General features: G+C 37.9%; 3 protein-coding genes across 7 annotated transcripts; all 3 read right to left on the bottom strand.

Annotated features, from left to right (window-relative positions):
- Positions 1-606: 606 nt before the first annotated feature.
- On the bottom strand, positions 607-13892 carry LOC127617304 (dynactin subunit 4). The gene is made up of 13 exons (XM_052089270.1): positions 13740-13892; positions 13024-13094; positions 12434-12612; positions 12180-12223; positions 11976-12083; positions 7938-8011; positions 7425-7537; positions 4549-4658; positions 4283-4356; positions 4140-4194; positions 2178-2285; positions 1553-1650; positions 607-1454 (listed from the first exon to the last, which is right to left on the bottom strand). The coding sequence occupies exons 1-13, from the start codon at positions 13872-13874 to the stop codon at positions 1241-1243; spliced, it is 1383 nt and encodes a 460-aa protein (XP_051945230.1). The 5' UTR covers positions 13875-13892; the 3' UTR covers positions 607-1240.
- Positions 13893-26960: 13068 nt separating this feature from the next.
- Positions 26961-48900, bottom strand: LOC127617294 (TNFAIP3-interacting protein 1-like). Of its 4 annotated transcripts, none has more exons than XM_052089253.1 (19): positions 48815-48900; positions 44221-44402; positions 43800-43832; positions 43343-43492; positions 43156-43244; positions 42744-42806; positions 41969-42163; positions 41513-41607; positions 41056-41191; positions 39064-39156; positions 38886-38951; positions 37794-37925; positions 36684-36812; positions 35348-35473; positions 32846-32971; positions 32515-32595; positions 31664-31849; positions 29365-29449; positions 26961-28737 (listed from the first exon to the last, which is right to left on the bottom strand). In XM_052089253.1, exons 2-19 carry the CDS (start codon positions 44363-44365, stop codon positions 28676-28678), a joined length of 1992 nt encoding a protein of 663 aa, XP_051945213.1. In that variant the 5' UTR covers positions 44366-44402; positions 48815-48900; the 3' UTR covers positions 26961-28675. The 4 variants fall into 4 exon arrangements, with proteins under 4 accessions (XP_051945213.1, XP_051945212.1, XP_051945214.1 ...); XM_052089252.1 differs by lacking the exon at positions 48815-48900 and adding an exon at positions 45427-45565; XM_052089254.1 differs by lacking the exon at positions 48815-48900 and adding an exon at positions 44876-45026.
- Positions 48901-50827: 1927 nt separating this feature from the next.
- Positions 50828-71639, bottom strand: LOC127617292 (annexin A6-like). Of its 2 annotated transcripts, none has more exons than XM_052089247.1 (25): positions 71365-71639; positions 69072-69123; positions 64718-64802; positions 64521-64615; positions 64285-64398; positions 62028-62118; positions 61853-61932; positions 61471-61527; positions 61037-61130; positions 59379-59474; positions 59231-59289; positions 58994-59116; positions 57913-57971; positions 57445-57523; positions 56972-57053; positions 56790-56884; positions 56051-56164; positions 55562-55652; positions 55311-55390; positions 55177-55230; positions 54946-55039; positions 54763-54858; positions 53313-53371; positions 52831-52953; positions 50828-50975 (listed from the first exon to the last, which is right to left on the bottom strand). In XM_052089247.1, the coding sequence occupies exons 2-25, from the start codon at positions 69078-69080 to the stop codon at positions 50916-50918; spliced, it is 1989 nt and encodes a 662-aa protein (XP_051945207.1). In that variant the 5' UTR covers positions 69081-69123; positions 71365-71639; the 3' UTR covers positions 50828-50915. The 2 variants fall into 2 exon arrangements, with proteins under 2 accessions (XP_051945207.1, XP_051945206.1); XM_052089246.1 differs by having other exon boundaries at positions 50834-50975; positions 52816-52953.
- Between the last annotated feature and the right edge of the window lie 450 nt (positions 71640-72089).

Here is a 72089-nt window from a genome sequence, read left to right as displayed (position 1 = left end):
TAACAGGTTTAGTTTTGTTTTCGTCTTTTTAAATTCTTAAAGGAAAGTTCAACCAAAAATGAAAATTCATGCCATCTCAGATGTATATGACTTTCTTCTAAAGGATACAAACAAACATTTTTAGAAGAATATCTCAGCTCTGCAGGTCCATAAAATGGAAGTGAATGGTGACCAAAATTATAGTGCACCAAAAGCACATAAAGGCAGCATAAACGTAATCATTAAGACTGCAGTAGTTTAATCCATACCTTCAGAAATTATGTTAGGTGTGGGTGAGAAACAGATCAATAGCATTTTTTTTTATAAGAAATTATCCTCCCAGCCCAGTAGGTGATATGCTTGAAGAATGAGAATCGCCAAAAATAAACAAAGTGAATGTGAAAGTGGAGATTGATAGTAAAATACGGACTTAAACATTGATCTGTTTCTCACCCATTCTGATCATTTCACTTCTGAAGACATGGATTGAACCACTGGAGTAGTGTAAATTACTTTTATGCTGCCTCTATGTGCTTTTTGTAAACTTAAACGATAAATAGCTTAATAATGCATAACAAACACAAAGTGGACAACATGCAAATAAATACACAGATCAAACTGTCACTTTTCGTACATTTTATTGGCCTGAATAAGTCAACCACATTTAAAGGCGAACACATTCTAGATCAGGAATTCCAGCTATAGCAAGAGACAGATGATTAAAGCAGAATGCACTGGTCTCCATCATCTAATTTTACAGAGAATTAGCATCTTATACAACCAATGACTGTTTCTCTCACTAATAGTGTGCCACACTAATGCAAGCAACATTGTGCTTGTTTTACAGAAAATATAAAACATTAAATTAACACAATAACTAGATGAAGCATAAATCTAAATGTTTTTATTAACACTGTAAAATGTAGTTGGGACAGTGAGATGCGACCGTGCGTGATATCACTTGTGACCGCATGCATTTAATACGTCTAGAAAGAGACAGATAATACTGCCAAAAGCATCTGGCACAAGTGTAGGCATAGTGTGTGAACTGGTAAGTAACTGTTCCTGTAAGTGATATGTTATGCCTGATATCTACATTCTCTTCAATAGATGGTAACCCTATTCAGAAGTAAAAGAGAGTCTGTAAAAGAACGACTGGATTTAGTGCCACATGTTGTATTCATTTAGTTTGTTTATGCATGAATGTGTGTTTATGTATGTATGGGTTTGAGTATGTTTGCCCACTCATTTATGTATTTTCTCAAGTTGCCAGGGGGCCCAAGCTAAGCTCCACATGGTGTGTGAGCCAGATGGCCTCACTGGTGGCTTCCCCCTCCTCGGTGGGTCTGATCGGAGCAGCGAGGTTCCGGAAATCATGGCGGAGTTTCAAGGCCACTGTGACGTCGCCCTCCTCCTTCTGCGGAATCACCTTGATGAAGAAGCCGATCTTGTTGGACTTCCTAAAGGCCACCACACTGAAGACACAAGAAGACAAATGGATTAATGGTGAGTAAAAGTCTCAGCTACTGCTTGTTAATTACAAGCGTCCATCAGCAGGTGAGATTGTTCTTACTCTGGATCATCCTGAAAGTCTTGAGGTTCTGCCAGCTCATCGTACTCAGCGGCGGCATCTTTCCCTGCCAGGACCAGCTCCTTTGAGGGTACCAGCACCTATTAAAAAGTAATAATTCATAACTGAACTGTGGGAGGACACCGTGCCAGTGGATATAAACAATGCAGCACAGTGATGGTGAGACTGTAATGACTGCATCATTTCCTCTGCAATGGCCCGCTGTAAACAGACTAAATTCAGTGTTTGTTTTTACAGAGCAGAGTCATGCTTTCTGAATTCTGCTAGCAGGAGAGCTGAAGCCACTTAAGGGCTGGTTTTGTCAAAAAAAACAAAGAGCATTATTACAGAACAAATATGCTACTTGGAAATGTATCTGAGAATGCAGTAGGGAATATATAGGAACGCACTGGCTATTAATGTATTTAGAGTCTTTTTTTCATTCTATTTTCATTATCTATGTTTTCATTGTACATGCAAGATTTAAATAAAATAAGAGAGCAGAGCAGACCTTTATTCAATCATGTGAACATGGTACTGCAGCATCAAAAGCATGTTCAACAACATGTTGCATTTGTGATTGGAGAATACAAAATTTAGTAGGTCGTAAGGGAAGCTAGGCCTTTACCTTGCCAGTGCTATTAATGTCATCTGGGTCTCCCTCCTCACAGGTGTACAGAGATACATGGGTGATGTTCTCCACTGGATTGGTCAGGGTCAGCAGAACCTGACTCTCCTGTCAAAAAATGTCCTAAAATCACTTACAAAAGTCAATAAAAATGTAATAAGGTTTGGATTTACAGAGGACAGTATCAAAACTACACTGGTGACCAAACTACATAAAACTACACTGGTACACTGGTTTTGAATAATGTACAGATTTTGCTGTTTCAGAAGAAAATTGGTACTTTAATTCACCAAAGTGGCATTCAACTGATCACAAAGTATAGTCAGGACATTACTGATGTAAAAAAACAGCACCATCACTAGTTGAAAAAAGTCATTTTTTTACCAAATCTAGACAGTTCCAGCAGCCATCCTTGAGTAATCATGCTAAATTGCTAATTTGTTACTAGAAAATAACTTGCCATTATATCAAACACAGTTGAAAACTATTTGGTTTGTTAAATGAAGCTTAACATTGTCTCTGTTTTTGAGTTGCCACAGATGCAATAGACTAGCATGTCTTAAGGTCAATTAGATCAAAAATTGCAAAACAAAATAAGAAACAGTTTTCTCTAGAAACTCAGTCAATCATTGTTTTGAGGAATCAAGGCTATACAATACTTGAAATTGCCAAAAAACTGCAGATTTCATACAAAGGTGTACACTACAGTGTTCTAAGTCAAAGGACAACTGACTCTAACAAGGACAGAAAGAGATGTGGAAGACCAGATGTACAACTAAACAAGAGGATAAGTACATCAGAGTCTCTAGTTTGAGAAAGAGACGACTCACATTTCCTCAGCTGACAGCTTCATTGAATTCTACCTGCTCAACACGAGTTTCATGTACAACAGTAAAGAGAAGACTCAGGTGTGCAGCCTTATATGAAGAATTGCAAAGAAAGTCACTTTTGAAACAGAAAAACAAATAGAAAGAGTGGGCAAAGAAACACAGACATTGGACAGCAGATAATTGGAAAAGAGTATTATGGATCTTAACCCCATTGAGCTTTTGTGGGATCAGTTAGACTCTAAGGTGTGTGAGAAGTGCCCGACAAGACAGACACACCTATGGCAAGTGCTGCAGGAATCTAGACAAACTGACAGCTATAATGCCAAGGATCTGCAAAGCTGTCATTGCTGTACGTGGAGGATTTTTTGATAAGAACTATTTGAAGTAGTAGTTTAAGTAAAAAAGAAAATTCACATAATTTTTTGTTGTTAATGTTATTAATGTCCTGACATTGTGATCAGTTGAATGCCACTTTGGTGAATAAAAATACCTATTTCTTTCCATAAGAGCAAATTCTGTACATTATTCCAAACTTTTGGCCACCAGTGTTTGTCTCCCTTCAAATAGAGCTAATCATTCTTGAACTTCATACCAAACACATAGTAACAAATAGTGATACACCAATGTGTTTCAATCTAAACAATGGGTGAAGACCTACATGGAATGCTGTAATCGGCACTTCACATGATTAGTTCGAGGCAGCTGTAATATCAATTTTGATTTATTTGATTATTTGTGTGGCCCTACTATATAGTGCTTTTTGTTTAAGTATTTTCTGCTTATAACTCAGACCACTTGCGTACATTTGTCTGACATACTGTCATATAAAGTAATATCACTTAATATTTTCTATATCTCTGCTAGTCTTTAATTTCCTATGAAACTAAACTTAGCTAAATGAATGTGGAAAACATGTGATAGAGAATACAATTATTATTTTAATACAATAAAGTTAAAATAGCAAAAAAGCAGAACCACCAAACCAATCGGAATCAGCACATTGTTTTAAATATTGGATATCGGTATCGGCAGACACATTTTGTATTGTGCATTCCTAGTGACAAAGGGTAATGTTTCACTCTAAATTGTTCATAAATAAGACCAGAAGTTTATCGGCATGAGCAGAACTTGCCTTCATGTGACGGAGGTTTGGAATGGACATAATTCTCACTTCAGGAATGTAGTTCCTGTGAAGGGGAAGAATGTACAAAGAAAATCAGCAAATAAAGTCACAGAACCATAAACTATAGAATTTAGTATATTCATGGGACTTACACTGCCACAAGCTGGATTTTGAACTTTATTGAGGTTGGATTAAACTCTGGTTTACTCAGATTGTGCTCACATTTCTGAAAATAAAAGATATAGTAATTAACAAGATGTAGACTGTCAATCAAATCTGAATATAAATGAAACCATCTTTTAATTTTTTTATTTTTATAAAATAATTCTGAATGATTTATATCTGTGATTCAACGGTAGCTTCCTGAAGGTGTTATTTAAAGAGAAAGAGTAGCCGTAATGGACGTGTGTGTACAGACCCTACAGCGCAGAGAGCGTTTCATCAGTAGGTGCTTGTGTCTGGGGTGTAACTGTGATGCTCCTGCAGGCTGAAAATCTGGCTGCAGCAGTCTCTGGCGAAGAGTCGTCACTGCATTAAAATAATGTGCATTATTTAACCAGGCATTAAAGACCTAGTCATGGAAATATAATTTATATTGCCTTAAAAGAATAGTTCACCCAAAAATGAAAATTCTCTCATCATTACTCATCTCCATTCCATCCCAGATGTCTATGACTTTCTTTCTTCTGCTGAGCACAAATGAAGATTTTTAGAATAATATTTCAGCTCTATTGGTCCATATGATTTTGAACAGAACTTTGAAGGTCTAAACCACATAACTGGTAAACTGTTCATCAGAAGGTCACTGGTTCGATCCCCACAGCCACCACCATTGTGTCCTTGGAGCGTCTGCCAATGCATAAATGTAAATGTAAAATATTCTTCTCCCTACCCAGTAGGTGGCAATATGCACGAAGAATGCGAATCGCCAAAAGAAAAGACTTGAATATTGATCTGTCACTCACCCACACCAATCATATCACTTCAGGAGGCATGGGTTAACCACTGGAGTCGTATAGATTACTTTTATGCTGCATTTATGTGCTTTTTTGGAACTTTGAAGTTTGGGCCTCCATTCACTTGCTGAAATAGTCTTCTAAAAATCTTAATTTGTGTTCTGTAGAACAAAGAAAGTCATACACATCTGGGACGCATGCGGGTGAGTAAATGATTTGAGAATTTTCAGTTTTTTGAGAACTATTCCTTTAAGGACCAGTAATGCTTGGTTTTTCTGCCTGCCTTTAGGTCTCTCACACAGTCGAGCGTTGTACCATTTCAATGTATACTCTTTTGACCACGAGCCCATATGAGCATGTTCAGTGCATACACACTTAAGACTGCTTTGCACTACTCTTTTAGCATTAAAACTCATGTGCAGGCAACATGCACATACACAAACAGGTACACAAGGATTGAAATCCTGTGCTGTATTCTGAAAAATAAAGTATACTTTAGCCCAGTGTTTCCCAAACCTTTTTTCTGCCACGGCACACTATTTTAGACAAAAAAAAAATTCTACAGCACACCACTATCCCACATAGGCTAACCATCGTCAATATTTTTCCTTTTCAAGAACTTGTCCTTGTTTTCGGTCCATCTTATTAGCATGTGTACTTGTAGTTTGAAATTCCACTATGCAAAAAAAAATAAAGAAATCACATAGGTAGGCTACGTTGTGTGAGGGCACAGGTGGCAAGAGCGCTAAATGGGTAATGAAAAAAACAACAAATTTACTTATTTTCGAATTTGTAGATCTGTTCTTTTAATGCCACAACAAATTACAGTGATGCAAACTCATGAGGGTTGAAAAAGTTCTGGGAATATTTTTTTTAAAGAATAAGCCAAAAGCACCAATTCAAGGTATTTTAGTGATTCACTAAAAGTTTACATTCAAGTTTAATACTGCAGAATTTGATGCAAAATAAAGAGTATTTTGGTGAGGCTTGCTTCTGTTTCACAAATATTTTCAATTTTATTAACTGATTAGTTCAGTAACCCCTTCTGGAAATGCGCTATGAGTGAGTCAGTGAATCATTTTGAGTCATTCATGATGGAAATCTACTAAGAGACTTTATAGTGTTTAAGCATTAAAAGAACAAAGCAGATCTAGATTCTTCCTGCAGTCTGAGCATTATTTTTCATCCAAAAAGACAACAATAATAGTCTAATAATAGTGAGTTTCTCCTTTATTAAAACTTGCATGGCTACAAATCTTCTGACTTCAGTAAAAGAAATATAAACACAAAGCAGATCTATGGTATCATTTTCGTACAGTTGCCTATTTAAACTGCTGAGTATGACTTTTATCAGGAAAGACTACAATAATAGACAAATAATCATTATGAGTTTCAATAAAGTTCTTCTTTGTAAAGCGCATTTCACATGAGTTGAGTCAGGCGACAACACTCTGTTCAATGCCAGCGTCAAGCGTCGTATCGCCCTCCACATGACGAGTTTCAGAAAGTGTCACAAAAGGGCGATTTTACGAGTTTGCCACATAAAAAAAGCTGGAGGTGTGCAAAATAAACATTGAAAACATGTATTTGGAAGAGAGAAAAAAGCTTGCAGTTGCTTTGATAGCAGAAAGTAATAAAAGGACTTGTTTATGTTTAGGTCAAGCGTTTTCTTTGTGAATTTAAATTAATTCAATAACTGGGGGTCTCTGATATTAGTAAATGATAAGGTAATATTTAATTAAAAGAAATTATGAGACATTCAATGTCTCTTCACCAATTTGGACAGTTTTTAAATATTTTTTGTTGCTTAGTACTCTCAAAGACATTGTTGGTGAAGCAAAAACGTGTGTGAAAAATGTTTAGTGTAAAGTAACCCTTTAGAGTCATGCGATCCTTAACGCGTATAAATATCAGTCACTTTTGCACATTAATCATTGCTCTTCACAAATCACAAAAGTTATGGTTTCAAAACGGCGAATTTCTACAAAAGGTGAGTAGTTTGCATCCCTGAAATTATTATCATTTCTTTTTCATGCATTTATTTATTTTATGGAATTTGATCATTTTCCACGGTACACTAGTGCGCCACGGCAAAGTGGTTGGGAAACACAGATGTAGCCATTAGAACAACAGATATGGTCTGATTATTTGATCACTGGTAAGGGTAACCCTGAACTGGTGAGCTCAAAAAGGCCTGCGTACGTGTGTGTGTGTGTGTGTGTGTGTGTGGGTTTACCCCACGCCAGTATAACTGTCCCTGTTCTCTCTTCACTAGAACTGAATTTGAGTAAAGGTATTCATGAAGCAGTGTTTTAGGTGAAGCAGGGATGAGACTAACCTTCTGGCAGGTTGACAGGGCCAGTGTAATAGTCTTCAGGAAGGGGCTCTACCTCATCCAGAGCCTGTGCCGGCTCTATGGTAATCTCCTTCTGGTCCTCTCCCTCTTTCAGTCTATAAACAACAGCATCATATCAGAGACTTCCACAAAGACTCATAATGTCACGCTTTTATGGTTTTTCAGATTGTTTAATAAAAACAGATATGGACACTCTCATAATTCTAAGATTTACAGTATATGGCAATTGGCAAAATTTGATTTTTGCATTTTCTGAAAAAATATAAGTGGCAAATATGAGTGGTATAACATCACTGCAAAACTCTCAATCACAACACCAGGGCATTGCAATACAGTTGCAAGGTGGTTATTTTATTGTCCACCAGGTCGAAATCATAAGTCTGATCACTCAGAACAGTAATAGCACACCTCTCCTCAACATGCTGCGTATTTTGAGGCATCATGGTTTACTGGCCGGCCTGAGTGAATTTTTCTGAGCAGGAAGAATATACTTACGAAAGGCCGTATAGGGCACTGATTGGGGCTCCTGATCTCTGCCTCTGTAACCTGGTTCCAAGGCCATACTTCTCCTTGCAGACAAAAATAAAAACCACATGAGCACACACTAATCGGAGCCTGTTTTTCTAGGTTTCAGTTACCACTTACTTTACACTTATCCTTAGATGAACCCTAGTGTCAATGTGTTAGCCATGATGGTACATTTAGGTTTTGTCAACAGAGCTTAGCACAACTTGCAAAACCTTTCAAATGCTTACTTTCTAAGATCTAATCTAATAAGATGCTTGGAACTATAATAAAATAGATCAAGAAATCAAACCACTTAACCTCAAGCATCCTTAAACATCGCCTAATCAAACATGTGCCATGTCCCATATAAAAGGATCCAATTGTTCAGAGAATTCCAAGCAGCAATATTGAAGCTCATGTGATCAGCATGGTCATTTAGTAACAGATTAGACATGCTAGAATGGTGGAAGGATTGGGGGGGGGGGGATACCTTCTTTTAAAGCCCAAGAATGCAGTGTTACTGTAAGAATTACAGGAAAAAATACCACTCACCACCACGTGAATAGTGTGTTGCTGGAGAGGGGTATAAAACCAAAAATATCAGCGTGCACAAGCAAAGGAGAGAGAAACAATCAAGTGAAACAAATGCATTCAAGCAAACATTAAAGTGGCAGTTCATTAGGATACAAAGATAGCTTTAGTGTTAACATGCAGCTCCAACAGTACAAACAGTGCCCAGACACATAGTTTGTTACAGGGTTAGAAATGAACCATCTGAATACATGAAAAAACAAAACAAAGAAAGACCAAAAAAAAAAAAAAAACATTAAAATGATTAATGTTACAGTAACATTTCAGACCCTGTTAAAATAAGTACATTTAATCTTTAAAAAGATAAAAGCCAGCTTCAAGACAGATTCAAAATGTTTTTAATCTAAATCTAATCTAAAGATTTACAGACTCATTATTTACTCACCCTCATGCCGTTCCAGATGTGTATGACTTTTTCTTCTGCAGAACACAAATTAAGATTATTACAAGAATATCTCAGCTCTGTTGGTCCATGCAATGCAAGTAAAATAATATTCTGTTTCCCACCCACACCTGTTATATTGCTTCTTTAGACATGGAGTTCACAACTGGAGTGATATAGATTATTTTAATGATCCCTTTATGTGACTTTTTGGAGTTTCAAAGTTCTGGCCACCATTTACTTTCATTGTATGGACCTTCAGAACTGAAATATTCTTCTAAAAATCTTCATTTGTGTTCCGCAGAAGAAAGAAAGTCATACACATCTGGGATGGCATGAGGGTGAGTAAATGAGAGAATTTTTTTTTGGGGTGAACTACCTCAAAAATCAGTAATCGCAAAATCACATGTTATGTAAATGTGTATTATGCAAAATATGGATATAATGTATTAGACAATATAAAAGATAATATAAAAAACAAAACCATACTTCAGTTTACAGTACAGTGGATATAAAAAGTCTACACACCCCTGTAAAAACAGCAAGTTTTTGTGATGTAAAAAATTAAACAAATATAAATCATATCAGAATTTTTGCACATTTAAAGGGGTCATGACATGAGAAACCAAATTTGCCTTGATCTTTTGGTATATAAGAGGTCTTTGTATCATTAAAACGTCCTGCAAGTTTAATATTTTAAGACGTCCTCCCCATTCTAAACGAATCATTTATTTAATCAAGCTCAAAATACAGCTCGTTCTGGATTCATGGTTAGAAGTGACGTGTCGGTTAGAAGTGACGTACCAGCGTTTGCATATGACCGCCTCCAGCACAACATAACTACGCTTTAAGCGCAAGACTACGCTCATTTCGTATCGCCGTGCGCCTCACAAGTGTTCAGTCGATGGACTGCGAGCTCTGACAGAGACTACTTGTGCACAGGAAAATTACGATGCCACACAGATGTGCTGTTCCTGGCTGTGGTCAAACAAAACCTCTGAATAAGCTGCCGAAAGATCCAGACGTCAGGGAAAAATGGATGCAGTTTATTTTTTGCGGACGACCCAGTCACGGCAGTGTTAACTTAAGCGTTTGTTCTGTACATTTTAAGGATGACTGTTTTGAGAACAAATCTCAATATGATGCTGGCTTTGCCAGAAAACTGTTGCTCAAAGATAAGTCCGTGCCGACTATTCTGGGAACAACGACGACGCAAACTGTAAGTAATCTATTTTAAACTTTAAACTACTTTTTAAAGCGCAATTTCATTCATTATGAATAATCACAGTGTTTTTACTTAGTTTACTTGCATATTGTTCTGGCTGGGGGCGTCAATAATTGATACATAGGCACTGACGTTAGCCAATCATAACAGTGGGCGTTAACACTGAAGTCTTAAATGGAAAACGCCCCCAAAACAGACTGTTTGAATCAGAGGATGAGAAACAGGGTGGGAAAAGGTCATAAATCACTAGATTTTAAAAGTTTTTCTTAAAAAAAAATATATTAATACTATAATTGCACCTAAGGGAACATAATAATACAATAAAAAAAACCATGTCATGACCCCTTTAATGTAAAAATCACAACATATGAAATGCCACTGAAAACCAAAGTGACACATTTCAGAGAAACAAAAATAAGCTTAGAATAACTGTATAAGTGTGCACATTCTTTTATAATTGGGTATGTGGCTGTGTTCAGAATCAACCAATCATTAAGCTCCTGTGAAATAGTACACAACTTTTTTTTACATCATCTTGGTTGTATGCTACTATAAGAGCCACAAAGAGCCTTCAAAGCATCAACTGGCTCTCATTGTTGAAAGGTATAACTCAGGTGAAGGTTACGAAAACATTTCCAAGGCATTAGATATACCATGGACACAGTGAAGACATTCGTCAACAAGTGGAGAAAGTATGGCACAACAGTGACATTATCAAGGACAGGACGTCCCTCCAAAATTGATGAGAAGACAAAGAGAATACTGGTCAGGGAGGCTGTCAAGAGGCCTACAGCAATATTAAAGTAGCTGCAGCTCTTTCTGGCCAGTACTAGTTGCTCCCTATATGTGACAACTATCTCAAGCATTCTTCCTCTGTCTGGCCTATGGGGTGGGTGGCAAGACGAATGCCTTTTCTGATGAAAAAAACAACAACATCCAAACCTGCAAAAACCTATATCCAGTCTCCCAAAACCATGTGGAAAATGTGTTATGGTCTGATGAGACCAAGATTTTAAAATTTTGGCCAAAAAGTTCAAGGTATTTTTGGCGCAAAAACAACACAGCACATCAGCAAAAGAACACCATACCCACAGTGAAGCATGATGGTAGCAGCACTATGCTTTGGGGCTGCTCTTCTTCAGCTGGAACTGGGGCTTATGTGAAGGTGGAAGGTAATCATGAATAGCTCCAATTATCAGTCAATTTTGGCACAGAACCTTCTGGCATCTGCTAGAAAGCTGAAAATGAAGCTACCTTTCAGCATGACAATGATCCAAAGCACACAAAAGAATGGCTTCAGCAAAAAAAAGATTAATGTTTTAGAATGGTCCAGCCAGAGCACAGACCTGAATTCTATAGAAAATCTGTGGGGGGACCTGAAGAGGGCCGTACACAGGAGATGCCCTTGCAATTTGACAGATCGGATTGGAATTCCAGATTGGAATGTTTTTGCAAAGAAGAGAGGGAAAATATTCCCAAGTCAAGTTAATAGACTCTTATCCAAACAGACTGAGTGCTGTAATAAAATCAAAGCGTACTTCAACTAAGTATTAGTTCAGGGATGTGCACACTTATGCAGTTAGGTTATTTATTTTTTATTCTCTGAAATGTGTCACTTTGGTTTTCAGTGGCATTGAAAAAAACCCTACTGTTTTAACAGGAACAGGGGTGTGTAGACTTCACATATCCACTGTATATTTAGATGCGTTTCAACAGGACTCTGCAAGGTTGCCGTTTTAAAGAAAAGACACACCACTTCCACTTTCAAACTGGTAAGCAAACGTTAGTTTGGGAGGTTGTTTCTAGACACAGTGGTCTGAGTGTGTACCGAGAATGCCTGAGGCATGAACGGGCGTCTTCTAGCCAGCTTCTTTCGGTCTCTCTCCAGCTTCTCTCTTTGGGCTAGCTGCTGATAATACTCAATCAACTTGTTGATCTGAAAAGAGAACATACAACAAGATTAATCTCTCATCTGCCTGTGAAAGTCCAATGAAAAAAGTATTTTTAAGCATTGGTTTGACTGTCCACATACCCTTTGTGTATGTTGATTTTCAGGTTCCTGCCATCCTCCACTGGCTAAAGTACAATAATGACAAACAGTTTTACTATATAACATACATGCAATTTAATGCTAAACACATTTCTAGACCACAATGCAAGCCTGAGAATCCCAAGATGAGTCATGTATATTATGTAATGCTTAAATAAAGACCTATTACAGTGTAAAACAGAGGGTTTGCTAATAAACACTTCAGTAAAGCCTCTGATACATATGCAGGGACTCACCCACAGATTTGTCAGCCATGCCTACATCTCGTGAAGTCCAGCGACAAAATCCACAGGCTAAGTAATAGGCTTTCTTCATGGTTGTCTTGCTTGGGTCATCAGGCAGTGGTGCTGGGATGTTGGTGGCTCGTGTGGAGAGGGTGTGCATACAGCATGGGCAGTCAAAGCAATTGGCACACCTGAAATGAATACATCAGATTGCAATCAACGTCTTTACTTCAAATTATAAAATGACTGAAAGAAATATAAAATGCACTTTAGATAAGAGCAAAAATATGATCAGTGAAGAACTGTGTATTGGAACTTTATTTTTACACATTATGAATCACTCAAAAATTACTTTGATTCCATCCATTGCAGAGTTGTCCCACATCTACAAGCTAAAACTTAAGGGTACTTGACCGTACAATCAATTATTTTCTCAAGCTGTGATTCTGAATTTATGATGGTGAGTCTAAAATGCTTCCAATATCACCACCATTGAACAAAAGGGGGGATATATTTTAATAGTTAGGTAATGGTTAGAATCTTTATAAATATTCATACATAGGCCTTCGTTTACTAAATGTTTAGCAGAGATTTGGCTTTACCTGTTCTTTTTGAGCTTGGCCTCAGCTGATGGCATATTCTCCAGACAGCTGGGGCAGAAATGTGAATCGACCTATATAACAGGTAAAAAACCAAAACATAATCATCAGGAAAACTTCTGGATATTATGCATTGCATATATAAAGAAACCAAATGGACAGCAGATATGAACTGTCTGGTGATGAAGGATGAGAAGTTCCGGTGTAACTTTAATAAAACATAATATATTTGATTATGCTATATAATCAAATATATATATATATATATATATATATATATATATATATATATATATATATATATGCATTGATCTTTGTAGGGTGTGGTAATATTTGGGCCTTCAAAACAACAAGAATAACTGATGCAAACATTACGTTATTCCTTTTTGAATTTCTATAATTAAACTCAAATGTTAAGCTGTAACTAATGTTTGTCATTCAAATAATTTCATTTATAGTTTTCTCTTGTTAGCTTTTAGCATTTTCATGGTCTCTGTGCCGTTCAAAAAAAAGTGGGAGGTGTAGAAGAAAACGGACTTGTTAAATAGCCAATTGGAAAACACAAATGCCGTGTAATTTATGACAGATGTACAAACTAGCCAATCACAGGCCGAGGATTCGTTCCACTTCGACTGAAAGGCGGGTCAACTGCTGTCAACAGCTAGTTAGCCTGTAGTTAGCACGGCAAATACACATTGTTGTCAACCCACGTTACTTACTTCATGTGACACGCACTCCAATGATCGCAGTTCACTGCAATATCTACAAAAATACAGCTGAGAGAGTGGAACTCGAATCTTTTTCTCGCCTCGGACGAGATAAAGCACTTTCTCTGGCTGCAGAAGTGTCGCCATTTCTCGCTGAGACTTCCGTCTGGCTACGTAACGATGACGTTGCTTCGGAAGCTATTGTCTCAATAGCGCCTCTGCTGTTAGACATGTGGTTTTCTGTCTGTCATCAGACCTATCCAACCATTATTCTTCCTTAAGAAATTAAAGTTCATAATTGTGTTCTAAATGTCTTATAGGTCATAAATTGTTTGGATTTTCTTGCATTTTTCCTCAGTCACATAGCTGTACCTTTTTATTTTTATTTTTTTATCTTTTTACTAAGAAGCCTGTTTGAGATGTTTTATATTACTTTTCTTTTTCTCAGACAGCAAAAATGAAGAAACACTGCATAGCTCAGTTTCACCATAAAGCAACATGTCTGTGTTGTTATTCAAATAATCAGCCTGCTGAGTGATTTGTTCTGAAACGAGTATAATAGTCATTTGACAGTTTAGAGGATAAAAGGGATTTCATGGAAGCTCTGTTCTTTAGTTGCACTAAAACACAACCCTTTTGGATTACTCATGTGTATGCAATAGTAAAATATATGACAGGCTTTATTTAGAAGAGCCTAACATATTTATTTGTACATTTCAGAGCTTTTCTTCCTTGAGCGAAATGAAAGATGTCCTTCTAATACACTGATTGATATATATTGAAATTGTTCTTTTATATACTGTATTTAAAACTTGAACTCCCATTCCAAGATCAAACCCAAGATGTTAACTTCATATTTCAGTTTTATTCACTTTATATCACCTCATTACACTCCCCAGATTTAAAGAAAAGTTACACATCCTGCTATTCATTTAAAACAACCCACAACCATTTACGTGCATGTATAATGAACTCTCTACCTGGATTTTTGTGAAATCATTGTTGCAGTTGAGGTGTTCAATGAATGGAAAAAAATATATATTTGACTATTATTGAGAAAATAACAGAGTAGTGAATCATTTAGCCCATTGGTTCTCAAACATTTTAAAGCCTTGGCACACCTTTACAGTGATTTTTTATTTTCACAACACCCCCAACAATACAGACGTTAATATACTTCTGACAGAACTTTTACAGCACCTGAAATTACACAGTCAAGAACAGTTAGCTTTTCTCTTTTTCTGATCAATATTGTTGTTTGAATAATATTGACAATGTGCCTATAACAGACAGTAACATGTCAATTGGGGCTGCATTTCAAATTGCACAGATCTAATCATTTGATATGTCAGATTAGGCTTCCATTTGTTTAAACTCAATTTATTCCCATGTATAAAATAAAATGGTTCCCAGAACATTTCCAGAAAGAGCTTTGAGGTTATTATTTCATTTGTTGTTGTTTTTTTTAAATGAAAATTTTACATTTGTTTAAGGTTGTGCATGCCATCCCACTAATGTTCCCTTAACCTCAAAATTCCAGGAGTATTTCTGCAACTATACAGCTACCTTATATCAATAACCAGTCTACAAGCCAAGTCTTGTTGTGATACATCGTTTAATTCTTCAAGCCAAACACATCATAACATTTGGAAGGATAAATTGATTCAGTATTTGCCTGTATTAGTTTTATAGTGCAATGGGATGGTCCAGGATGTGGGAGTGGTCAAACTGCTGCATGCTTCCCTCTCCTGAATCCTAGGAGTTAGGGGTAGCAGCTCCTTTGGAGGCCTTACTTCCCTGAGGCCATGGCAAGTGAGGGGAAGGTGTCCCATCTTCCTAGCCTTTTGGGCATGACAAGGTTACATGGAGTGGGTCCAGTGGCGCATCTAATACCCTTCGCTCTCTGCTCCTGACCAGCGAGCACGCCAACGTGCATGCACTGGAGTAAGAGATCGATCTACCGAGGAGAGGTACTCTTTGCGTTTTAATGGCAGCGGTGATTAGGCTCTATTCACATCAGGTGCACCTCATCATCCACTGCCCAAATGAGGATTATTAAATCGCTCACCTCCTCCATCCTATCCACTTCTGTTGCGAACCTGGCTGAAGGGCAGCCCTCAGAATTTTGGAAAGATGATGAGAGGGAGGGGCAGGTTGCTCCACCACAGGTGCTTCTTCTCCCACATTGGGGTTGCTCCACATCAGATATCTCATTCCATGACCAAGGAGAGAGAGGGCAGTTATTGACACTAGTTAGAACAGGATTCAATCTTACTTGTGCTTGGCTTTTAAGAAGAGTTTCATACATTTCCTTAAGTCACCACTTCAGTGCATTATATCATATCGAACTGCCATCAACTCAGTCAGCTTTGGTGCTTCAACTCCCATGGACACATATTGATGGGCTACAACTCTGAACATGGAGGTATTTCACAAAGATGAGAAATCTTTGCTCACATTGGAGAGAGTGGGTTAATGAGACATAGATGAAACAGATGAAGATCATTAGACAGAACCCTCGGGGATCGGTTGTGCAGTGTAATTTGGGTTGACATGGGGAACTGCAAATGAGCAAATGTTTGTGCATACATTTGTGTCCCAAGCAATTGCAGCGGAGCTTGAACATTGTTTCACTGGACTTTGTTGGCATGCACCCAACAACAGTACAAACAGTAACAATGTTTTAGGATTCTTGATCACGGGAACACGGAAGAAACTCTGCAGGTACACGTAGGACTCTAACAGATCTGTGGCCTCTGGTCCCCTCTGCATGGTACTCTAACCATCAGGAATGCTTGTTTGCCCCAGAGGAGTCTTTCCGACGGGATGAAAGCTCAGTCTTGTGCTAAGATGAAGGCTGCTGTGGGTGTGAGTTTAGGGGAGTGTTGGCCCCAAGAGGGGTGCGAGCGAGTTAAATGTGCCACAGAACCACTTAATCACTGCATGATGTGTTTGCACTCTTGCTTTTTAGATTGTTTTAACCACTCGGTGAAAGCATTCATAGCATCAACGAAGAGGCCGACCGGGAATCATGTGACGCAACTTTGTCCTTGTCACTTATTTTTGTCAAACTGAGCCATAGATGAAAATTGGTCTGTCGGCCTGGCTTTCTAACCCACGGCAGAGGAGGGGCATAGTTGGGGCTGCTCTGCCTCTTCCACCGGGGGAATCTCAGTGTAACCACTTTGCTCGGCACGGTCCAGCATCTTGAAGGCTGCGGCACCAGAAACAAGCGTTCACACAAAATATGGCGAACACCACATTTTCGCTAGCTGATCATGCAGCTCAGGAAAAAACACTTCCGGCCGGCAGGAAGTGGAGTCACGCTGACTTGATAGGAACTGCCAGAGCTCACTCATATTGGGCCACTCAAGCTGGAGCTTCTTAACTGGCCACGAGAGAACCTGATTCAGCTGAGCATAAGAGATTTTCACACGGGTTTTGTCTCCATAGGGAGAAAGGCCAGCAAACTCAACGGCCAAGTGAGACCAGGCCTCACCTTCAGATGCTGCGTGCAATACTGCATCTCCGTCTTCATCGTAACCACCAAACATGAACGCATGTGAAGACGTTTGAAATGGAGATGGGGAGCCACGCATGAATTGCACTGGCAAAAATCCTCCTCGAGCTCTCCGTGCTCAATATCTCGGCCTTGCATGACTCCATCATGTTGTCCCTTGGGAGCCAAAGGAGTATGGTGGGAGGGATGGGGATCGGCATCATCCTTCAGAAAGAAGGATTTCATGTGTTCGTATCTCACTGAGTTTGGCCCAGGCAAATAACGCAGTGATCTTGCCCATCAGACTGGGCAAGATCGGAATGTAAGGCTCACATGGTGGGAATCATTTGCGAAGTGCCATCTTGAAAAATATGTTGTTAAGCAAACAGCTCTTTTAGTGTTCTTATACAGAAGACACACAATCACAAGAGCAACAGCGTTTTCAAATGCGTAGTGATAAAGAATACAATTTCTGCCGGAGCACACAGGGAAGTAGAAAATAATCAAGTAACAACAGTGAAGCGAGGCTCGTCTGTCCATCGAAGCACTGCAGTGAAGCAAAAATTAATCCACTCACTAGTGATGTGCAGTACCAACAGTGAAGCGAAGTCTTGTCAGTTTGTCAGAGCACAACAGAGAAGAAGAAACAATGAATCTTGTAAACAGCATCTGTTGTAAATAAATTGAGCTGCACTTCGGGTTGTATTGCGTCAGTTCTCCCATGAACATGCCAACGCACTTCACGCGAGAGGCAGCTTGAACTAATTCCCCTCATGGACACGCACTAGGGAGCAACTGGAAGTAAACAATTATAGTAAAAAGTTCTTAAATATTAATCTGTTTCTCACCCAAAGCATATCGCTTTAAAATACATTAATTTAACCACTAGAGTAGTTTTCTACAAATGTATGTGTTTATTGGAGCTTAAAAGTGCTGATCACAATCCATTTGCATTGCATGGACCTACAGAGCTGAGATATTCACATAAAAAATATGTTTTGTGTTCTGCTGAAGAAAGAAAGTCATACACATCTGGGATGGCATGAGGATGGGTAAATGGTGAGAGAATTTTCACTTTTAGGTGAACTAACCCTTTAACTTTGTTAAATGTTCAATAGCATATTACCTATTTTTTGTGGTATCGAAATTTGTATTGAGAATCATGAAATTTTACTGGTATTGGTTCTGACTACTGAACTTCTGGTGTTGTGGCAACCTTCCTCCAAAATTCTCTGATCTGTCTGAGGATGGAGCCATCATTCCCTTGTTTGACTTTCCGACATGAGAGCAAGTCTGCCCATCAATTCAGGCACCGAGGATTTGAACTGCACATAACGACGGGAGATGAGTTTCATTCCAGAGGAGAAAACAACACGCCAGAGGTAACAATGGGCACAAACGCACTCCCCTTAGCAATTTGTGTTCACCACAACTGTGGTACTCCACATGGACCAGAACATGAAATCCCTGCACATGTGCCTGCCCTGAAAGGCTTTTGAAAGTCAAAAGGACTGCAAGCAATACTAGGCCATTTATGTGCCACATGACTTGCACATTTGTCCAGGTGCCAAAAGCCACTGAAGCTGCTTCTCGCATGCTGAGGTTGTAATCTCAGTCTATGACACAGAAGAGAGCAAGAGAGAGGGTTACGTTGGTTAGACCAAAATTCAAACTCCCATTGATGAACATTAACTATGGCAATTGGATTAAAGAACATACAGTTGAGCAAGATTAAAATACTATAACAAACTATAAAGGGTAACATGTGTCCATAATACACATATTACATGTTGCTACAGTATTATTAATTGCTATAACAATAGCAAAGCATCTCCACAAAATAATTACAAGCTAAGTATGTGTAGTTCAGTAGTATTACGCTGTGTAATTAATGTAAATACACAGTAACATGACACATATTTATAGTGTATATAACTCAAAAGAATGATTGAGACAACTCAAACATCTGCAATTCAAGTGTCACGAGACATGGGTGGCAGATCTGTCTATTTCACATAAGCATCCTAAACGAGACTTTTAAAACTGACAGCACTAGCCACCAAATTTTTCTAAGGTTTACCCACTTTCTAAGCTCTTAAAGCAATTGAAGCTTTATTTGTTTATTTGTCATAAGATCATATGCACTCCGACAGTTACTTCAGATCGCCACCAGAGGCCATCATCGCCCCATTATAATGACCGTCCATTATTTACTATTAACTATTAATATATTAACTACTAATAATTTACTATTATCGGCACTATTATCGGCACTGTTAAAACTCTAAAGTCCAGAAAGATCTTAATTACTTATCCGCGTCTACGCATGAAAAACACACTTCAACGTGCAATGATTAAAGTGGATGGTGTGTGATTTCATATCAGCAAATATCCTGAGTAGGTCACTCTTCAAATCATGTTGTTAAGTGGCGATCCCGTTTTAACAATATGTATTAACCGATTAAAATAGGAAATAAATAGAATTATTGAAACACAATAAATCAATAATTATTATTGTGTCAATAATTCTATTTATTTCCTATTTTAGCTGTCAAAATTGTTGATTTAGAACGCTGGATCAAAAGTCATCGCCATGGTAACAGTGAAACGTCACCATGCAGCTGGAACAGAACGAACAGCAACAACAATACAACAACAGCGTCATAGAGTCGGATGGCTGATTCGCGTTTATAGTATAAACACAATAAATAAAGACAATAAATACTAATTATATAAATTAATAAATGTTGAATGAATAAATAAATGGGTATCTTACAGATATTGTGTCAAATCCATTAAGCAAAGACACCCTCTGGCTTTATATTTTTAGAAAACAAAAAATATATGTAAAACATGAGTGGTAGTAACATGAACACTTATGTAAAGTGACAATGTTGCGATTCAAGTGATATGAGACATAACAAAATAATAAGTTATTTGTGGTGATGACTTGCAGTCTTTTGAATCTCTCTCTTTCCCATATCAGGCCTCAGTGGCTCATTGAAAACCCCATACAAATTGATCTCTATTCTGACTATTGGGGATAGGAGAGGTGTGGGGAAAAAATATTGTTTTTCCTATGCATCCCTATCTTCATTTAAACGATCTCGATATTGATTCTTAAATCCCAAGATCGATATTTCACTGAGTGCACAACCCTCCACTGCAATGAGAGGAAATCACTCGCATTTGCAACCAAATTTCGATATATGCGACTAAAGTGGATTTGGCAACTGGCTGTTAAATGTTTACAGACCCAGACCCACGCAACACCTTTGTTATTGAATTATGGCTCTTTTAACACCCTTTCTGTTCTCTTCAGTCAGTTAATGATCAAAAACAACAAAAATAAACATTTAATTCTAATTATGTATCGCAGAGATGAGGTAAAGCCATTAGAGTCCTCTCTACTTAACATTTAAAGAAATAGTAGGCCTACCGGTGTTATGTATACTTTGCCTTGTCTCACGTTTGCCCTTTGTTTGTCACTTTTGTAATTCCGTAGTTTTCATTTTGTCCCTTTTGTAGTTCCATAGTTTTCTTGTTAGCCTCGTGTTCTCTGTTCATTGTTTGCACCTGCCCTCGTTAATTTGCCATTTGCCTCTGTTTATTCCCTTGTTATCTTGTTGGAGTTCTGTTTGTTCATTGGCCCCTTTTTCTTATGTTCATGTATTTATACCCTGGTTTTTGGTTCAGTCCTTGTCAATCGTTGTATGTAGATGAATGTTGTCAAGCCTGGTCTGTGGTCCCTGCCTGAGTTCTCAGTTTATGTTTCATCGTGTTTTGTTTCTTGTTTTCCCATTGTGGCTGTTTCCTTTGTGTTTATTTTTTTGTTTATTTAATAAAAGTTAAAGCTGCATTTAGATCCGCTCTCCTCGTCTGCCTTCCAAGCCTCCCATTCGTTACAGAACGATTGACCACAAAATGGATCTAGCAGCTTATCCGGCGAATTACCGGCTCCTTTGCCTAAAGCAGGGGGACCGCCCTTTGGAGGACCACGTCCAAGATTTTCTGGAGCTGGCACAAATCTCTGATTTCCCCGACCACGCCCTGGTGGTATTCTTCCGGGGTAGCTTGAACGGGTCTCTGAGGGAGCGGTTGCCGCCGACGAATCGTTGCTGGACACTCCTCAATTATGTGGAGGAGACCCTACGAGTCAGCGGATCGCTGCCCACTATGGACGATCTGGAGGATGACGCTACCGCTCTTCCCACGAAGGTACTCCCCCTGTCTGCCACGATTCGTCTCTCCACGCCCGTCCTGACTTACAGGCTGCCAACCTCGTCCGCTTCAGAGTCGGATTGCCCCGCTTCCGCGATCCTCGAGCCGGCGCGCTCAACTTCGTCCGCCCGGAGGAGGAAGAGAAGACGGGCTTCCGCCTCCCGGCCCGCGCCTGCCCCGGTCTGCGAGCCAGAGCCCGCGCCTGCCCAGGTCAACCAGCCAGAGCCATTAGCCTCAGCCGTCAGCGAGCCGTTAGCCTCGGCCGTCAGCGAGCCGTTAGCCTCGGCCGTCAGCGAGCCAGCAGCCATGGCCATCCCTGAGCCAGCGCCTGCAGCCTCGGCCGTCCCTGAGCCAGCGCCTGTAGCCTCCGGCCGTCCCTGAGCCAGCTGCCTGTAGCCTCGGCCGTCCCTGAGCCAGCGCCTGTCAGCCTCCGGCCGGTCCCTGAGCTCAGCGCCTGTAGCCTCAGGGCTCGTCCCTCGAGCCAGCGCCTGCTCGCCTCGAGCCGTTCCTGAGCTCAGCGCCTGAGACTCCTACGGCTCGTCCCTGAGCCTCAGGCCTGCAGCCTCGAGCCGTCCCTGAGCCAGCGCCTGTAGCCTCGGCCGCTCCCTGAGCCTGCCTCAGTTCGCCTCTGAGCCTCCCTGAGCTCAGCCTCCTGAGCCTCAGGCTCGCCCCTGAAGCCTAGCGCCTGTAGCCTCGGCTCGTCCCTGAGCCTCCAGGTCTCCACCTCTGAGTCTCCTCCAGGGCCGTCCCTGAGCTCCAGCGCCTGTAGCCCTCGAGCCGTCCCTGAGCTCAGCGCCTGTAGCCTCTGCCCCTGAGACTCCTACGGCTCTGCCCCCCTGAGACTCCTACGGCTCTGCCCCCCTGAGACTCCTACGGCTCTGCCCCCCTGAGACTCCTACGGCTCCGCCTCCAGAGCCTTCCAGGTCTCCGCCCCTAAAGCCTCCTACGGCGCCCCCTTCCTCGGCTCCCCCTCCTGAGCCTTCCTCGGTTCCGTCTCCTGAGCCTCCCTCGGCTCCGCCTCCTGGGCCTTCCAGGTCTCCGCCCCTAAAGCCTCCTGCGGCGCCACCTCCCTCGGCTCTGCCTCCAGAGCCTCCCAGGTCTCCACCTCTAGAGTCTCCTCCCACGGCTCCGCCTCCCACGGTGAGGCCTCCTGAGCCTGTCCTTGCCCTGTGGCCAGCTCCCAGGCCGCCTGAGCCGGTCCCTGTCCTGTGGCCACCTCCCAGGCCCCCTGACCTAGCCCCCTCTGAACCCTCCTTGGACTGCCGGTCTGCCCCTCGTTGCCCCCTGGACTGCCTCCCTGCCCCTCGTTGCCCCCCTTGGTCTGTCTGCCCACCACAAGCTCCCCCCCCCAGTCAATGGACATTTGTTTTATGTGATGGTACTTTTGAGCGTCTGGAATCCGCTCCTTAAAGGGGGGGCTCTGTTATGTATACTTTGCCTTGTCTCACGTTTGCCCTTTGTTTGTCACTTTTGTAATTCCGTAGTTTTCATTTTGTCCCTTTTGTAGTTCCATAGTTTTCTTGTTAGCCTCGTGTTCTGTTCATTGTTTGCACCTGCCCTCGTTAATTTGCCATTTGCCTCTGTTTATTCCCGTTATCTTGTTGGAGTTCTGTTTGTTCATTGGCCCCTTTTTCTTATGTTCATGTATTTATACCCTGGTTTTTGGTTCAGTCCTTGTCAATCGTTGTATGTAGATGAATGTTGTCAAGCCTGGTCTGTGGTCCCTGCCTGAGTTCTCAGTTTGTTTCATCGTGTTTTGTTTCTTGTTTTCCCATTGTGGCTGTTTCCTTTTGTGTTTATTTTTGTTTATTTAATAAAAGTTAAAGCTGCATTTAGATCCGCTCTCCTCGTCTGCCTTCCAAGCCTCCCATTCGTTACAACCGGTTTTATCACGTGTTCAACAAATCATTGTAAATACTTCTAAATAGTACAAATTATGCAATTTAACAATACATATGTAGCAAAAATACTATATGAAACATTATCTTATTTATTGAATACGTGTATTTGAACTTTTTTAAAAGCTAAAATGTGACAAATTATGAAAAATATAACTAGTAAAATTAATATTTTCCTAATGATATCTAGTTAAAAGGTCCTCTGTATAATTAACAGCATTATTTGGGAGAGAATTTATTTTATATGTAAGCAAAAGAGGCATTATAGCTGAAATAAACCCATATTAATCAATATTGAATCGAATCTGAATCAAATAGAATTGAGAGCTTCTGAATCAGAATCAAACTGAATCAGGAAATCTGTATCAATACCCAGCCCTTATTGGCAGTGGTGGAGCCAGGTGTTTTTCAAAAGGGTGGCCAGGCAGGGGGAAGTGATCAGTTTGTGGTGGCACAAAAATGTTCGGGCAGCAGTTCGGGGGGAGGGGGGTTGGTGATGAGTAGATACAATAACACACGGGACAGAGAGGTTTGTCGACCTTGGTGTGCTCACATTTTAAGTTTGTACATTTTTACAGAGATGATTTCACCTCTAAAGAAATAAATTGTGCCAAATAATGACCAAAAAATTACTAAAACAGCAGTTGTGAGTGGGGTGGCCAAGCATCGGTCCATGGTGGCCACGGCCACCCCTGGCCACCCCCATGTCTGCCACTAATATTTGGGGGGCATCTTTCCCCCTAAACATTCATGGTTGTAATGACCTTGTTCCTCCCACCTATTTTTTTCAATCCCTAGATCCTTAGTAAATATGTGGGATGAGGATGATGGTGTTTTTGGCTTGTCTGCGTCACTCTCCTAATGTTTTTTTTTTTTTTTTTTCTTCTTTTTTTTTTTCCATCTCCAGCACAGTTACACATCATTCAGATGGCACACAGTCAGACACCTGCGGGGCAGCAACACAACACCCTCATGGAGATCCAGAAGATTCTTTGGCTCAATGTTCTGCTCCTGGTCGGTCTTCTACACAAAGTTATTGGAATATCCGATATCCAGGTAAGATAAGATAAGACAAACATTTTAATCTTTAAAATATAATATTTTGGTAATGTTGGAGTGCCCAAAGCAATCAAATTATGCAACAACAAGGTAACAACATCAGAAGTACTTACAAGTTACACTGAAGCTCTGTAAATAAGTTACAGGAAAATACACAAATTAAGTAAAAAAGCTAAGTATCTTGTATTACCTCTATATTAAAGCATGATATAAAGGATATGGGCATGTTTTGGGACATAAATATGTGTGATTTGGTGACAATGCTGGACTATGCGGACTATAGAGCAGGTTGCCACAGAAAATAAATATATAAATGAGATAAAGAAGAGCCATTGTCCAGTTCTGCTCAGGAATAGACATAGTGAAATAATATATCAAGAAGTCTATATTGCAACCCATTCCTTTTAAGTGTGTTAACTAACAGTAAATGTAATCAGAATGTAAATCTTTACCTATCAGGCAGAATATTCTAAAACCCACTACTACAGCATCATTGTGATTCTTTTTTTAAATATTTTATTATTTTTTGACTGATTTCCATTTTTGCTTTTTCTTGTGTCTACAATCATATCCAATTTATTTAAAAGCCTGTTCATTAATAATTGGGGTGTACCAGTTTTGAGTGAGAATACCAAAGTCACTCTATAATCTTAATATAATCTGTCTGTCTTATTTTGTCATGAACAGCAGGGATAAGACAATGCTAAATGCAAGTAGTAAAATGCAAGCAACCATATAACTGAACAACATAAAGCTATGCAAGTTAAGAAAACAATATTACTAGACTACTGAATATGGGTTCACTTGCAAGAAAGATAAACATGGTTTGCACAAACAACAACAATGTGGTTTATGCTTTTTGGTTTGCTGTAATTACACACAAAAAATAGGTGTGTGCAGCGAAGCAAAGCTATGATCTGTATCTGTTCATAGGACAAAATGTCTGTATCTGTCTCTGTATTCGGATAGAACCGGATATGGGTGGGGCTTAAACCAGAAATGTGTCAAAACTTAATGGAACAGACATTTATAAATGTTACTGTTAAGTCTCTATTCTATAGAAATCTGTTCTATTCCCAATGCACAAAGTACACATGGTGGCGTAGTGACTTGCCTCAATCCGGGTGGCAGAGGACGAATCTCAGTTGCCTCCGCGTCTGAGACCGTCAATCCGTGCATCTTATCACATGGCTTGTTGAGTGCATTACCGCGGAGACATAGCACGTGTGGAGGCTTCGCGCTATTCTCCACAGCATTCATGCACAACTCACCACATGCCCCACTGAGAGCTAGAACCACATTATATCGACCGCGAGGAGGTTAACTCTGCGTGACTTTACACACCCTAGCAGCCGGGCAAATTTGATTGCTTAGGAGACCTGGCTGGAGTCATTCAGCACGCCCTGGATTCAATCTCGTGACTCGAGTGTGGTAGTCAGCGTCAATACTCGCTGAGCAACCCAGGCCCCTGGCCACAAATATTTATTTTTTATTTAATTATTATTTTATTTATTTTTTCTTACCAGATCAAGCTGAATTTGTAGGCTGCATAAACTGTGGAATATGTTGTTAACTGTGGTTTCTCCTGGTATTTCTGATATTAATATCTGCTGAAACAGTATTTTCATTTATGTCTGTGCATGTATAATATTACATTACTACAGACCTGACAACAGGTGTTGCTGCAGTGGTGTGGGTATTAAGTTGGTGTGAATGTGTACTGTTGTCCTAGCAATCTTGATTCGAATCTACGTTTTGTCACACTCTCTTTCCCATCTGATTTCCTGTTTCCATTCATAATATTTCCTTTAATACTACTAAAAATAATAAATACAAATTAATATAAATGTTGATTTCAAGCAGTGATTTTTGTCACTGTGAATCTCGGGGAATGCAGAGACGGGGTTGATGCGGAGTCTGTCGATCACACTCATTCCCGCAGCTCGGCATCGCTTGTGTGTAGATCATACTATAGTAATATTGTAGTAACCATGCTTTTGGCAGAAATCATAGTTTTAATGCAATTAGCGATGGTATAACTACAGTCAGTAGCGGTTTTAGGCACGGGCGAACCGGGCATTCGCCCGGGGCGGCGTTTTTTTCATGTCACATGGGGGGCGGCACGAGCAGTTAATAAAAAAAAAAATACAAAAATCCTCTGCGCCGCGAAGCGGTTTTCTACATAGAGGTTTTCTATTATCTGTCATTTCACTGTGTGGGGAATTGGCAAATTGGCGCCCCTGCGTGCTGAGAAGGTGCCGTGTGTGAGAAGGGGAAAGGGGCGCAGCAGGCAGGGGATAGTTCACCTCTGGGTGACTGACTGGGGGGGTCCACTGTATAACAGAGCAATACTCTAATGAAATTAGTGGGCTAAAGTCAGTCACACTCGACTTTCTTCCAAATAACGCACATTTTATTCATAATATTATAAATACAGGCCTATAGTTCCTAAACATTTTTGTTTTTCTGTGTGAAATGGCTAATAAAAATAAGTAATACAAATGATTATGTGGTCACCTCACCACACACACAAAATATTATAGCTCTCACACAGGATTAGACAGATAGAATATATTTATTATACTAATCAATTACAAAAGTTTCACATAAGATCTGCTTTCACCCACTGAAGGAAAAAAAGTCAGAAAAAAAAGCACAAGACTGCCAACCAGCACATTATGAGCACGAGTAAATAAAGCACAAATCTCAGAGTGCAATTCTGCTCACAGACATTTCAGTTTCATTTTAAAAACACACATGTAACTCAACCATATATTAATAAATGAAAAGTCTGCCTTTTTTATTTTTACACTTACATGACAAAAATCATTGTTTGAATGCAAATTAATTGCTTGCCATTGGGAAAATTTTGCGAGCATACAAATTGTTTTCCATTTGGTTCAAAGCATTGGTCAATGCAGTTGAAAACATTGTACACATGTGGACAAACAGCCTTCATGGTGGCAGATGACTGTAAAGAAGAAAGGACATGATTCTTACCCTGATCATCTAGTTCCAAACATATTACGTTTATGAGTGTGACATTGGAACCTTTGCTAATCAGTCTTGTGATGATTTGGTTATTTCCTCTCCTGATGCTCAGCCTAAATCAAGAGTGAGACCAATGAAAGTGGGCGGCACTGATGTGATACCATTAATTTAGCATTTATTCTGGCCCGCTTCCGGTGACTGTGTGCATGCACAAACGCGCAAACGCACATCTTATAAGCTTCCAGTAGCTACAATATGTAAAGGGAGACACAAAACAATACACAAAAGATAACATTACATAAGACAATAAACCACACTCAGTTGTCAAAACAATAGATTATAAATAACTTATCACTTCCATTTGCACACTGGGAATAATATTTGAACACTGAATCTTGAACAAAATTAGCAAATCTATCACGTTACTTCTGGCATCCATTGACTAGGACCTGATAAAGGCCCTTCTCGATCAATTATTATTTAAATTACAATCATAAGCATTTGAAAGATCAACAAGCCATCTGAAGCACTTATTGAAGTGATCCCAGAACTCTGACGAGCATAATCTAATAGATAAAAAGGTTTGACAGGTGTTGTACATGACTTCAATAAATGATGTGGACACATGCAACTGTGCGTGACCATCACAACTACAGCCAATGAATGATTCACGATTCAGATCAGTCAATCTAAGTGTTGGACATTTTCAAGACAATTCACCTATAGAGTTGCTAAATTTTAAACTTTTCTCAGGTTGTCCCTACAATTGTCTTTGTTGATGAAAGGCTCAATATTCTAAAGCTTGCTTTTACGAATCATTCAGTCTATTTACAACTACCAAAACATTATATTCTGATGCGTTACTGAATCACATTGTAATAAATATAAACTTATAACGTGATTTTCATTCAATGAATTGGTGTAGATTTTGTTTTTTCTCCCTTACGCACCTCTACAGGTATATTGTTTAAAAATTATGTTCAATAATTTTATCCATTAAATAACTGACTTCAATTCCTGCATAGAATTATATAAAGTGGATCATTTCAAATTCAATCATAAAAAGGAAAAATAATTAATGTATATATTCCTAATTTGCCAGAACAGTGTTTCACAAACAGGATTATAAAACTTAAGTATATAAACAACTTTTGTCTCAGTGGTAGATATATACATGTACACAGTAGGGGGGGAAAAAAAACAATAGTTCACACCATGCCAAATGAAAATAAACTGCATCATGCTACTAGTCGGGAGACATTCCAGGAAAGAGTATGTCTTTAGTGCTTTCCAGGATCTATGTTCTGGCGCTCCCTTTTCCCAAATCCAGTCGCTCCCATTTCTGCCAGCATAAAAAAGACGAGTTGAGAACCTTCATTTATAAATCATGTTTAAATGTCAAACTGAAATTACATTTGCAACACAAAGTATTCTGTAATGTGACGTCTTTCCAATTGAAAGAGAAACTTCAGCGAGAAATTGATTTCATCCATTTAATTGGTCTGTTCAATGTTAGGCTATGATATTATTGGCTACAATTATGACATGACCTTGGTTATGTTAACAGAAAAGCCATTTCAGTGGCAGGGAAAATGTATATATTTTGATTAAAGTCTTTCTTTATATTGTTCACATAATCTGCACTGATGAATCATGAACAATATAACCAGGGACATTTATTTTATTTCATGCTGACTTCAATTGATACCAATAATAAGAGAGGGAATCAAACTGAAACTGAACTGCGTAGACCTTGTACAATCATTGTGAAATTGGAAGCTATTGCCATTAAATTTTTTTCTGTCATGGTTCTCATTGTCGTCAGCATTTGTACTGCCTCCACTGAAGCACACTGATTCAGACAGAATGATGATAACTGGGTCACAGAGATTGTGGTGCAAAACAGAATGGACCTGTGTGACGAATGGCTGTAGGAGTGCAGAAAAGACACACAGAATCAAGTAAATACCTGCATTTTCTGGAGGTGGTCTTGCTGTGTCTGCTTGTACTCTAGAACCACGTGGCTGCGGGAAGGATGACTGCCAGGGAAAGCCCTAAACACAAAAGAAAAAATAAATCTTTACATTACAAAGATGTGTACAGAAGCTGCCAAAAGACAATGGTTTTGGTCTCTGTCCACTTCTGCATATCGAAGACATGCTCTACCTTTTTGTAGAAATGAACATAGCCACATATATCTCATACCACAGCGTGGTAAAGCTGTTAACCACTTTAAAGTGCTGGAATGGTACAATAGTGTCAGTTCCAGGATGTGAAGTGAGCAAACTCAGCATAAACAAGAAATGTTCCCATTACTAATTAACAGCTTTAATTAAAAAAAATAAAGAAATATCCCCATTTAAAAATGTGACTGGTATGGGTGAAGAATATATTGTTACTCTGCACACATCGTTTAGGATTTTTTTCAAAATTGAGACCACATTTCAAACACTAACTCCTCAAAGTTTTCTCAAGCAACATCCACCAAACTTGGCACAGACCTTCAGTCTAGTCTGACTTCATGTGCTATGATCAGACACACAGTTTATGCACTGCAGACAATCAAAAAACTAAAAAAATCACACTGATTTAGATTGATGGAATATTCAAAATGGCAAATGGAATGCTCGTTAATTCAATCTCCAACTGTCAAAAATTTAACTCAAAACAAACCCACATAAAGCCTTTAGGAATAAATACAACCCTTCCGGGTTCAATTCAAGTTAAGCTCAATCGACAGCATTTGTGGCATAATGTTGATACCACAAAATTAATTTTGACTCTTTCCTAATTTTCTTAAAAAAATTAAAAAAGCAAAGATCAAGGTTACAGTGAGGCATTTACAATAGAAGTAAATGGGGACAATGACAATTAATGCAGCCAAATTTTAGAGGGTTTAAACACTAAAAAGCGACACTTACAATTTTACAAAATCACACATTAATACTTCTGTTTAAACTTGTGTATTATTTAAGCTGTAAAGTTGTTTAAATTTACATTTTTATTGTCGTTTTAGGGTTTGTTGACTACATCGTCATGGTAACAAAATTAAAATTGGCTATAACATTACACAGAAAAGGTTAGCAAGTGATTTGTTCACACTAAAATCACATTTACATGCATATCATTTTTGTCTTGTGGCTAAACTTTTGAAAGAGTGAGTATATTAATGTTTAAAAATTGGCCCCCATTCATTCCATTGTAAGTGCCTCACCAAAACTTTTTTTTTAAGGAGGGATGATTTGCGATACTGGGAAAAATGTATTGTGTTTACAACTTCATGTGATGTTAACAGACCCATTATTGTATGATCAGACATGAATTTCCATCAATGAAATTTATGTAGGTATAGGTGACCAAATATTTGTTCCATTATGTTTTATAAAAAAAAAAAAAAAAAAAAAAGGAGGGATGAGTCAAAATGAATTTTGTGGTAATCAACTTTATTCCACAAATGCTGTCGATTGATCTTAACTTGTATTGAACCCAGAATATTCCTTTAATCTAATTCCTTTAATTACTTTAATCTGCTTTAAATTGCTATCTATCTATCTATCTATCTATCTATCTATCCATTAAACCACTGGAGTTGTATGGATTACTTTTATGCTGACTTAATCTCTTTTTTTGGGTGATTTAAAGTTTTGGTCACCATTCTCTTGCCTTGTATGGACCTACAAAGCAGAGATATTCTTGTAAAAATCTTTGTGTTCTGCTGAAGAAAGTCAAACACATCTGGGATGGTATGAGGGTGAGTAAATGATGAGAATGTTCATTTTTGGGTGAACTATCCATTTAAAACTTGTTTTATCTGTCAGTCAAGCCAACATCAAAAGCCCCTTTTCCACCATCGGGCCGAACGGTTCTGACAACTGTACGGAACAATTACAGTAGCAATTCCACTTGAGCACGATTATAAACTGTCAATAACCTCAGCTCATTTTACCATCACTTCGTCTCCTGCTCTTCCCTTTCAGCCTCTTGGGCTGGTAAAAGAGTTAACATAAGAATGTTTAAATATTGATTAGTTTTGTATATCAGACAAAACTCTGATTTTTGGTATCTTCTGACAGAAAGAGAGAGATCTTATACCATGACTGTATCTAATATAGGCTACTTGATAACATCAAAAACTGTGGAGGAACGTAACTCTTAACACACAAAAGCCCAGCGTTAAAGCTCAGACGAAATTCAGCAATTAAACATCTCATGCATGTACCACATACACATGGATAAAAAAAAAATAAAAGGGCTGAACTCAGGCTTACTGGGTTAACAGGCTGGAAGTCCCTGCCGGGCGCCGTACTGATGTTAGGCATCCTGGGGGGGAAGTGAATGGGCCATCCTTCTAGACCCTGATGGCCCACATGAACAAACGGGCCGCAGTATGGAGGGCTCATGGGGCCATTGGCAGTGCCAGATGTGGGATCGGATGTCCTCCTCTCCTGTTGCCCCTCCAAAACATCGGAAAACAGAATCAAAATGAGTTCTACTTGTCATCAGTTTAGGGAACCTACCAAACTTACGTATAATTGTAGAAAGTATCATGGTAGTTTTGGTTTATTTAACCAGTTTTATAACAAAACAAAAAAAACAAGGAAATCATTGGCCAGACTGTATTTAAGCACTGAGAATGAGATTTTTCTTCACCTTAGGGGCCATGCACACAGAACCTCTTCATGCTATTGTTTAACCATTTCTCAATGCAAGCATGCACTAGATGGACGTATTTGAATATTTACATGATTGCTGCGTTAACATGTTGTCAAGAGTTTCTTTTAAAAATGCATCTTAACATAGGGCGTTGACAAAAATGTAGTTTTTTTACAGCACTTTTTCTGAAGTTAATTGATACATACAAATTATTCATGGCGGTATTTTTGAAAACATCCTCTATATACATTTTTGACATCTGCTTAAAAGTTTTCCACTGTACTAAAATTCCAATATAGTTTCTATATAAATTATAGAAATATTTAACTTTTTTATTTATAAGATAAGGTATGACTTGAACATTAAGCCAAAAAACAAATAGCTGAAATCTGTTATAAGTCAGAAATTGTTGTGGACTACTGTGCTTTCCACCACAAGGTTGCGCTAATGTGGCAGTTTGAGTTACCTGCTTTAGCTGCTTCTGCAGTCTCTCCAGTTTACACCTGTCAGAACGCTCTCTCTGACACTCATTCTGTGCTTGATGAAGCTGAGAAACAGAGACATTCATTATCGACTAATTGGCTTTTCTCTGGAGTAATTTCATTAGTTAATTCTGACACTGGGGCCTAAAGACAAATATTTTTTTTTAAGTTATTCAATTAAACTACACATTGAGGACTTTAAGACATGACATAACTTCTTTTTCTATAAGAGAATGATTTTGTAAAGCTGCTTTGAAATGTGTGTTGAGATGTGCTATACAAATAAAAATGACTTGACACTCTACAGCTGCCCACCTGATTAGTCAGATTAGTCATTTGACCCTGTAGCCTCTCCACCTGCCGCCTCAGATCTTCTTTCTCTTCATTCATCCTCTCTCTGTCGCTCCTCTCCTTCCGGAAGTCTTCTTCAAATATCTTGACCTGAGAAAAGCCATTCGATGAGGATGCATAACTATAGTAAGAAGATCTGAGCAGCCATTGGTGCACTTCAGCAGACTGTAAGGCTGCAGGAAGCTATCTAGCCTTAAGCAAACTGTACGACTCACTATGGAACCTTCACAGACTCATTTCTTTCAAAGCGTGTTTGACAAATGAGGTAAATGGATTGCAAAATCAATGAATGAGAGTTTCAATGAGTGAAACCTCAACTCCTAGAGAACCACTGAGAAAAGCTCTGACACAATGACAAATTTAGTCTGTGTACACTACATGTGTATGTGTATGACCACAGCAGGGCACCATTCCATACCAGTGTACACAGTGTCCCTAAGAAATATTTGGACACATAAGCCACACTTAAACTTCAATGAGGGGCATCTGCAAATAAATTATGCTATTTTGATCATTTGATGACTTTACAATTACTTTCAACTAACTGGTCCCAAGATCATTTTAGTGGCTGTGTGAAGTCAGTTTAGAAGTCTTCATTCTCGCAAAACTCCCGCAGGCCCTGATTTGATTTCTTGCGGCACAGGATTCAATTTCCGAGAAGTGGACAGAGGCAGGTGGTCAGAGAATAGCCTGAAAAATCTGATATGGACTTCTTTTTATTATTTAATGAAAACAACAATAATAATAATAGTTTTATTTTACAACTAATTTATTTTTGATAACAATAAACAGAAAATATGCGTAAAATTGGAATATAGCATGTGCATCTAATTATTTAATAATAAGATATTATGCAGGTAGTCAAAAATGAACATGGCTTTAGAAGACTGACAAAGCGTGGACACACTGGGTGAAAGGATGTGAAATTCAGACTGGAAAATTGTCAATTTAGTCTTAATAAACCAACCTCAGGCAAGTCAGAATGACATCATTTCATCATTTGATAATAGCAGTAACAGAAAAAATAACCTGCAGTTAGCAGGTTAACAGAGTAAAATTCAGTGGGAGCGTTCAAGTGCGGGATAGAAACTTGCAGGAGTGGGATGGAAAAAAAACAGTCCCGCATAGACCTCTAGGTCAGTTCCCCTCAAGTTTACAAAGATGTCACAGCACAGTAATCACAGGTGTAGTTCAGCACATTAACTGTGGACATAATCCACTAAGTTTGAGGAAAAAGCATTAAACTTTTTGTCTTTATGTTGAACAGTATATATCTTCTACAGAGAGTCTGCAGTGTGTCCACCAAACAAATTATTTACCCCATAAAGTATTTGCATTCTTAATATCAGTCTTTGCATTAGACAACAAAACATCAAACTAAATAGCATTTATTTTTAAGAAAGCTTGTTAGATTTTAAATTTATTACAAGAAAAATGTATTACATTAAATATATTGGTATTTAATGCTAATTCAATTCTGCCCAGACTATGTATATTGGGTGATGGGGCGTTAATTAAGTAGGTGACAAACTAGTGTAATGATTGGCAGACAAATAATTCTTTGAGGATGGAAGTCAATTGGCACACCCTTATTTCAAGAATGGTTCACCAGGAGGGCCTGGTAGCTCAGCAAGTAAAGACTACCTGACTACCACCCCTGGAGATCAAATCCCAGGGCATGCTGAGTGACCCCAGCCAGGTCTCCTAAGCAACCAAATTGGCCCGGTTGCTTTGGAGGGTAGTCACATGGGGTAACCTCCTTGTGGTCGCCCTCAGTGGGACGCATGGTGAGTTGTGTGTGGATGCCGTGGAGAATAGCATGAAGCCTCCACACGCGCTATGTCTCCTTGGTAACGCGCTCAACAAGCCGCTTGATAAGATGCACGGGTTGGCTGTCTCAGACGCGGAGGCGACTGAGATTTGTCCTCCACCACCCAGATTGAGACAAGTCATTATGCCACCATGAGGACTCAGAGCGCATTGGAAATTGGGCATTCCAAATTGGGGAGAAAAAGGGAGCTAATGGTTCACCGAATTCGGCAGGGTGATGGCATTCGAAGATGTCATCCAAACAGTTTGGCAGATTAGATGCATATGGTAAGAAATGGGACAAATACTTGACCTTTCTAGAAGGCTCTCGGTGAGGGTCATGTGGAGAGAAACTTTTTTCTCTCTCTTCAGGTTTATGTGTGTATACTCAGGCTTGGACCACAGGAATGCTTTTTGGGGGTTGGGGTGGGGTTTGGGACTGGAAGGTGGATAGGGAATTAATGGAGGTTAAGGGGATAATGATGCATGTGCTGTATATTTTGCTTTGTTCTGAGTTGTGTTTGAGAATCAACCAGTAAAAATTTTCATTTGAAAAATGCTAATTCAATTCATACATTCTTAAGAGTGGCATATGTGTGCAAATACTTTTTTGGGGCCATTGTTTTTGACTGCTACGAGGTCTCTGTGTGTTAGTACCTGCTCTTTCAGTACGGCTATCTGTGTGTGCAGCTCCTGCTGTCTCAGATTAGCCACACCCTCTCCCAGATTTATGCCAGGCTGGGTGGAAGAGGGAGACTGAAGGTTCAATGCTTCCTCTAATGCCTAAAAACAAACAATACTTTAGGTCAGAACTGACATATGCTCACACAAATTACTACGTACATAATACATTGCAATATTTCCTTTATAATGCCATATGGGTGAATTAAACAGTGTAAAAATAAACCACTGTTTTTGCCACAGCAAGAATGTTTGTGATCTACATAGTGTGAGTGTCTGAGTGCATGTGTGTGCGCATGTAAGCATGGAGGAGGGACAAAACCTCCCTTTAGGAACATCTGGGGATGTCCTCAACAGAAGCAAATACTGTATATATTCTTTAAATTCTAAACATTCAAAAGGACTTTTTTTTAGGGTAGGGAAAGGTTTGGTTTAGTCTGCAGTGATTAGAATCAACTATATAAACACTACAGAAATCCATGTCATTTCCCTAGTTTGATAGGTAGATATACATATGTGTGTGCTCTTGTTTCTGACCTAGCAATGCTTTAAAAGGTCAAAATTACTGAAAAATGTCCCCAAATGGCTAAATCTGAAAACAAAACTTTTTTCTTTTAGGGACATACTCATAAGCAAAAATGATGAATATACTGTATATCCTACATCTGATGAATATACTGTATAGCCTACAAAAAGCTTATTTTGGTAAATATTTACATACAGAGCATTGTAATAAACCCAAGATTCTGTCACCATCACTGTTTATGGACTAATCCAAAATCATTAATGCAAAATGCTATAAAAAGGACAAATGTGACAATTGACAATGTTTACTTTATAGTAATTCTATTGTAATACATTGCAGATGATCGTAAGAGTGCATGTTTTGTTTGTTTGTGTGCTTTTATGAGCAGAAAGCACAGACATTGCAAAATAAGTCCCTGGTATATTCCAGGCTTGTTTATAATTAAAAGTCTGCGTTATGCACCTAATCTTCATTTTTCTGGTTATTATTGGGATTTTGGTTGCACAACAAACACACAATTGAGATTTTACACATTTTTGACTCATGAAGCCTCTATGTATGTAAACTTTTACAGTAAAGAAAGGCCATTCAATAACTCGGTATTAAAAACCATAGGCTGATTAAATGATTATCAGTTTTTTCACCACCCAAGTTATCAAAATGGGCAAATTCCACTTTCGGTTGGCCTCTACTATTAAAGAACAACAGCAGTCAATGGGAAGTCCCAAATATATAGCTAGGAAGTCTAATGTGTGTGAGAGAGAGAGTGTATTTCTGGCAACTGACCCTGTTGAGCCGCTGGATCTCTTTTTCCTGGTATTCTCTTTGTTTAGTAAGTGGTAGCAACTGGTCCTGCAGGTAGTGCACCTTTTGTTTCAACTCGCATGTCTCTGAGGTAAGGCATTCCTTCTCACCCTATGAGAAAACGAACATAAAAGCACTGGTTAGCCAGTAGAGAAAAGCAGTCACTCTGTTTTTTTTTTTAATCTACTTTCTATATAGTTATAGGTAATGTCATGACACCATTTATTGGAGGACCTAATTTACAGGACACATACATACATACAAGTTTTGTACACAGTATTTTGGCCTTCAGAAAATTATTGCTGTTCTGCATCAAGGCCTTCCCTATGGAACATCTAAAGACAATCATATTTGATAAAGCACTATTGTCTGAAACATATAAATAAACTAAAACCCATGAGAGCATTGACATGCAGAGGAGACCATTGATGTGAAAATGAAACCAGTCGTCATATGACACAGTCTATAAAGACACTTAAAAAAACTCACAATACAAGGTAGGTTATTTGTGGTATAATTGACTGTCCCTTGCGGGGTGTGAAGGGAAACCTTCACTGTATACTCAGAATGTTACATGATGGTCAGTTGGTGGGAAAGACTGGTGCTTCCCAAGAGAAAACCGAAAGCACTGAATGACTACATGAAGCCCTTAAGAGCCACATTGAGCTCTGTGGGGTTGCAAATACAAGTCAAATGGGTTTATTGATGGAGGAGGATGTGGTGCACATAGTCTAGACTGATTAGTGTCATAAAGTCTGGTCTACAGCTTATTCTGGCCAAGAACCGCTCACTTAGACAGAAAGAGAACATCTGTCTGACATATTAAGAAACCAATGGCAGTTTGCTTCATTTTACATGCCATTTAAATAGATTAAACCACAGTAATAGACTACCATGGAAAAAGTTTATTCAAATTATTGTTTTGATATCTAGCTAGATCCAGTTATTAGTTACCTTGTAAAATGGATTTTGTCTGCATAAAGTCAGCCAATCAGATTAGAGCTCGCCAAATTGCAATATTCCTTGCCATTATCGCATGCGATATTCATTAGACTGTCAGTACACAGGCTGTAGGCTAAGACTACGCTGTACCTGCACATTGTCGATCTTCGACTTGGCGAGGAGGAGTTTTTTGTCATAGTCTCTCTGTTTCTGCTCACGTTCTGCTTCAAGCTCAAGTATGGCCTTCTGAGAGTCAGCGAGCCGCTGCCGCAGGTCTGTAATCTGGCAGACAAAAGTAAGAGAGAAATAAGGGGTCATAAAGTGTTAAAGACTCACAAGATACATCTGTTCATATAACATTTTGAGAAAACAACAAAGGCCATCAAAACTAGTGCAGGATTGTGTCAGGGAAAAACACTGTATATTAACACTGCCGTGCAATGAAAATGTAGTAACTAACATTGTCAAAATGTTAGTCACTAAAAGGAGATGTCTTAATGAATATATTGTTTGAAGGAATTGTCACGGCATTCATTAAAACATCTAATTTTGTCCATTATTGGGAGATGTATGATAAAGGACAGCAACTCAGTTTAATAGTCATGTGATGCCTTTTACGGCAGCAAGAATGATAAAATCTTAAAAAGCAAACAAAGTAATGGCAAAAACTGAAATAAATGTCACAGTGGCATTTGTTCCATTGCTTTGAGTTTTAACACAATCCCCAGTGACGACAGGGGAAGTGTGTAGAGAAACAGCTTTTATTCTTTTTTCTCTCCTCTATCAAGCTGAGCAGATGCAGAGATGCAACAGGCATCACCATCTCTGAGCCGTGAGATCACGCGGCTGTACATCCTTGGCCGGCCCCACTGGCGAGCCACAACAGGAAGACAGTGGGTACGAGCGAGGTGAGGGAAATTCTACCAGAGGTGTGACAGGAGGGGCCTGTGGTCTGCTGTGCAACACTGACAGTCACAGAGCTTCTTTCCTTTCCTATGACCCGACAGCGTTTCCACTGCCACCCAAATGCATTAAAAGTGCCCGTCTGTGTCCTGCGCTTTACACAAGAACTTCACAATGATGTGATTCATATGCTATGATCTCCCACCTCCATTCACATGAACCACTTTGGTTGGTGAACTCATTCTTTATGTCATGCTTACTAGCAATAATGTAAGCCACAAAGGTTACAAGACCAACTGGAAGATATTTATAGATTATAGTGTATATGTTGTGATGTACCTTTTGCTCAAACTGTGACTTCATAGAATTCCACTGAATGTCCCACTGCTTGTTCACCTCCAGAACCTGAAAAAGGTCAAAAACTACAGCTTACACATCACAGTTCAAACAGATGGGAAATTATGACTGCTTTAAAGGCCAGTATGAAGAAAGCATGGGACCTCCATAGAATTCTTACATCTCTCCTCTGTTTCTCCAGAAGCTTGATCTTCTTCTCGTAAACCTCTGGATCGAGGGTCTTTGATGGTGTTTTTTCCACAGCTTTAACTGACTGTGAATATAGAAACAAATGTCAGTGTATTTGTACCCATTTGCTTATGTTTTAGGCAAGTTAATACAAAACTTGTAACTATAAAGTAACTACACCTTTTTTTTTTTTAGTAAAGAAAGACTTTACTAAATTTGGAGCACGAGTGCCGTTTAACTTACAGGCGGCCACTTTGAACCCTCGAGAGTATTTGTGCATATGCACTGTTCACACCTAGCGTCTGTGTGTGTAAATTGTCAAATAACTCCATAGGCCACATGCCATTGTTTTTAATTAACTGGTTAATATTAAACTTATTGAATTTATTTAACAACACATTAGATTTGGCTGTGGTATTAAAACTGGAATATTAAGAATTGTGAAATAAAACCGGTATTGTTTTAGACTAGGATGGGTTTTGGTACAGATTTCATGATTCGATTCCGATTCAATTCGACATGGATTCATATGGGTTTATTTTTTAGTTATAATGCCCACTTTATTTACATATGAAAGAAATTCTCTCCCAGCTAATGCTTTTAATTATACGGGGACCTTCTAACTAGGTACATTATGGAAATATTAATAATTAATTTGGGTCACATTTACGCTTTTTATTGTTTTTTAAATCCATTTATTCAAGCAATAAGACATTATGTTTCATATATATATATTTTCTTTTTACATTGATTAATAGCATAATTTGTACTATTTACAAGTATTTTCATTGATATGTTACTGTCTCTTTAACAAACCGGCATTTCTGTAGAGGACTCATTTGTGCTATGTTTGAATAGAATTAAATGTTTATTTTTGATCGACAACTGACTGAAGAGAACAGAAAGGGTATTAAAATAGACATTAATCAATGACAAATGGGTTGCGTGGGTCTTGTCTTTGGACATACGTTACACGGAGCACCTTATACTCTCAACATGCAGTGAAAGGATCTCTCTGCTGAACAATTCATGCATAAACTACACAATTACTGGTGGATACCAGCCAGTTACCAAAGATAGAGATTTTAGTCACATTGCATGAAATCTGGTTGCAAATTCAAGTGATTTCCTCTCATTGTAGTAGTGTTGCACACTGAAAGATTGATCTTCGAATTTAAGAATCGATATCTAACAAAATCGATATTTTTACCCACCCCTACATACACTGATATTCTGGTACCATCACAACACTTATTCTTTTATATGGAGGAAGAGTGAATGAAATCTTTAGAAACAATAAACCTAGAGACACTACAGTTTAATAATTAGCCAATTTCTTGATCAGTCAAATAGAAAAGGAACCAATAAATCATGAATGATTATCACATAAGTATCCATCCTACATCCTTTCCACAGAACTGAAAGTCATTCTGAATGATCTTCCCATTTAAATGTCATAAAACAGCACAGCTAGACTGAATACTGGTATCACTTGATCAATTACAGTGATGAAACTATGACCAACCAAAGGACACCAGAATTTTCCTGTCACACTTGCAATCCTGAGGCTGTGTAAGAACGTAAGACAAAATGACCCTTAATATGAATGGTTCTTTTTTTCTGTATTTAGTCATATTGTAAAAAAAAAAAAAAGTCCACAAATGAGGAACTTAAACTGAAAGACCATTAAGGAAGGACACTATTCAGAGCCAAGGTGGTATTCCCAAAACTAATTTAGGTGGCAAGAGTGACTCAAATAAGAAGCTTCTCAATTTAGAAACTGGAGAGCAATTTACACATCTGTTCTTTTTGAAGAACTCCCACAGAAAAAGCCAATAAAACAAAAAAGCAACTATCCTCAACATCACCGGACTGAGAGGGAAATTAAAGTAAAAGAAAATACCCAACCCAAACTTAGAAAGGCACCAGGAATTCTACAGTGATGTCACCTGAGATACATAGGCTCATGGAAATAAGTGCACACCTGCTGAGTCATGGTCATTTCCACCTTGGTTTTTGCAGCGTCCTCTTTCACTGGCTCCTCTTTCGGGCTCGGCTGCTCAGTCGGGGCTGCCTGGCCGCCTCCGCAAACCTTCTCCTTCAGTTTCAGGTTCTCCAGTCTGTCCATATTATACAGAACCAAAACCAGAGGTGAGGAACACTGAGCAGCATTCTGATAAACACAATTCTTCATGATGGGAACAGGAAAAGAGCATTATCTGGAATGACCCCTCAGTTCCAGCAAAGCAGGAAATACTGTGGCCCCTGATGCTGTTCTCATGGCTTACTCACATTGAATAGTTTCACAGATTCACACAAAAGAATCCGGGCTTTGTTTTTTGTGCTTTAAGTCAATTCTTGAGGTCTTCAATGAGTAAAAAACAAATATTTGATAAACAGAAATCAAGAAAACTCTACAGTAAACCATATGAATTAATTACCTTAGCTGTTCCAAATCTATGTTGCAATACTGAAGGTCCTCCTCCATTTTTTTCCTAAGCTCGTTGTTTTCCTGTCTTAGCTGTTCACAAAGTGTCTAGAGATAAGAACGAACAATACATAGCACGTTATGCATTTAGAAACAATGTTAATCTTAATTATTTCCAGCAATACAAATTATTGCTGAATCAGAGGCCTAGATGGAATCTTTGGTTGTAATAGACAACATATCACACATATCGGCAGATTAATTGGCTGTTTACATCATTGGTCAATTAAGTGGTCATTTCACCTAGTGTCAGATACAAAATCGAGAGACAACCTTTACAGTTTTCAAACATGAACTCTAATTTGTATAAAGGAATTGTATTGGCCATTGGCCACCCTGCTCTAACTGATATCGGCCATAAAAAAAAAAAAATACCATATCAGTCAAAAACTGGGCATTGAAGACTTACCTGTAAGAGAGATGTTCTCTGTTCATTCTTCTGGACTTTGGATGAGAGGTGGTGGAACTCCACAGCCATGCGGCCTAGGTGAGCCAGCAGCTGATTTGGGTTGGACTCTTCAGCAAACACACTGAAAGAACTCTCCAGTCGCTGGAGTTGACTCGCCAGTTCCACGTTCTCCTGGGGCAGGTGCATCACTCCAGGCTGCATTACAAAGCACTGTACATAAATACCACCTAAACCTTCTTCCCTAAAAAAAAACGTTGGCATATAATTCCAATTACTGGGCAGATTTATCGGCTCCCCTAATATCGTCATCTATGCTTTAAGTTTGATACTTCGGAAGAGTGCTATGAAACCACAGGGTGAAAGAGAAAATCCTCAAATGCCTCTACAATGATATTTCAAGATATACTTGTAAACAAACTTCTGTGACTTTACCCAAAAAATATTCCATAAACTGAGACACACATGAGTTTTGCAGTCTATCTGCTTACTAACTAAATCCTGGAGTTTCCACCCCGAGTCATCCTGGGAACAGCCTCATACAAATATGTTTATTCATTCAAACACAAGGATCCCTGATAAGGAAACGCAGTGAGAAACAGCTGAGCAACCACAATGACTGGAATGTGTGTCACCTGACTGGTGTGCCCAGACACATACGATAGAATTTGGAAAGTTCAAAACAGAGCACTAATGCAGCAAATCACAAGCCAATTTCACACACGTGCCATTTGATGAGTGCAGCTGCCCATGATTTCCTAACATCCCTAAAACTCACCGTTTGGGTTTCAGAGATGATTTTCTCTTCCATATTCACCACTTCAAACTCCGACGAACTTTCCTGTAAACAGAAGAATTCACAGCGTTGCAACACTTTCTATACAAAGTATAGTTTACCGCTCATGTAAGAGGAAAAATGGCCCGCTATTCACAAAACTGGAAGTTACATTCTCATTAAAACATTTTACAAGATATTGTGAAACCATATAAAATATTCACATCATGTAACAAAGCTATAATGATAATATAAAAGGTATGTACAGTAACAGTAACACACAATATGAACCATTTAGTTACATAAACACGTCACATAACATCCTAACACATACACTCATAACAATAAAAATATAGATATAATAAAGATTCAGCATTATGCATGTCAAATGTATCATGTCTGTAGAAGTGCTTACAGTTGCCTGTGGTTGTAAAATATTTCCAGTTAAGCAGTCTCGTGATTCTTGCCTGTCTATTGTAGGATTACCGTGATGTTTGCCATGACCTAAAGTAGCCACAATCATAAAAGAAATGCTTTACAAAACAGGTCATTCCTGCCACAGACCTCACTCAATCAGAATCTGGGATAACGTTAAACTGTACCTTGTGTCTCTGTCTGAACAGGTGCACCCATGGACAGACTGGAGGCAAAGCTGGTCGTGGATGACTTTAGAGCTTCGTTATTCCTCACCAGCTCTTCCACCCTCTTCCGAAGCTTCGCTGCCTCCGTCTGAGAATCCTCTAACAGGTCTCCTATCAGTCACAGGCAAAAAGAATGCATTACATTACACGTCTCTGGCATCTTTGTCAAATGCTTCATTTTTTTCTTTAAAGTTGAAATAGCCTGCGAGTCCAATTTAGAATCATGTGTTACACTTGAACTAATAGAGGAGTTTCATCTTGAGATGACTCAGATGAGCAATATTTAAGGCATTTAACTGTAGACAACCTAAATTGCTTCTATTTGGCAATAACAGATCACAGCTCATGTTTATGCCCAAAGAGGCATTTTAAAGTGACAGTTTACCTAATAATTTAAATTCAGTGATCATTTACCTACCCTCATGTTTTCCAAAACCTGTATGACATATATCTGTGGAACACAAAAGGAGATGTACAGCAAAATGTCAGCCTTGGTCACTATTCATGGAAAAGCAATGCAATGAAAGTGGGTAAAATTGTGCTTTAAATCTTCTGTTGCATTCCACAGAAGAAAGTATTAAGAGTTTGGAACAACACAAGGGTGGGGTAATGGCGACAGAATTTTCATTTTCATATTTGAGTTGTGTCTCTTTTACTTTTGAGTACAATAAGATAATTGTTACATAATGTGTTTGAATTTGTTGAATACTGGTAACACACATCGAGACAGTTGACCCAAACCATTCTTCATGGCCCAAAACCAGTCTGATTCATTAAGTTTTCCATTCTCAAAAGCATTCAAACGGATCAGTGGACAACAGCAGCAATGGATCCCTCACCTAAACTTTTCAAACCCTTCATTCTCTCCCTCAATGTGCTGTTCTCCTCTAGCAGCTGTCTGTAGCTCAGGCTGCTGGCCTCGTCTTTGACCTGGCAATCGCTCCCACCAGGATCATAGATGCGATAAGGCCCTTTTCCTTCCATCGGTCACACAGTCACTTACCAAACATGTTTCACTGTACTAAAACAAAGAAATCAGATGATCAGTGTGTGTGTACTGTAAAGGAAGGTTAAGCAAAACTCAGATTACCACAGTAACATCAACAGGCAGCATGAATGTGTGTAAAGATTGTTGATTTGCAAGTCAAAGCGAGGCATTTGAATAATGGCATTTTGGGGACTTCTCTTTGGCTATTTCAAGTCCTGATGCTTTGAATGCTCGACTTCAATATCGGAACTAAAATGCGTCATTTTAGGAGACATTCTAAAACAGTGGACATCTCAGCAGAAGCTGAAGTAGAGACTTCATAAATGTCCCACTAGATTTCGAAGAGTCATTCAACCAGGGAAAGACACAGGAACTCACAAATATGCAATCAGAACATCAATACACTAGCTCTGGAGATTTAAACCTAGTCATAGCTCAAAGCAGAAACCAAACAAATAAATAAATGATCCAGTGCCACCAGGACACAATCAAAAAGAGCCACCTACCTTGACAACAGCAACTGAACTCTGTACTCCCAACCACCCAGATCAGCCAAACCCTTTCACTTTCCTTTCCATGACAAGACGTCTTTAAACAACCCTAGTGCTGTCAACATCACGCTGATAGGTGATCTTACACAAGAGGAAACCTTATCTAAATGGTCGGGTTAATCTGTAATAGCCCACAACACAATTTGTGTCTTCGCTTTACAATCCGATCTCAGACACACACATTATGACAACATTGAGCCTTTATTAGAACCACGAGCCGAAACCCCCTACCCACACAAGGTCAACGCCAACGTGTATTGTATTCTAAATAAATGACTAACTTTCAAACAATATATGATCCAATTAGCTTAGCATCCAGCTACCAGCAGGTGATCTGTTTACCACGCCAGCAGACAAAAGCCTTTTCGCTAGCCTTCCCTAAAGCCATAACCTCCACCTAAATGCACTCAATGCTGCCCTAGGAAAGAAACAAACGGAGTGGTGGCACGGCAACGGTTGTAATTTGCAGTATTTTTCTATTTGCTTTGTTGATATTCTTTCTGTACCTTGACGGAGACGCGTCTTTGATCGGCCGGAGGTTTGCGGAAGTGGTTCGCGACGAGCGCCGGGAAATTCCACCCCGCGCACAGATGTAAACAGAGGCGCGTTCACTCGCGCTGAACAGCAACATATGCGTTCTCGAATGAGTTCTTTTTAATATTATGGAGGCTGTGCTACTTCAGTGACTATAACGGTATACTATTTAAAATAAATTTCCATTTTTCAGGTATGGCTGCACGTTGGTGTGATGTAACATTAACTTTTTAATGGCATTTTAAAAGACTCCTACTGTTCAATTCCTGTCCACTTGTACTTTTGGCAAACGTCTTGTATGTGTGGACTGCACGCATCATTGCCCTAACCGTTCAAGTTCATACATAGTTGTGGAAAACATATACCCCACAGAATTTGTAATGCTTTTTAAATGTCCCGATACGCTAAAGTATACGAATGCAACTCATGTGTGTCTGGCAGGCGAAAGGACCAATGCCGACGAGGAGCCTTTCGAACCGAATTAACGTTTTTAAAGCAACAGTACATAAATACAAAATGAGCTACATATTTACGAGGTACTGTAATGTTAAAGGGATACTTCACCCAAAATGAAAACTCTCTCATCATTTACTCACCCCATGCCATCCCAGATGTGTATGGCTTTCTTTCTTCCGCAGAACACAAACAAAGATTTTTATAAAAATATCTCAGCTCTTTTGGTCCATTCACTACAGGTGAATGGTGTCTGGAAATTTGAAGCTCAAAAAACACATAAAGGAAACATAAAAGTAATCCACAAGACTCCAGTAGTTAAATCCATGTCTTCCGAAGTGGTATAGGTGTAGATAGAAACAGATCGATATTTAAGTGCTTGTCTCCACTTTTACTACCACATTCTTCTTTTGTTTTTGACAATTCACATTCTTCGTGCATATCGCCACCTACTGGGCAGGAAGGGGGGGGACTACAAAGAGATAGTCCTGCCCCCAGTTCATATAATTGGTTGAGTATCATTGTTGGGATCGGTCGCTCAAAAAAAAAAAAACAGAGCAATTGTAAAGTGCCACGGAAACAGTGTTTACAGTGTCAGAGAAAAAACCTATGAATGGCTTACATTTAGTTGTTTCATGTGTATTGAGCTAGGGTGGGAGAAGGTATTTTAACACAGAAAATTTACTTTAGCTTTAGTTTGCTTTTGCTATTTTTACAATGAAGGGGAGTATGAATAAATATTCAAAATGTACATATGTGGGTAAATATGCCCCCTTTTCTATATATATAAAAAATACAATTAATATATTTTATTACATATGGGCAATATTGAATATAATGTTAATGTTCAGATTTATCTTTAGAAATAAAATAAAAAGAAGCTTCCATTTAGCAGATGCCTTTATCCATTGTGATTTACAGTGCACTTATTACAGTGATAGTCCCCTTGGAGCAATACACACACAAAACACACACAAAATTGAAAAAAACAATAATTTGACCCACATATGCATTCTAGGAGGGTAAATGTAGCTGCGCCTTCAATCGTTACGTTAAACAACTAAACCAAAGTTAATAGTTAATCAGGGGTCCCTGATATACTGAGTTTGAGTGAGTTGTCTTTAAAACGTTAATAAGTACTTCAGAAAACTAGAGCTGTTCTGGACACTGTTTTAGTTTGAATAAAAATTGAAAGTCATTTTTATCATAGAAGAATATGTCCAAGTTGCTACATGAAGAAATTATGAAATTCACAAAGGAATCAGATAATGGGGACGAGGCGTTGAATTGGGTAACAGAAGAGTTATCATTGTTGGCTAATCCAGGAAGCTTTCCTCCCAGAAATTCACAAACTACAAGCAAATGTCTGTACTGTTTGTTCATCATAAACATCTTAGGAATGCTGAACATAAACATTACACATAGGTGGGCATGATACTCCAGCATGATTCATTTATTAAGATATGAGACTTGTAGTCTATTGATGCCACAATACACTAAGCTTAAGAAGCTTTTTCTACCATATCTAACCCTTTAAATGACTTCTGTTGGTATAACATAATGTATTCAGGTTGATTAAGTGTAACTAAAAATTTTGACATGGATCAAACAAGTTAATTTAGATGTTACCACACGAAGCACATTTTTTTAGGTCAACAGGTTAGACAGTGTAGTGTTGTTTGAAATTGTTCCAAAGGCTTAATGAATGTATTAGGAAATGTGTAGCATATACTGTGTGTTTTAAAGTCAATTTCCACATCTAACTTGGTTTAACTAAATAAAAACAACACAAGATTTGTGATTTTTAGCATTTCTTCATTGATACCATTATCGCAAAACAGAAATCGCTGCTGACAGGGAACTTTAGGATAATTATTTATTAATCATAACAAATCTACTTTCAAAACGTACTGTATATACGTGATTATCACTTTCCTTTATTCATTTGGACATATCCCTAATGTTACAATGGGTAGAAATTCTTTACATTTGCTGTACCAACATTGCAGAAAAGCAATGTGTATCTAAATCCTTTAATAAATAACAAAAGGGTCTACCTAGCCAGACTACAGTTATCTTTAACCTTTTGTCCTGTAATCCTAATATGAATTCAGTTCCCATCATTAAAACGCTGTTTAAGCACAGAATAACCTTCCTTTTCACAAAAACAACAACATTTGATTATGCTGCCATTACCATAAAACATAAAGATTACCCCATAACATCCTCTACCGTAATTCATACCCTGCTATTCATACCCTGGTGACATCTTGTGGAAATGTATCATTGTGTATTAAAGACATCACACAAATACTACATTCTGTGACACATTACACAATCCAATATATATGATCTTTATCTTTATGCAAAATTCTGATTGGTTACCTGTCCAAAAATAATACACTAAAACACTTGGAATATAACTTTAGTTTTAGTGTTTAAAAAATTATGTGTTGTGCTGTAAGTGGTCAACAATCAAGCATCAAAAATGTCATGAATAAACAAATGCACTTGCATTTTTTCAATTATCCACAAATAAAAAATGTATTAAGTTGAATGAAAATCAAACACAGCTTGAAATTGGTATGATTTTGAAAGTGTCGTCTGTATAGAAAGTGATACATTCATGCTGATTAAATCAACTTATTGTTTGAATTGAAAACATATAGGCCTACACCTTTTAGTAAAAGCTACTTTTATTAAAATTCCTTTAAAAAAAGTACTACATCATTATCAAAAACAAATTCCCTTCATTTCTGTAGTCACAGCCTCCGGAAAATACAAATGTACTGATTTCCTACTTTAATTCCCAATTTTACAAGTTTATAAAAGCAAAGAGCACATTATGTATATTAGCAAATAATGGAAGAAGACAATGTTCAATAAAAACATGGTAAAATTACTCACCTACACATTATACTTGTGTCCGAGAGGCGTTTTTTAAGAAAACTGGTGGCAATGGGGGAAGTGTTTGCTGTGTTTTTAAACAGAAGGGGGAATTCCCACATAGTGAAAGGGCCTGATATTTTCAGCTCAAAAGTGGGACCTGGTATGCATCCAGGAACTTGAGTCTGCTTTGCTAAGTGTTGCCAGACAACACTTATATTCTAAATCTAGTGCGTTTTGACTGTTCCTAATGCCGTAGCTGTTATTGGATTGAACACCATCAACCTATGTGCATTTGTCCTCTAGTTCAATTTAACTCTATAAATAACTAACCACCTTTTGTCCCCTGACACAGCTGAAACTTAGAAAGCATTCAACTGAAAAAAAAAAAAGTGAATAAAAAGCAGCACAATTGCACATTTTTGTAGTATTTCAACCACTGTAAAGCAACTAAAATGTAACATTGTGGTTACCTGCACAACGGGCACTGTGCTAAATGTCTGAATGGATCATTTTAGTGATGCCAAGAGTTCATTTCTTCAAATCAAAACTGCATGCAGTCACTGCAAAGTCAGCTGAAACTGCACCTAGCAATGCAAAATCTGTTCTCATGTTGTTTAGGTTAGTAACCTTTTGTCAACCGTGGCATTATGCATATGTGCATTTTGTCTTTACTTCTGCATGCACTACTGTTCACACACAATCGAAAATATCATTATGATCATATATATGTTTTGTTGTGAATTTCAATATGCTACTGCTATTGCAGGCATCATCAATAGTGACTGGGATGTTGGTCTAGTGCAGGGGATTTCCTAGCCCAGCAAGCTTTTTTTTCTTTCCTCTTTAAACTTAAGATGGCTTGACAACAGCTGCGTACACACAAAGACACGCTCGCACAAACATCACACATGCATGCACGCACACACATAAATACATATGCACATAGACATATATATAGCTGCAGAAAAGAATATAATGAATTGATGGTTTGAAGGCTCAGTTTGACAGAGGAGGCTGTTATACAGAAAAAGACTTATCAATGCCTCTACACACACCCAGAAATCAGCAGATGACAATACCGTTGCTGTCTGCTAACTGGGAAACATCTCTTGGAACTAGTGTGAATCACAAGAGAACAAAAATTTGCTGAAATTCAATAAAATAAGAACTGAACATGGTGTGACAGTAATCAAAGTTTTAGTTCAACCAAAAATGAAAATTCTGTCATCAATTACTCACATTTATGTTGTTCCAAACCATATGACATTCTTTCTTCCATAGAACGTAAAAAGAGACATCGTTTGGAAAAAAGTTTACATCATTTTTGGGTAAACTATCCCTTTAAGGTATAAGGAGTGAACCAATCCAATAAAAGCAATATTCTCAGGACAGTCATAGTTTTTGGAAAAAATATTATCTGTAATGCAGATAAAAATTGGATTTGGATGAAAAAAAAAACGAATTATCTAAAGATCATCAAATATCACATTTGCCATCTGAAATGTATAACCAGATATTTCCTATTTAGAACAGAATCACATATTTCAACAGGAGGGAATTTCCTTTGTGTGTCCGTATTGTAAATAGAGTTAATGACTGATCTGGGTTAATCAGCTTTCTGGACCAGTAATGAATAAAACAAGGATGTGAAAAAATAAGATGAAAAAAAAAGTAAAAATAAGATGATTTTGAGCCACTGGACTGCAGAATTACTGTGTTTTCTGTTAGATTTAAAGCAACATTGCCTAACAACAAAATAACAATATTGCTCTTCGTTTAAGAACACAAACTCAAACTGGGTCATTTCCTTTATTTCTGGGGTGATCTATTTGATCACTGTATGGCTGGATTACAAAGAAAGCACTATTAGTAAGTGCTTAGTCCTTTAACTGTAAAAAAAAAAAAAAAAATACAATGTTTACATATCGTGCATAATTGCAGAAAATGGAACACTGGAACAAGGTGTGGCATAGTAGGTCATCACTAGCTTTGACATAGGCATGGTGGTAAGAGGGCACATAGGCTGTATATTGACAAGCACCTCACAAACAAAGAACTGGAACACAGCCCACTGGTTGCTAGGCATCAATATCCTTAACCAGGACAACAGGAAAATGTTCTAGTCCTCCCCTCCGCAGAGTGTGAGAAGTGTTTTCCGATAGTCTCCTGATGTGTCGCCCTGAGAGAGAGCACAATCAACACATGAAAAACATACGAACCATAGTTGCAGGTAAAGTGTGTCATTTTTTAGATGAGGTCCCACTTTATATTAGGTGTCTTTAACTACTATGTACTTAAGCATTTTATATAATGTACTTGTTATGTGCATACGTGATTTTGAATTGTATGTACATTTAAAGTACCAGCATTTAATTACATCTACAGTCACACCTTTAATCTTACGCCTAACCCAACCCATAAACCTACCCGTACATTACCTCAACCTTAGTAGCAGCAAATGTGAATCTTGTTAGAATTCTGCAGAACAACATGCAGTTACATGTTAAATATTTAACTTGTATTGTGTGTATTTTAATGTTAGTGCATAGTAGTTAAATGTACCTAATTTAAAGTGGGACCTTTTGATGTTAAAATACATTCTCCTAGCCTTGCTTAAAGGTGCACTCAGTAATATTTTTATGTATGTCGTCTTGAACTTACACTGACACCTAGTGGCGTGGATGCAGCATCATTCAAATGCATGAGTTTTCAGTTACCGATGCCATTGTAGAAATTCCCTATTCACAGTCAGCCTTGATTACTTTAATCCGTGAGAAAAAGTGTCCAAAAATAAGGTGGTTACTCAGATTAAGCGAGTAGCATTTGGCTGGTCATGTGATTTCATTATGGCTGCCCCCTTGAGGGGATCCTCTCCATGTAGATTTAGACTGTTTTTATAAGGCTACTGATAGGACTGGAGTCTTCATCTCATGTGAATGCTCATGATTTTATACATATATTTTAAAACAATTAATTTCTTAAAGAGGAATTTGTTTTTAGAGGAAAAAAATGACTGAGTGCACTTTTAATATGCAGAGACAATTCAAGATGATTCCTCATGGAAATGTAAAAATTGTGACTGTATGCTTGAGCATCCTGACCAGCCCAACACTGCAACATTGGCTCAACCGGTAGATACTGTCACAGTATTGGCACAGTAATTACACACTACACCTTTTTGACAAAAGCATCAAAACACACCCAATGCCTCGGGAACATGAAACACGGTCATACCAGTGATAGTTGCATTGCATAATGCTATTAAGCTGTTTTGAAATGTACAGCATTATGTAATTATAGAGAGTTTCATTTAAACTTTCATAATAACTGTATGTGCATTGAGATCAACAGGTTATTTTCCTTCCTTCAAAGCCTAAAGTAAATTTGAATGGAAATAAACCCTGTAGTCCTACAAAACAATAAATCCAACCCAAAAATCTAAGTAAAACACACAAACTTACTCTCAGCATGCTCAAGTTAGTAGCATCTATCATTATAATTATCAGATGTCAAAACAACTTCCAAACACCATATAAAAATAAATGCTGCTGTCTCCTTTGATTTAAAAGGAGTATCATTTTTATTAAAAAAATCGAATAAATACAAAATAAATAAATCTTGATTTGGTTGGTTTATTTGCATACTAACACAACAAATATATCATTAGTTATTATTGAGTGCTATTATTGATCTTTGAAGGGAGTTTTGACAACAGAGCTAGTATAGACCTGTTATTTAATACTTCCTGTCTCCACACTTTCTACCAATCAGTTCAGCATATAGAGAGGAAGTCAAGCATGCAGGGGAAATTCCTAAACAGCTGAGTCGAGCGAGTACACCGCAGGAACCTGTAAAACACTTTGTTCCCCCCCTTGACTTAACCAAAAGAGGATGTGCAATGCCTAAAGTAAAACAAAACACAATATCTACACAACTCTCTTATAAATTAACACATTTTCAGTCACGTCATGCACACACACAATGGCATGCATTATGTAGACAAGGAGCACACAACTTACAACTAGGGTTTCTACCTGGATGAATTCATGCAAAGAGGTGTCATGGGTCTCCTTTAACTCTTTGCGTATGTTGAAGAGGTCAACCTCAGAGCGGGACACCATGATACGGATGAGAGCCCTGTCGTCTGTTCCCAGACCCTGCAGGGAAAGTCACAGGACTTAGAAAACTTCAGTCTGACGCTGATCTGAACAAAGCAGAGCATCAGCAATAATGCAGAGGCCTGTGACTCATAATCAAGCCTGAGAACCTTCCATGGAGCCTCAACAGCAGACACATTGACATCAAATGAATTCAACATGACTGTTGCCTTACATAAGTGCTTTTGACCCACAAAATTAACACACAAAAAATGTTTCAGGGGACTTACTCACTAGAGCTTGTTCTTAGTCAATGACTCTAAATTAATTCATCACTCTTATAAAAGCTGAATGATGTCATTTTGGCCTAAATTGCCGTACTGCTCAGAACCTGGTGTAGGTGCAGAGGAAAGTCGTACCTTAATGGCTTTGTACAATCGGTCAGCAAAATAAGAGGGCTGATTCTTCACGCTCCGCACTGGGAAATATGAACATGTAATAGTTATTTTTCAAAGACTGGACACATATGATCACTTCAGTGTCATGTCTTATTTTTCCCCACAACAAAACACATACAGTACAGTATACAAAAACATATGATCAGAAATTTTTAGTGCTTACTGATGTAGTTAGTATAAGTGTCATAACATGCATTTTATTTATCATTGTATCTAGTTGTAATCTTAAATCCTTTCCACCAAAAAAGCTATACTTTAGCATTTTAAAGACTGTTTATACTCTCTGTCTCTCTCTCTCTCTGACCCTTAGATTTAAACAGGTCTATTTATGCTGCTGTGCCTTTAAGATTTATATGTAAATGCCCTATTCTCAACTGAAATGATTAACTGCATTACTTTGTGACAAGTTCATAAAACTGCACTGAAATGTGCTGCACAAACTGTTAGATGACCAGGGCTCTTGCTAAAAATACTTCAACCAATCTTTCCTAAGTTTGGGTTCCTTCGGAAGGATACGCAGAGCAGCAGGTTCTACTCACAGATGGGAATAGCACCAACATGATAGCACAGGAAATCAACATGTTCCTTCAAAAGTTGATGTACACTGAAATCGAGGGCTATGCCCTATCAGATACATTTGCATAATTTAAACTGTGAAATAATTTCAATTAGCATGTATAGAACTTCCGAGACTTAGGTTCTGGGCCCGTGGAAACCAGTATGTTCACATAACATTTTTCCTCTAAGATTACAATTCTTTAATCCACTGATGGTTAGGTTTAGGGTTGGGGTTTGGGCGTTTGGTTAATAAAATATTTGTTACTGTTCACTGTATTACATCATTTACAACTAAAAATAAAACTCACTTTTGGCACCACTCTGTGGCCATTTCACCTGTATATGTTGTTCATTCAACAACACTTTCAGCTTCGGCCACTGGGGGCAGTGATTCAAATTTCAGTAAGCACCAATTTCAGCAGCAGAACTTTTGACCTTCTGTCACCAAATTCACAGTATGATCAGGCTGACAGCAAAACATTTGAAAGACTTTCCTACATTTAACTCTTATCGTAAGTCTCGCTTGAAATCCGATGATTTAGCACTTATTTTTATCAAAGATGGTTAACATGCAACTTTGTGGACATGAGGAAATTACACTACAGCAATCATTGAAAATTATTTAAATAATTAAAAATTTAGCTTTCAGGCACACAACAGTGTGTAACATTATAAATTATGTCTTTATTCTTTTCATCAAGCCTTTTAAACATTTTAATCCAATAAAAGTAATTGTTATATATCAGTTTGTACTGGGCACTTTCATTTAACAGAATTGCAGGAATGACCCATATAAATGAAATGTGTTTTCCAGATGCTTGGCCATTGTGCTGAAAAAGTAAACAGCTCTTACCAATAGCAAACATGGCATTTTTAACATCTCCTGACATTTCCTTCTTTATGATCTGTTCAATGTCCTTGTTGCTGCATCTGACAAATTCCTGAAACACTGGAAGGGATAGAACGAATGTTGGCTGGAGAGTTCATGAAAACATGTATTAGCACAATAACAATAGCAAACATGTGTTAGCATTACCTTTCCTCAGGTGAGGGAAACTCCTTGTGCACAGAATACTCATGAACTTGTCTTCCATGTCACCCGAGTCTGCATTGCAGGCATCTGCCAATGCCTATCATAGGAGAAAAACATATTAATTTAATCCCATCTACCTAATGCATCTACCTAATACCTAATACACTGCTATTACAGTAACATTGTACTTGGTAAACAAATGACAGTTTACATAGTATGCTATTTTAAACTTACTTGGGCATCTTCCAAGGCCCTGCCCATGTCTGCAGGTGCTTCTTCACGAGCTCCCTGATAAATACCAATGTCATTTGGTGAAAAATGTGTTCATAAGTCCCAATGTGTAAACTGTGAGCCAGTGTTTATAGTACCTGTGCCAGGGAGATCAGAATCCGTTTGAAATGTCCAGATGTGTCTGATGCGATAGCATCCTCTAAACTGTTTTTGAAGGCTGTGTAGGGGAAAATACACAAAGACACATGGGTAGACATAAAGTGATGTACAGGCGATGTGTAAAAACCTACTCTTCATATTCTAATTTATATTAATGCACCATTACAGAGACAAATGGCGCCACCTCCTGTACACAATTTTGCTATGAAACAGACATAGGTTTATTTACCATTCTGATAGGCAGAACACATGTCCTGAATCTCCTGGTTGCTCCTAGTGACCAAGATCTCAATCAATGCATGTTCATCTGTACCTGTGCCCTTTAAAAAATAGAAAATACATTTATGCATAAATATTGCTATTAATCACATACGTGGACAGAAGTAATACACATAATATACAGTATATTCATACTGTATACATTTGTTTCAAAAGCTTTTCTCAAATTAATATATCTCAATCGTTGTTGCGATCATTGATCTTTATTCAACATCGAAGCAAAACGAAAGCAAACAGTCCACGTACAGTAGTGATCATCACCTCTGTTCTAATTTGGGCAGGTCACTGCCCCCCAGTGAACAAATAAACACAGAGGTTGAATAAAAGAAGCAGGTCAGTCTGTTATTTTAATTATACCTCACAGCTTTTAATGACTCAATTAAGCTTTTGGTTTATCAATACAAATCTCTGCCATGCTGTCATAAATCTGCATGTTTACCTCAATGGCTTTCTTCATCATTTTGGCATCAAACTCTGCTGGCGTCATCATCAGGCCCAGGATGAGCCTTTCAAGGTTTTTGGACAGTTCTGATTTGAGGTCAGCCATGAGATTCTGTCCAAAAATAATTTCACACATTAGAAACATGCTTTTACCACATGCACATTTAATACAGCTTTACTGTATGTTTGATGTGTCAGTTGTGGTCATTGGGACAAAACCAGTATGAATACTAGTAATTAAATTACAGAGCTCTGTAATTAAAATGTATCTTTAATGCAATATTTACTAGTAAGAATTCTACAGTAGAGCTCTCAAGTTAAAAAATTCTACTGTAGAGTTCTGTAATTAAAAATGAATGGGAGTGAATGGAAAAGTGACAAGTAAATATTCAGTTATAGAGCTCGCTATCTGGAATTCTTACAAGTAAAAATTCAATTACAAAACACTCATATTAGAATTCTTACTAGAAACGTTTAAATTGTAGGGCTCACTAGTTGAAATTCTTACTAGTGAAAATTCAATTGTAGAGGTCTGTAATAAAAAACATTTTTATTTTCATTTTTATAATTTTTACTAGTAAAAATTAAACTAGAGTGCACGCTAATAGGAATTCTTACTAGTACAATTCATTATAAGGCTCTGTAATTGGAATTCTAGTAAAAATGCAATTATTATGAGTAACGCTGGGAACATTAAAAGAAGATCTGGCCTAACATAGTTAAAGACAGAGTCTTACCCGTCCTAAAAGAGATTTGAAAACGTTTCTGATCTCTTGTCTCTGTGCATTGCTCCTTTGTGTCACAATGTCAATAATTGTGTCTTCATCAGTGCCTGAAAATCCCAGGAAATAAAGGTTTATAAGTCTTAGTGACAGAACCAAATTCACTCAAACTAAGTTAAAATACTGTTGTTACGTACCAAAACCCTTCATTGCTTTTCTCAGAGCTTGGGCATCACTCGCAGGGTCAAAATCTGGATATGGTTGTATAGTTCCCCTTAACTGATGACAGAAACACAATTATTCCAATATTGTTAACAGAGTTAAAGTATGAGTACAATGATATATATATACAGAGTCTTGATATATATATACAGAGTCTTTATATATATACAGAGTCTACACACAATAACCCAGTTTCAGTACAATGTCTTTGGTAAAAAGATGAGCACTTTTTGTGAGTAACTAGATAAATGTCATAGGAAGTAGCAGAAAATCAAGACTATGATTATCAAATGAGTGGCATTTGGATGCTATGTGTGCACAGACAAAAGCTCTGCTGTGCTCTCAGTGTGTATGACATAGTTATAGGCTCTTGCTTGGCCAGAGGCAGGAGGGGATCATTAGAGGGTAATATGATGCATGCCGCTGAGAGAGTGTGGGTGACTCTAACCTGGACTTTGGTCATGGAACTGATTTCCCACATCTTGTAGGCAATTTGTGCAGCCTCAGGGAAGAACTCCCCTGCAACACTGAGAAACAAACAGATATTTAACCTTTTGTGCTGATAAAATAACAATGTACAGATTGAGGACTTGACAAACCAAAAATCGTTTACATTTTTTAAACTCTTTGGCCCTGTCCTCAGTCTCACTGAAATGTATCCAAACACTAAGAGTAAAGATTTTATCTCACCCATGTTTATCAAGAAATCTATAATATAATATATAAGTATGAAAGAATATGATAAGTACATAGAAAGAGACTCATGTCTTAACATTTGGAAATTGGGACATAATTTGGGACACTGTAATGTAAACACGTTGATGGTCCAATGTCTCCCTCGACTGACTCTTCAAAGTTATTGCAGCAGATGTAAAAGTCCTTAGCTAAACACTAAATCTAAAGGAAAAGGGCTTACTCATCATCTCCTCCACACAGCTTCAGCAGGGTGCGTTTGTAATCCCCAGACGTGTCATCCTGTTGGGTTCACACAGAGGAGCAGAAGATAGTATAAATGTTTATTTACAAACACACACAACACATATCATGAATATATCATGAAATAATGAAATACAACATGGAATGTTGCAATAAAAAAAAAAAATACAATGAAATTTGAGCATAAAATATAAACCGTGAAATTTATTTATTTATGCTCACATTTTATAGTATTTTTATTAAGTGATTGCCACATTTCATGACATTAGAGCTGTCCTTCGATTAAAATTCTAATCTAATTATTACATGATATGTTGATTAGTCAAATTAATCGCAATTAATCGCATGTTCAGTATGAATATTTGCTGAGAAATCCCCAAAATAAGGATAATTCAATATTTAATAATCAATAAAAATTATAAATATAATATATATGATTAATGGGCTACAATTCATTACATTGCTATGGCAGATGAGTAAAAAAATTGATTTAGACAAACTAAAAAATATCTTTAGAAGTCAAATAATGTTTGTTTTATTTCCATATCATTGAACATAAGGCTATCTCTGGCCTAAATAATAAATTAAGTAAATTATTTGAATATATATATTATTTTTATATAATAAAACACACTGAATTAACAGGTTAAATCAACAGCCTATATGATATATTGAATTATTTCATGATGCAGGTCTATTTCTATTTACTGTATCTGTAATATAATTTTATTAAGATGTTGTCCGCTAAATGTCTCTATACAAACTGTGTGTAACATTTAAAATATAATCCATTGAGTATGCACCTACCATATATTGTATATTAACAACATTTAATATGTGAAACAAATGACAAGTTTGTGAAAGACACCATTTCAAGGAGAAAACCCTAAATGAATTTATATGAAATTATATAGTTGTGCAATTATTTATTATATTGTGTACGTTATGTAGCATGATGCAATAAATATAACAATCATGCAAGCATAATGAAGGAACATTTGTCATATGGAGGGGAAGAAAGTGTGTATTCTGTATTCCTTATGTCTGTGTATATGCACTACCTGAATCATATTGTACAGAGATTTCTCATAACACAGCCTAAAGCACTCTCTGATATCCAGCATGTCAATCTCAGCGCGAGACACCATAATGCGGATAAGAGTGTTGTCAGCAGTGCCCAGACCCTGCAGAGAGATGCGAGACAAAGACAGAAGCACTGAAAGCATTGATAACCACCTTAAGCAATACACTTTCACTTCACCAGGATTCATAACAGGTAACATTACAGCAGTTTCTACCTTCATGGACTTGTAAAGACGCTTGGCGAAGAACATGGGCTTACTCCTGATGCACTGAACTGAGGGATGTAAACAAGGGAGCAGATCTTAAAGAAGGTCATGCATAGTTTCAATTATTTTTTATCACATCATGGGGCCCAAAGCTTACCAACTGCCAGCATCAATCTTTCAAAATCTCCAGATAGCTCGCTTTTAATACTGTCTTCAATGGATTTCTCTGCAATTTTTTGGTATTCATCAAATACTAGATAACACATAATAAAAACACAATTATCTATTGTTCTGTTAAATCTTACAGCATTAATCCATGTAACATATCACATAATCTTGATATTACAAAAAATCTCAACCTTAATCGTAACTAAAGGGTCAGTTCACCCAAAAATCATAATTATCCCATAATTTACTCACCCTCAAGCCATCCTAGGTGTATATGACTTTCTTCTTTCAGCCAAACACAATCAGAGTTATATAAAAAAATATCCTGCTCTTCCAAGCTTTATAATGGGAGTATATGGTACCTTAGATTCTGAAGCCCATAGCGCATCCATCCCATAAAAGTAATTAATACGGCTCCAGCGGGTAAATAAAGGCCTTCTGAAGCGAAGCGATCTGTTTTTGTAAGAAAAATATCCATATTTCTAACTTTATTAACTATAATCTCTGGCTTCTGGTAACAGCTGTCCACGCATTCACAAGAGTGTCGAATTCTGGTGTATGACGTAGGTGTAGCGTAAGCTCTGTTGAGAAGTGACGAACGCAGAAGTGCGTGTTGTTTACAGCAAAGGAAAACTGCGAAAATAAGTGAGTTGTTTTAGCTATACTGTAGATTTGTATTAGTCTTAAAATGGTGCATTCGTGCATCAATCCAGTCATTCCAATCGTCCATTCATGGCAGCAAACACTCTTAGTATTTGAGTCATTAAATTCTATTTTTGGTATTACTTTGCATTTCCTGCATGAGCATCACCACATCTCCCGTACTCTCCATCTACCAGATTCTTTTGTTTGTGCTGCTGCTCTAGCCTCCACCATCTCCCGGAGTTCCTGGTTGGTGTACTCCGGTTCAAACAAATAGGGCTGGGCAAAAAACTGAATCTCCTCTTCAATTATATCGAAATCCTCTGACATTTTTCTTTAAAAATCCTCGTTGTTGTCTTCTAACTCATGACCAGCATTTTGTTTTGCTCTATCCTCTGCGCTTCTGCGTTCATCACTTCTCACCGGAGCTTACGCTACACCTACGTCATACACCAGAACTCGACTTTCTTGACGGCTGTTACCGGAAGCCAGAGATTATAGTTAATAAAGTTATAAATATGGATATTTTTCTTACAAAAATGCATCACTTTGCTTCAGAAGGCCTTTATTAAACCCCTGGATTACTTTTATGATGGATGGATGGATGCGCTTTTTTGGGCTTCAGAATCTAAGGTACCATATACTCCCATTATACAACTTGGAAAAGCCAGGATATTTTTTAATATGTTTGGCTGCAAGAAGAAAGTCATATACACCTAGGATGGCTTGAGGGTGAGTAAATTATGGGATAATTCTTATATGCAATCATAATATTACAAAATGGTACATTTGCTTAATGACTCAAAGATTAGGTCAATGAATTCTCTTTTTTTTTTCTTTTTGCATTAGAAACACTCTCTCAGGTGATTCAAGTCAGTGCACTGATGGTGGTGTGGTGAGGAGTGTTAGAGACACAGACAAGTGAATGTGTAAAGTGGGGGAGGGGTGTAGTCAGCAGAAATGTCTGTGTCCAGTGTGTCCAGTGTGTGACTGCGGTTCTCATACCCAAATGCAAATGTGTCACACTACGGTTTCCCAGCAACATGATGAATTTGGCCTCGTCTGTGCCCCATTGTGCCTCCCCTGCTTCATACAGGTCCTAAAGTGAGAGTACACACACACACACACACACACACACACACACACACACACACATTCTTTTAAGAACTATTTCCAAGTCAAGAGGTCAGAAGCACACTTGTTAAATCGCATGGTGTGCGCACAAATATATGGTATTCCATACATTCAGAATGTAGGGGTAAATCATTTAACTTCATAAACAACTTTTCACATGCATTACTCTTTACACACATGATTATGAATAAATGTGTACTGTCCCAAATAGAGTACCTTAAACCTAGGTCTTCTATTTTCTGATTAGACTAAATGAAGGTCAGGACAAGAAGCCTAATATCAGCTACACACTTGATCATGCTCACCTGAGCATCTTGCTCCACAAGGTCTTCACTAACAACATCATCTTCCTCTCTGGTCCCCTAAGAAACCCCATAATCATCAACATTAAACACAGTATGGACCACCATAATAAAGGCATTGCAGTCATCACATCCTTTTATTGTAAAATCATTGGCTCAGAATGCAAAGTATGCATACTGAAATGCATACTCAGTATGAAATTCAGGTGAAAGTACAAAGGAGAATATGAACAACCGAGGATACTAACCATTCCTCAGTTAAAAAGCAAAGCAAGAAAAATAACACACCAGAAAGGGTTTGAGAGCATAAACGCTTAAAACATGAGCTGCATTTTTGACATACTGCATTATTGTAAATAAACAGATCATCACAGGTTTCACTGACCTGAAGCAAAACAACCAGCATCTTCTTAAAATGTCCAGATGTGTCCGCTATAACATCCTCTTCAAGCTCCCTGTCATATGCTGTGAACAAACAATCACATGGTCTGGCTTTGACTGCACAGTTCAGAAGAATATTTTTTTCTCTTTTTGCCTTTGGTACAGTAAATAAAACTCACCATCTCTGTATGCTGCCACCAGGTTATGAATCTGCTCATTGGTTCTTGAGGCAAGAATTTCAATCAAGCATTTTTCATCTGTTCCTTCTCCCTTTAAAATACAGGAAGAAAGCATAGTCAATTATTTTGTTCAAAGCACAACTTTAATCTCATTATTTTGAAGATATATCATATTATACAAGATGCCAGTATAATTATCTAGAGGGAAATGAGTGAAGTTGCTGAAGAGAGAAATTAAAGTGGACTGTATGTTGCTAAAAATACATTATTTTATCATAGGATAGTGTTAATATAATTATTGAAATGTTTCTCAAACCATGAAGCTTGTTATGGTAATATTAAAGCATTTTAGTAAATAAAATGTACAATAAACTGAAGTGTTCACTTAAATGAGAGTTAAAGTAGTTACTACATGAAAATAATTCAATATTTGTTCAACTTTTCAAAGGGAGCATCAGACATTTCATGTAGGTTCTTAAAATTTAGTTCTTTGTGATTCATAGTCATGAAAAAAAAATCATTAAATGGTAAATATTTTAAGAGTTAGCTTGACCTCATTATTTACAATAGTTAAGGAAAATCATCACTTACCAAATCCTAATGATAGCAATTGCAAAACAGATTCACAGGGGAAAAAACATGCAGTAAATAAAACTAAGAAATTACAGTATTTATGTCAACCGATATTGTAATTGGTCTTGAAATGACTGATGTTTTGGTGAAGTAGTCAGAAATACACAATTCTGTTCTTTTCCCTGTATGATGGATGTCTAAATCTAAGTACACATCATGGGCCCTATTGTAAAAGCACTAAGTGCAATGCAATGCGAAATACTGTACGCGCAAAATCAGTGGGTATGGCCATTAAGTTTTGGTATTTCTGTGCAAGCATGTGCTGTCTAGGCACAAGTAGGTTTGGTGAAATTGCATGCACAAAGCGCTAATGAGCCGGGTCAAGTACGATTTAATTCGGAGGTTCTTCTCCGGTTATTGAACCATCTGCATACTATTATATAGTCCATTCAAACACCAGAAATATAAGCCAAGACAGCACATTCAGAAGTTGGTAGTATGAACTGGACTGTTGTGACGAAAACAGGATGAGATGGATTCAAATGCAGAAATGGTTTAATGACAAACTTCCAAAAACACAGAGGGCAAATCCAGAAAAGCGTATATAGAATACAGGTCAAAGCCAGGAGATCAGGTCAATAAACAAACAGGCGGAGCAGGGCAGGGGAAAAAACTTGTACGGACGGATAAACTACTAGAGTTTTACAGGAGCTAGTAAAGCAGGATAACATTCATGAAATAACCAACAAAAACCAAGTGAACAGGCAGGGTATAAATAGAGAACAAAACAGTGTAGGTGAAACTAATATTCGGGTGATTGGGAACGAGTGCGGGAACTGGAAGAAGCGGGGTGGATTGCGGAACTGGAGTCCATGACAACTGTATGCAATGAATTAGAAGAATAGAAATATGGACTTGTGCTGTTTTGTGCATTAACTGCATCCTTGTTGAATATTATCAGGCATATTTCTATGACAGTGACACTCCTTTTATATGCAAGGAAAATATGGTTCTCGTCAGTATTTGGAAGTATGCTCTGTTAAATTATAGAGAATGTAAGAGAATGTATTAATAATCATATAGATCAAGTGACACACAAATCATGGCTGTCTAGTATTAATAGTGAATATCGGCCTTCCAGGTTAATCTGTGGGTCGAGTGACCATTTTTTGTTTTCACGCAAAATGCAGGAACTTTGTTTAAAACTTTGCGCTGTAAACAGATGTTGTTTTCCAAAGTGATTACCTCTTTCTCAGGAAAATAGCATATTGTGGTACTTCATTAGCATACAGTACACCCACAGTTTGCATGCATACACCCACAGATAACGCAGATAGCACTTTGTGCTGGCAAGTAAATTGTCCTTAGAATTAGCGCTCTCACAGAAATGAGATATGGGTTGCACACGGTCATTGCGTGCTGTGCTGCACCTAGTGTGGTCATGCATATAGAGCCCTATATATGAACAGCCAAATTTAGTTATATATTAAAAATAATCATCATTCAATATACTTACATAAAAAAGCAGAAATCCAGAATAACACATAATTATTCACAATCTAATTATTTGTGCAAGCCATGCATTTGAATAACTGAGCAAGTCATGCTCTTCAAGCAGCAAGGCACAGCAAGTTTTAATTGGATGGTCACGTACATGTAGTATTTAGATTCTTTTATACTTTACCTTAATGGCATCCTTTATTTCTTTGGCATCATGATAGGCTGGAGTTCTCATTAAACCGATGATCAGACGTTCAAACTTCCCTGTCAGCTCATACTTCAGATCATCAATTAAATCCTAAAGAGTGAAGGGCACTTTTAAGCTGTATGTGTTAGATATCAATTGCAATTATTTGATTCTCCCCAATAGCTGTTTAAAGTCTTGAATCCATTTTAGGAGCATCATAGATGTCCCAGTACCTTCCCATAGAGTGATTTGTAGGCAGTGCGTATCTCCTGCCTCTGAGCGTTACTGCGGGAGGTAATCAGATCCAAGATGGCCTCCTTGTTACTTCCTGTGACACAACGGACAAAGATATAACGAGATCATGTGGAATATCCCAGTTGCCATTGGCTTCATACCAAACATCTGTAGATGAGGAGACCCTGACACTCACCAAAGCCTTTCATGGCATTATAGAGGGCCTCTGCATCACTGTCTGAATCAAAGTCAGGCTGATCTGTGATTGTACCTCTAAATTCCTAAGAGAGAGCGAGAGAGAGCAAAAAAATTCTGAGACCTGTTTTGCTTCTATTTTACAATATAATACAAAACATTTCAGTACAAGTTATATTAAAAGCAAAACTGTTTTAGTGAAAGGCTTAATTGAATAAAGCACTCGAGCTGGTATGGATTCTGCAAGTGTAAAACCTGATGATGTTATTCCAGCATAATTTGACAATGTTCCACAGAGCATCTTGTGTGATCCAATGGAAGCAAGAATATTTTGTACAAAGGATTTCATAGCACTTAAATATTTTTTTATATATATATATATATATATATATATATATATATACAATTTAAAGGTGCACAATGTAAAAATGTTCATGTAACATTCGTCTTTTTTTGCCAATGTGTGAATGGCTTGTAACGCAACTAAAAAATGAACCCTCCCTGGACATACTAAGTTGCCTATTAAAGCCTGTAGACTGATTTTCATGCAAAGGGACCGGGTCGCTTTTGCTGGGAAAATCCAAAGGATATGACGTTTATAATGTTGGGTCGCTCTAAGAGCCGGCTCTTGTAGGTGAACATTGGGACACATATCAGAAGAGCAGACTCTATTTATAAAAATATTACAAAATTAAGATATGATTAAACAAAAGATTTGTTTAAACAAAAGATGAATAGAAAAAGAAACACAATAATATAGGCCTAAATGCTCAAGCGCACACACATTCGTTCTGACTGTCTGCTCAGACAAACAGCCTCACCTGTTGTTCCTGTCAATCAGACACGCAGTGTCAACCAATGAACCAAAGATGCACGAGGGAGGGCGGAGCCAACTTATTATGTTGTTCAGACTGTATTCATTTTGAATTGTTAGATTTATATGCACTTAGTTTATATACAATAAAAAGTTATACTTTAAATGCAAATGTTTAATAGCATTATTTTTGATGCATTTCACCAATGCATTTTTAAATACACTATGGGTAAGTTAGAGTATGATTTCATTTAATAATTTAATTAGAGTTGTTTTAACACCAGTTTTAGTCAAACTATCGCAAACTGTTTGACTTGAAACATTTTTTTTTTTTTTTTTTTAAAGAGCCGTTTGGGAGCCAAAAGAACCAGCTCACTGAAAAGAGCGGGAATGCCCATCACTATCCAGCACAACACCAGCTCCTACACTCCGAGTAAGCCAAAAAATAAATAAAAATGATCTACTGAATCCCGTCTGGCTAGGTGGGAACGTGATCATGGTCGAGTGAAAACTAGAGTGAACATCGGCAGGGCATTTGATTCCTGGAGTGACCTTCGTTCAGTTTTGGGGATCAAAACTGACCCTGAATTGCTGTTCTTCTTATTGAACAGATAATCTTACATAACTGCAAAGAATGTGAAATATAGTGCCATAAGGATTGATTGGTGTAATTTCAGCTAACTTGATCTTGCCTGCTAACGCTGACAAATTACAAGCTACCTTGCTTCAAACTTTCAAATAATTTTTATACTAAAAGTCAGGTATACAGGATAAATTTAAGCAAATACGTTGGTTTCTTATTCATAATACAACATATGACATACAAAACATAATAGTGCAACATAAGTGCAGTGCAGCAGTAAACTGTCTGGTATAGTTCAGTAGTATGTAGCTGTATGTGTGTATCAGTATACTGTGTTAGCTGATAAAAAGTTTTAGTTTAGTCTCAAAGTTTGTAGTAAAACAATCATAATGTGTAATGTTAATTATGCTACCACATCTGTTGGCATGAGGTCGGTGAATCACGTTCAGTCTCTTTGTACGTTATGTCATTGTTTTGGCCGATGCTCGCTTGTGTCCCGAGCAACAGGTAGCTGGCTGGAGTTCACTTAATGGCCACAGGTGTCATTAATAACAAGGTATGTTTCCCTCAAGGGTCCGAATTTAATTTATACACAAAATCGGACAATTGCAAAAAATAACTTGTGAATACAATGACATTTTCATGCAACATCTATATGAAGTTCCAAATGTTAGTTCGGATGGAGCTTGTTCATTTAGGCCTGCCAATAAAATCTCAAGGATATAAAAGCAGCTGCCTTCCTCACTCAGTGACCCTTCTTGTTTGTAAACCAAAATCATAAATATTTCAGATCATTTCAAGGTTTAAATTACAAATCCCAGATATTCAATGCGGTCACCCACGGTGCAAATAGTGGCAGATGCTATTTACACTTCTAATTAAATACTAACATTCAGTATAGGGGAATCCTATACTTGGGAGTCCCACAGACACCCTATACTAATCCCTATCCCTAAATCTAACCCTAACCTTTCCATACAAAAATTTACCATGGCAGCCATGATATCACCATGGTATTTTGTAGTAAAATCATAGTAACCACAAAATTAAACATGGTTACTATATTAACACGATATTACTGTAGTAAAACCATGGTTAATTGCATTCAATCTATGGATTCCTCAAAATAAACATGGTTACTACAATATTACTATAGTAAAAGCATGGTTAAATTTACCCAGATCAAACCTTACTATCAAACTCCCGACCTTCAAAATGACCAAATCACTGAGAAGCAATGAAACGTTTTTAATCCTTTTTATTTATTATTATAAGTAGCATTAAAGGAAACATTAAGAGTGGAGACATGAAACGGGATGGGAAAAACAGTGGGACAAAAAGGGGGACTCGAACCTGGGTACTTCCGCACAAAACAAAAAGCGCATACTACACAATTGCATCAACACTTTAAAATGCAGTTTGTCTTCCATTTTTGTGTTTCCACCAGAATATTTGTGCAAATATTCGCACTGTGTGGCAGGTGCTATTTACATCTAGTGCAAATAGTCACTCTGCATTAATAATCAAAAATCGTCCCTCATTGTCACAAGGGAGAGAAAAGCCAGTCTCCCTGCAGACAAAGTTTTTTTTATTATTTGAGCCAGATTAGATATCTAAAATTCTTTATAGACACTCATGTCCACAGATCATTTCCAAGCCATAACATTTACAGTAACTCCCATTTGATTGGACTCAAAAAATGATTTAAAGTTGCTCTTGGGTGGGACAGCCTACATTCTGTATGTGTTTATATGTTATTAAAATGAAATATTACACCTACAATCAGACACTCCCTTATTTTCTAGTGGAACAAAAATTCTCCTGTGGGTATGAAAGAGCTTTAGTCCAAACTCAGAGGCTCAATGGGACTATAGAGTGGAGAGCTGACACCTGTCAATGTTGCAGTTGTGTGTTATGCTCAGCAAGGGGTAGTATGTGTGTGTGTGTGTGTGTGTGTGTGTGTGTGTGTGTGTGTGTGTGTGTGTGTGAGAGAGAGAGAGAGAGAGAGAGAGAGAGAGACGAGAGAGAGAGAGAGAGAGAGAGAGAGAGAGAGAGAGAGAGAGCTTGTATGCAACTGAGACTACAAAACCTTACACTTTCAATCTTATTGAGTCTGCAGGGCTATCATTTCCCTTTAACGAGCTGCAGACCCTACATCTGACAAGGCATAAATGCTACAGGACTGTGCAGATCCAAAGCACCTCTATACATTTCTCAGTATTCCTACTTTCCCTTCATTCCCATAATGCTGTTCTTTCTGCCTTGCTCTAACAAGGGCACAATGCCAGAGTCCTTCCCCTGCATGCTTCTCTGCACATGCTCAAGGCATGTCCTGCAGCTATCGCTCAACACAGCAGCTGTAGGCCTCCACATCCTGAGCAACAGACCCCTAGCTACAATGACCTAAGCAAACAAACATCTGAAAAGCCAAACACACCTTTACAATGCTAAGAGAAACACATTGTATCCCCTAGTGTAGTGGCAAGGAATCATCAAGTATATTGCATCGACATGTCATTGAGAATTTTTACACGCATTTATAGGACGAGTTTCATGCTAGATTAACTTTGGGTTAGGGGTTTGTTGCTAATACCTAACCCTACACTAAAACTCCCCCAAAAAATTATAACACAGATGTCTTTAAACATGATGACTAGATCATCTCAGGTCTACTAGCATCATTGACTATTTTCAAACTACCCAATTTTTTAATGAGTAATCATCAGCCTCTTAAATTCCATATAGAAAACTCTGACATCCTACACTCCCTGCAGTACAATAGATGGGAAACGAGATCTGTTACCATGTAAAAGGAGACAGACGTTATGTCTTTGCAGCTATTATTTTATGCTATATGACCAAATGCCACAAGATACCTGATCAAACTGAATGCATGAATCATGTTCATCACCATCACATAAATCAAGTAATCATATTAATGTAGAAGTTTTAGCTTACCTTGCCCATGTCTGATTAGTAGTCAGTTGTTAATGGAATTATAGTCTTGAACCTGTAGAGGGAATTAAGAAGAACCCTGTTAATCTTAACTTTGCTAGTATTTAAATGATTAAATGTACTTTGGGAGTTCTTGAAAAAGGGCTGTTGATTTTTGTTGTTGTTTTTTTTTAGAATACTCATGTTTAATTCTCTTATTTGCCTAATATAATGAACTATGAAAGTAGATTCATTATCCAGGATTCTCTGCTTATGAGGTAACTGAATCAAACCACATTTAAGTCACTTTTTTGCAGGCTAAATACTCGTCCATATAATTTTTTGACAGGTAAAAAATATTGAAAGAACAAACTCAGTCTCCCTAATTCTAAACATTCCTACACTGCAAAAAGTGGTATCCCACAAATGTTACACAATGAAGTGATTTTCCACACTCAAGATAATAAACTTCTGTTACTTTTTATTACATGCATTTATTGAAAAAGACACAGTTGTTACCTTTTAGGAGTAGTTCCCCCAAAAATGAAAATTCTCTCATCATTTACTCACTCTCATGTCATCCCATATGTGTATGACTTTCTTTTTTTTCTGCTGAACAAAAACAAGAGATTTTTTGAAGGATATTTCAGCTCTGTAGGTCCATACAATGCAAGTCAATATGGTCCAAAATTTTGAAGCTCAAAAAAGAAAGCATAAAAGTAATCCATACAACCCCAGTGGTTTAATCTATATTTACAGAAGCGATATGATAAGTGTGGGTGAGAACCAGATCAATATTTAAGTCCTTTTTACTATAAATTCTCCTCCTTGTCCAGTAGGTGGCGATAAGCACGACAAATATGAATTGTCAAAAACAAAAGAAGAAGAATGTAAAAGTGAAAGTGCAGATTGCTAGTACAAAAGGACTTAAATATTGTTCTGTTTCTCACCCACATCTATCATATCACTTCTGAACACATGGAATTAACCACTGGAGTCTTATGGATTACTTTTATGCTCCCTTTATGTGCTTTTTAGAGCTTCAAACTTGTGGTCACCATTCACTTGCATTGTATGGATCAACAGAGCTGAGATATTCTTCTAAAAATCTTCATTTGTGTTCTGTAGAAGAAAGAAAGTCATACACATATGAGATGGCATAAGGGTGAATAAATGATGAGAGAATTTTAAATTTGGGTGAACTATTCCTTTAAGCAGCCATTTCTACTTGATCTAACCCTAAAATTAGTTTCATTGGTGTAACCTAATGTATTCGGGTTGATTCTGTGATGTTAAATACTATTTTGTGACTTTAATCATACTGGTTAATATAGATGTTACCATATGAAGCACAGTTTTAGATTAACTTATTTTAGTGTACTCCCTAAAGGATGGCATGTTTCTGGAAAAATATCTCAGGCCTGGCAGCTTAAGGTAAAGCCACATACACAGGATACTCTTGGCTACACCCCATTGAGGCTATACTGTGCTCTCTTTCACTACATCATAATCAAGAAAATAAGCAACAGGGAACTCTCAATAATGGAGGAACCTGCAGTCAAAACCAAACCACCAGATAAATGGGTTATTCCCTGTTATAGTGCCAAATCTGTGTGCAGAAGACATCCAGATGATGTGAGCTGTTACAGCACTATGAAAAACCACAGCAGAACACTTATATCAAATGTTCTGCAAAGTCTTGTTTAAGAATGATTAATTTTACACTCTGACTCTACAGACTCAATATCTTGCTTTTCATAAACAAGGAGAATAAAAAACATCACTGACATGTGTACGTGTACAGTATTGTTAAGATTTTAAATGTGTGCAGTTTGAGTCCAAAAATAGACATGTCTCCCAGTCTGGTGTGTTGAGTCAGGAATGCATCCAAGATCTGAGAATGAGAGATTCACACAGCCCCACCCAGCCAACTCTGCCATAAATTGTAATTAAATTAAGCAAAAATGAATGAAAACCAATTTAAACTGATCTGAGTTTATATAGACAGACCTTTATTGCAAAAATAATTAAAAAAAAATAATAATTACAAAAAATATTCACATGTAGTCATATTGTATTCTCACTGGCTACGTGTTTTTTCCCCTATATAATATAGCCTGAATTATAATATGATAACAAGGTTTATAGTGTGAGAAAAGAGCTAAATGACGTGGCTCTTTCTATGTTATTGAAGAGCTACCGTTACTTGTTACATGTCATGCGTCAAAAAGACCTTAATTTTTTTAATTGCTAAAGTATGTTTAAACACATTAAAAGTTAAAAACAATAAATTAAATATTCTGTTTTCATCTTTTACCTTATACAGACGGAGTCGCGAGCTCGAGTTGCCAGTGGTCTTGCTGAGAAACGTCCTCGCGAGGATCAGCTGTTCCTCTCTGACGCAACGGACGCGGCGCACTGACGAGCACTCAACGTTTAACTCACGATTACTAGCGATGACGTAATGTCCACTGTTGACGTGTCGCAATACCCAGTTCTCAAATGTGACGTTAAGTATCAGTGGCATGCCAGTACTACGACCACAGGATTTTTCCGAGTAGTTGCTTTTTCAGTCAGTGCCATCTGCAATGCACCCTCGGATTTGCAAATGCAGCATATTGGGGATTCCTGTAAAGTCCTTAGTCAAGATGGGACACACACACTCACACAGCAGATCGATCTTCATAAGGCTAGAATCACAATTTCATATTACGTGGTGCTAAAAAGTCACTCTATGCAGTAAAACCTTTTTTAACAGAATTATTTTTTAGCTAAATTGGATAAATCAACCAAAAATATGTTGTCATTGTTTACTCACCCTCATGCCATTACAAATCTGTTCTTTCATGAAACACAATATAAGATGAACAAATCAATAATGCAGATGGAGGTAACTCCCCAATAATCAAACCAAGCAAGCGCTGAAGTTAATCAATGAATCACTGAAGAACTAAATAATGACTAATCCAAATGTGACATTTGTCATAATGGGTTTGTGATGTTTGTTATACGTTTATTTAAATGAAATCATTGAGAGTGTTC

The sequence above is a fragment of the Xyrauchen texanus genome, chromosome 23, assembly GCF_025860055.1.
Source record: "Xyrauchen texanus isolate HMW12.3.18 chromosome 23, RBS_HiC_50CHRs, whole genome shotgun sequence".
Taxonomy (NCBI): domain Eukaryota; kingdom Metazoa; phylum Chordata; class Actinopteri; order Cypriniformes; family Catostomidae; genus Xyrauchen; species Xyrauchen texanus.
This window is presented reverse-complemented; position numbering and strand designations above follow the sequence as displayed.

Bases quoted from the DNA above. Each gene is read 5' to 3' on its own strand.
- LOC127617304 (XM_052089270.1), bottom strand. From the start codon at position 13,874: ATGGCGACACTTCTGCAGCCAGAGAAAGTGCTTTATCTCGTCCGAGGC. The intron at 4,659-7,424 runs GTTAGTCTCATC...ATTTTAATGCAG, and splicing joins CCCTGTCAACCTGCCAGAAG to TGACGACTCTTCGCCAGAGA. The intron at 1,455-1,552 runs GTAAGAACAATC...TTGTGTCTTCAG, and splicing joins GACTTTCAGGATGATCCAGA to TGTGGTGGCCTTTAGGAAGT.
- LOC127617294 (XM_052089253.1), bottom strand. From the start codon at position 44,365: ATGGAAGGAAAAGGGCCTTATCGCATCTATGATCCTGGTGGGAGCGAT. The intron at 43,833-44,220 runs GTGAGGGATCCA...TGTGTTCCACAG, and splicing joins GAAGGGTTTGAAAAGTTTAG to ATATATGTCATACAGGTTTT. The intron at 28,738-29,364 runs GTATTTACTTGA...TTATGCTGGCAG, and splicing joins ACCACCTCCAGAAAATGCAG to AAATGGGAGCGACTGGATTT.
- LOC127617292 (XM_052089246.1), bottom strand. The intron at 62,119-64,284 runs GTAAAGTATAAA...TGTATTTTAAAG, and splicing joins AAATAAAGGATGCCATTAAG to GGAGAAGGAACAGATGAAAA. The intron at 57,524-57,912 runs GTAAGCCCTTTT...TTTGTTTCTCAG, and splicing joins CTGTGTGGAGGAGATGATGA to TGTTGCAGGGGAGTTCTTCC.